General features: G+C 43.8%; 1 protein-coding gene across 2 annotated transcripts; it reads right to left on the reverse strand.

The window, feature by feature from the left end:
• Window positions 1-343: 343 nt before the first annotated feature.
• LOC108520531 (E3 ubiquitin-protein ligase HERC2-like) lies at window positions 344-43,269 on the reverse strand. Of its 2 annotated transcripts, none has more exons than XM_017859960.1 (14): window positions 43,158-43,269; window positions 36,639-36,773; window positions 21,653-21,872; window positions 15,971-16,071; window positions 15,371-15,512; window positions 13,925-14,035; window positions 13,231-13,402; window positions 11,732-11,905; window positions 9,422-9,610; window positions 8,637-8,788; window positions 5,379-5,536; window positions 5,180-5,293; window positions 2,501-2,752; window positions 344-567 (listed from the first exon to the last, which is right to left on the reverse strand). In XM_017859960.1, exons 1-14 carry the CDS (start codon window positions 43,228-43,230, stop codon window positions 449-451), a joined length of 2,112 nt encoding a protein of 703 aa, XP_017715449.1. In that variant the 5' UTR covers window positions 43,231-43,269; the 3' UTR covers window positions 344-448. The 2 variants fall into 2 exon arrangements, with proteins under 2 accessions (XP_017715449.1, XP_017715447.1); XM_017859958.1 differs by having other exon boundaries at window positions 345-567; window positions 15,356-15,512.
• Window positions 43,270-56,199: the final 12,930 nt, after the last annotated feature.

Raw genomic sequence — 56,199 nt, forward strand, 5'->3', positions numbered from 1 at the left:
GCAGCTAACATCACAGCTGATGGTGAAAGACTGAACTGCCTTCCCCTACAGTCAGGAGCAAGGCAGGGCGCCCACTGTCACCTCTCCTAGTCAGCTTCACACTGCAAGTCCTGGCCAGGGCAATCAGGCCCAAAAGACATAAAAGGCAAGCAGATTGGAAAGCAAGAAATGAAACTGCCCCTCTATACAGATAGTATAATTGTCCATGAAGAAAACCCAAGGAAACTACAATGATGCTCATAACAAATGAGTTTAGCACAACTGCAGGACATGAGAACAACAAACAAAACTCAGTGGTATTTTCTACATACTGGTAATGAACAACTGGAAACCAAAATCCTCCAAAACACCAAATCAAACTCTATATTCAGTACCTGGGCAGGCCCACAGGCAATTCCCACTATGTGTTTGGTGTCCAGTCCCGGCAATGCTGCAGGTTCTGGCTTGGTCACGCGCAAGGTGTCAAAGTGCTGGCACTGGTCGTTGCTCCCCAGCTGTGGACCTCGCTGTCCTCAGTCAGAGCCAGGCAGTGGGTGGAGCCAGCAGCCACATCAATCACCTTCTTCCCTACAAGGAAAGAGGGTTGCAGATGCAGCTTCAAGCCTAGGACTTCTGCTGCAACAAAGGTATTTCCACTAGGTCATTCAGGTCAGAGAGCTTTTAACATTAACTTCTTGAGGGTAATCTGTTGCTTTAATATTAAGTACAATTCATTTGCTTTTGGTGTGTTATTTAAACTCCTCTATTTCGTCAGCTACAATTTGTTAGGACCCATAGCCTACAAAGATCATAATGCTAGGATACAAAAACGATCTGTTCTTTTTTCTCCTCCTCATTCAGATTTTCATTCAGAGAGAAACAATGTGCTTTTAATTAACTATTAGTATATTCTCCCATCCCAGATGTAACAATGCACAGCACACTCTTCACTGAGGAAGGCTTCCTAAGAAAAACCTATTGTTCTCTCAGAGTTAGGTGATATCAATATTTAAAACATTGTTTCTATTTAAACACTTAGAAAACATTCTATTTTTCCTTGCTAGTAAATCTAACAGGGTCAACACAAAGGGTGTTGCTCAGAAAGGTCAACACATAAAACAATTCAGCTGAAAAACCACACTGCAGTAAGGGGAACAATTCTATCCTGGGAACTTACCGTAAGTTAGCATCAGCAAGAAAAAAGGTGTTTATCAACAGTGATGTAAATACTCTGAAAGTAAAAGATTTCTATAATGACCGTCATAGCTTTCCTATACTGATGTAGGGGAATATAAACAAGAAGGCACATGAAATTCAAACACCATTCAATGACACAGAGGAAACTTATTACTCTGCCACTTATCTCAGAAGCTCAGAACATAATACATACCGTATGGGCACACAAAATTCTCAGTCATCAATATATTAACATGCGTTAAAACAAAACCAATGGAGAAAGGAACTGGCAAGTCTCACTTAGAAGTTCCACTTCCAAACCCACTTGGTAAAGAAGCAAACATACAAAGAATGTGTGTAGTACCAGGACCCAACGAACTACAGCCCCCACACAGAGCGCAGCCCAAGGCCTGCTTCTGTGAAGACGCTGGTGTTGGAACACAGCCAGGTCCACCTGCTTCAAATACAATCCGGCCCTTTAAGAAAAAGGCTGCCCACCCCTGAGAGAGAGAACCCTAAAGAGTCCATCTGATGTACCTCTCACTGCCTTTTCCCTTCTTCCCTACTTTCTTGTCGGCTTGCCTGCCCTTCACCAGTTCTCGACTAGGATGAAGACTACCTCCCAACCACTAGGCCAAGTGGTACAGAAAAGTCCAGTTTTACCTTAGAAAAATCCCTCCACCATTTTAGTTTTGATGGCCCCCACCACAACTTCCTGCAGCATAACATCCCTAGCAAGAACACCACAAAAGAATTTCAGGGTCTTCTTGCGGAGGCTCCCATCCTCTCTGCCTGCACCCGCAGCCCACACTGAAGGCGCCGGCACTCATATCTACACACCTCGGCTTCCATCTGTTCCCTCCAACCACAATGCACGCTGGACACCTTTGCAAATGAGCAAGCAGGAATCACCCACCAAGGACGAGTTCACATCAGAGCGTCCCAGGTGGGCCCAATCCCACCTGCCAGTGTGGCCCCACAGCATAACGCACCCTCACGGTCTCAGTGTGTCTGCAGTACAAGTACAGGTGACCTCATCACGCAGAGGGAACCCTTCCAGAGTCCAGCCTGCTGAGTGATGCATGGGTGCCTGCCACAGAAAGTAGCGATGTTTGTAAAACTCAATGGGTTTACATTGCAATTGGAAAGAGTAATTCAACTCATTTTGTAATAGAGACATACCCACTTTCCAATTGGTATGAACACCTATACCAAGCTGGCAGTCAAAGTTTCTAATGACAGTCCATTCACGGAATGTCAGGTTAAGAACACAAAACCTGCAAACTTTAAAAGATTACTAAAGAAATTGTCCTGAAGGGTTTTAACAGTTTATGTTTGCACTCACCTTGCAAGCCTTCTAAGAGTTTTGGATAACGAACATGTTCCTCTGTTCCATGTCCAAGTCTCTGGTTGTCACCTTTTCCCCATGAATAAACTTGGCCATCTTTCGTCAAAGCAATGGAAAACTGACTTCCACAGCGGACTTTGACCACATCCAAGTCTTGAAGCTTTTCAATCAGCTTTGGGGTTTTGCAGCCATCACTACCACCTCTGCCCAATTTCCCATAATCACCATCTCCCCAAGACCACACTTGCCCTAAAAAATACAAATGCATTTTAAGTAACAACAACTCTGCATTTTAGTGAAAAACTTTAAATGACTGAAAATAATATAATGAAAAACGCACACTAATCTAGACCACCCATGTATATAGTTAACACTACAAGGGTGGCCACTGAGCAAATGAAACCTAGTTGATGCTTGAGGTTGGTATAGAAGCAATAAAGAAAGGGAAAGCTGAGTCTCCTTTTGTTTTCATTCCATGAAAAACCAAGTCCTGACTCTCACTAGCCTGGGCTCAATGTTCACTGCTTCACGGAACCAAAGGCCCACTGCCTCCATAACACACAGTAACTGGGGACCAGCACACTGCAGATGCTTGCGGACTGCCCTCCCGTCTGCCTGCCTGCTTCTGTTGCCACCACGATGACCACTGGTCAGCCGTACCACTGTACGTGTTCCCAACTGCATATATCAGCATAATTATGTAAGTTGACTAAATATTACATAAAGGGATAAAATGCAATTGCAAAAGTAAATATTTTTATTTTTACTGTGAACACTAACCTGAAAACTATGCAAAAACTTAATGAAAGTGAACTGCTAAAAAACAAAATTGTTAGGCTGGGCACGGTGGCTCACGCCTGTAATCCCAGCACTTTGGGAGGCTAGGACCGGCAGATCACTTGAGCCCAGGAGTTCGAGATCAGCCTGGGCCACATGGTGAAACCCTGTCTGTACTAAAAATACAGAAATTAGCCAGGCATGGTGGTGAACATCCATAATCCAGCTGAGGCATGAGAACTGCTTGACCCCGGGAGGTGGAGGTTGCAGTGAGCCGAGACTGCACCACTGCACTCCAGCCTGGGTGACAGAGCGAAACTCTGTCTTACAACAACAAAAAAGTGAAATTACATAAAGGTGAAAACTGTAAAAGATCAGGAAAAAGAAACCAGAGAAGATATCAAATTGCTCCACAGGTTCCCACATTCTATTTTGTAATAACTAAAGATAGTCAAATATTTTCCTCAACGATCAGATGGTAAATATTTTTAGCCTCTGTGGGCTTTCTGTCCCAATGACCCCGCTGTGCCACTGTCACAGGAAAGGAGCCACAGACAATACATAAATGAGTGGGCAGGCCTGCACACCAATACAACTCCACCTGCAAAAGCAGGCCGAACCCAAGCGAACCGGAAACTGGAGATGACACACTATGACGTGGTCAATGAAAGCAGCACAGCAGACCTGCACACAGAGATCAGAGTGTGCACTTTCACACGCTGTGCTGAAAATTCTGCTGTTCACGTAGCGCGCCTGGCTATTTCCCACTGTCCCTCAAGGCCAGACTGCAGGATAGTATACTTCTACCGTAAGAGTCGCCTCAGAAAAATAACAGCACAGCAGGGACACTTCCCTACAAGATCTGCACCAAAGAAACACCAGTGTGAGGAAGACAATGTCCGCAGCCTGTTCAAGGCAGTTTACTCAACATATCATCACAAACTTCAACTAAAGTAGCAACTACACTAAAGAATGCAAGGCTAATCTCCTAACACAGCTCAGACCTCACAAAACTTTCAACCAGGAGATATTTTAAGGTCTATCACTCACTCGATATCGATAGATATTTTAAAATGACAAGATGTCAGATTGAAAGCTTGACAGCAGGAGCCTTTCAGAGGATACCATCTTTGCTCTAGGACTCACAGTAGCAGAAGCAAGATGGCTCTGACAATGTCTGTCCCGGCAGTGGCAGCGGGACCTATGCATACAGGGAAGTATCTGAAATGATTTTTCATCTTTGACCTAAGAAATGCCCAAAAGTCACTCAATTATCTACTGCCATTCAACTTCTGCAGGAGAGAAAGCAAGCTGACAGGTACCCAGCTGATTTAACAGAAAGACTCCACAACGCCAGAGAAACACAAGATGCCAAGGACAGACCCCCACAATACTGACAGACGAGTCGTTTCTAAAAAATTAATGTGACTTTAACCATCAAACCTCATCACGTACCCTTGAAAAAAGATGAGGATGATCTCAGTTAGGAACACAACCACAAAAGCAAAATTCAAAGCAAGCAGATACCGCAGCGTCAGACTATAGAACACGGAAAGACTTAGCAGGAATTACCACAGGGAATCAAGAGTGGCCGAACGTTAAGAAATGTAATAATACTAACCAGAGATAATTCAGTGTCAACCATTCCATTCTAATTCTCATTCTGAAAAAATAAAATGCCCACACAGGAATGGCGGCAGCTGCTAACCAGCTGACAGGCCCCAGGCAAACAAGCCCAGTAACCACCAGGGTCTCTTCACCAATGCCACTGAGCCCCACACCCGGTGGACGACAGGGTGGGCGGCCTTGTGAGGCCTACTGTACTCATCTCACTTCCTCCAGGGAAGCTGCCATGCATGTCCTCGAGGGCCTGTCCAGGGTGGCAAGAGCTCTACATACCGTTCTCAGTGACAGCCAGGGTTTGAGCGTCCCCACTCCCACACGCCACATCGATGACCTTCAGTCCTTTAAGCCCAGCTACCAGCATCGGAATAGCCTCGTCCTCACTGGAGCCTTCAAAGAGATAAGACGGCCGTTACTAAGTCCTGTAAGAGGCCACCTCCTGCTGCATGCTCCCATTCATGCAGGGCAGACATACCGTGGCCCAGCCGGCCATAGTTCCCGCGGCCCCAGGTGTACAGCTCCCCCTCGGCAGTGATGGCCGCGCTGTAAGTGCTCCCGCAAGCGATGTGCACCACGTGCTTCCCGGCCTGCTTTCCAGAGAAGGCGGAGATCACCTTAGGCTCCTCCAGAGGCCTTGGGGAGGAAGGGAACAAACATGAATGCCCTTCTTCTTGGTGTTATTTCTTATTAGTGTTAGCAAAGGAAATTCACTACCCAATTTAGACCACCACAGCATCAGGCCAGTTTCACTTCCAGGTACCTTATAAAATAAGGAAGAGAGAATTCCAAAACCTAACACCTCCATGACTTTTTGTTAAGTTGGAACCCGATGCCAAGCATGGTATCCAGTAGAAATATAAAAACAGTGTTTGTTAAAGACTTGAACCATAGGCCGGGGGTGGTGGCCCACCCCTATAATCCCAGCACTTTGGGAGGCCAAGGCAGGTGGATCCAGGAGTTCGAGACCAGCCTGGCTAACATGGTGAAATCCTGTCTCTACTAAAAATACAAAATTAGCTGGGCATGGTGCAGGTGACTGTAATCCCAGCTACTTGGGAGGCTGAGGCAGGAGAATCGCTTGAACCCAGGAGGCAGAGGTTGCAGTGAGCTGAGATCGCCCCATTACACTCCACTTTGGGCAACAAGAACAAAACTCCATCTCAAAAAAAAAAGAGACTTGTAAAGTCCATTGCAACTTAATTCACAATGGCTCAAAACCATGGTCCAGGCCGGGCGCGGTGGCTCAAGCCTGGAATCCCAGCACTTTGGGAGGCCGAGACGGGCAGATCACGAGGTCAGGAGATCGAGACCATCCTGGCTAACACGGTGAAACCCCGTCTCTACTAAAAAATGCAAAAAACTAGCCGGGCGAGGTGGCGGCGCCTGTAGTCCCAGCTACTCGGGAGGCGGAGGCAGGAGAATGGCGGGAACCCGGGAGGCGGAGCTTGCAGTGAGCTGAGATCCGGCCACTGCACCCCGGCCCGGGCGACAGAGCGAGACTCCGTCTCAAAAAAAAAAAAAACAAACCATGGTCCATCTGCAACAGAAGGAATGAATTACCCATATACCCAACAACGTGGTTGGATCTCAAGACATCAAGCCAAGTGAAAGACGCCAGAAATAAAACACCATACACTGTACCGCTTTGTTTATATTAACTTATGGAAAAGGCAAAATAATAACAAGACAGGGCAGAGCAGAGGTTGTCAGGAACTAGAGGTGGGAAGTGGGGATCAACGCAAAGGGCACAAACAGGGCCCTGGAAGCGACGGGCACGCCCCATGTCTTGATGGTGGTGACTCCCCAGCCGAGTGCACTTGCCAAAACCCATCCAACTCTACATCCGAAACTCAGTCATCTGGTTGTACGTAAGCCTCATAAAGCTGACCAACATTTACATGTATTTGTTACATGAATGTGGATGGAATGAAGCCAGCACTCGGCAATCTGCACTTTACAAATGAAAAGTATGAGGCAGTGGGGATGAGGGTAGAGAAGTGTTATTAGTCGAAGAAATTGCAAAGTTAGCAAAATATCCTATTCTTCGGATCCAGAATATATTCCTAGGATGGATGATATTTTCTTGAGAATCTACAGAAGCCAGGCCTCTCCAAAGACATGGTTTTACTCACTTTGTGACCTATTAGTTTGCAAAATACACACACACAGTGGCACAGGTGCACACAGGGACAGCCCAATGACTCTAGTCCAGTACAACCTCTCCCTTATTCAGCTTAAGTTTCAACTTCCGCAAAAGGTTATCTCCAGCTTCTGCCATCTGCACTGATCTCTCTTCCTTCCTTGAAGTCCTAGAATAAGGAATGAGTTACTCATCCCAGCACTTACTCTCCGCTGAGAATTGCTTTACTATAAAATATTTTATACAAAGTCAGATATAAATACCATAAAGGAAGTAAGCAGACATACCACCCCGTCCTGTACTTCGATGCCTTTCAAGTCCAGTGAAACCCATGTCAATCCCAGCCCTTAGGATCCAGTGTGAGAGTAACAGCTATAAATTCCATGCAGATCGGCCGGGCGCGGTGGCTCAAGCCTGTAATCCCAGCACTTTGGGAGGCTGAGACGGGTGGATCACGAGGTCAGGAGATCGAGACCATCCTGGCTAACACGATGAAACCCCGTCTCTACTAAAAAATACAAAAAACTAGCTGGGCGAGGTGGTGGGCGCCTGTAGTCCCAGCTACTCGGGAGGCTGAGGCAGGAGAATGGCGGGAACCCGGGAGGCGGAGCTTGCAGTGAGCTGAGATCCGGCCACTGCACTCCAGCCCGGGCGACAGAGCCAGACTCCGTCTCAAAAAAAAAAAAAATTCCATGCAGATCAATCTTTTCTTTTTCACTCGTTTTACAACATTTGTCTGAATCCCTTACAACACTGTCAGGGTTGGGCTGTGCTGAGCTTGGCATACACGCACCGCAGGATACACATCACTCTGCCAGTTTGGGATCTTCCCAGCAGATGCTGTCGACAATGATGCCCTCAACTCCACCCTGAGGTGTGCGTGGGCCATGCCCTGCAGGCTCCTCTCAAGGGACACAAGGGCTTATTTCAAGCTCTGCGCTGCCCACTCCGTGCTCAGGACTCCGGACCGCACGAAATGGGCTTGCTGCGTTGGTCTGTACATACATCCTTCATTTAAACCTAATGCCAAACTTCCACACACAACGGCAAAGTACAAGAGGGTTCCCATCACTCCGTGGGGCTGGCAGACCTCTCAATTTTTACAACCTGGCCTTTGTAACAACTTTCTATTTTGTTTCTGTTCTTTCACAATAAAAGGTTCAACTGAATAGGATAATATTAGGAAGAAACTGCTAATTTTCGTTCCTGTAAAAATAATCTAATGGTTCAAGGAAAGGGTGACAACCTTATCTATGGGAGACAGGGTGAACTGTTTGTGAATGAAGGAACAGTGCTGTGGGATTTGTTTTGGCAAACTCCACAGTGGGGATGCAGTTGAAGTAGAGACAAGGCGGCCAAGGCTGCACGGGGTGGACAAAAGCAGAAAGGCCGATTCCTGTTGCCTTACACACATGGGCAGAGCTCCTATAAGCCATCACCAAGGAGGCAGCATATCGTAGTGTCTCGCTCCAACCCAGCGCTACACGTCAGGTCAGCTGGCAAACACCTGGACACACTTCTGCACTCCAGCCTGTTTAGGATATGGCAACATAAAAGAGGAGTGTGTCCCCTACAGGAATGAGCAATACATACACAGTGTCCCCATGGCCCAGCCGTCCGCCGTCCCCACAGCCCCAGGAGTACACCTCTCCAGTGGCAGCCAAGGCCAGGTAGTGGTGACCATCAGAATGCGCAGCAATTTTTACAATGTTTCTGGACGCAAGGCCTTGGACCAGCTGTGGGGCCTAAAAAAGGAAAAATATGAAGAAAAGTAGTCATCAGTCCAAGGAAAATGAAACCAGCGCAGCTCTCCTTTATCATGTATCCCCGAGCAACGCCTGCTCTAACTGAAAGTGGGGCACAAGTCTCTGGGGGCTATAGGGCAGGCTCTCCAGCCCTTCCCACCCAGCACCAACAGAACAGCGGGCAGCCTTCAAGTGTGCCGCGGCAGGACCAGATGCGATGCAGGGGCAGGGCAGGCTAGCCCCGTGCCACAGAGACATGCAGCTGACAGGGAGGAACACCTCGCTTTAATGAAAACATGCCATGTCCCAATTTGCCACTATCCCCATGAGGCCCAACTCCCTCATCGGTCACCTGCCTGGCCACAAAGTCAAATGAGTTTACATGTGGAAAGTGAGTTTACAAACAGAAATTTCATGATTACCAATGAGTTTCACTGTAAGGACTTCCTAATCTTCACAATCCAAATCTTGACAATATTAAAACTGAGATTATTAAACATAATATACAATAAACAGAAACTTAATCAATCTTCAGAAATCACATGGCTGAAAGAAACCCCACAGTTTGTGCATCTGCAGTACAGACCCTGCCCCGCAAGGGAACACTGCAGGCACAGTGCCCAGAACACTCACCAGTGTGTCACTATTGTAGGCCTGTGTGTGCACACGGCCATTGCGTGACAGAATCAGGAAGCGCTTCTCTGCACAGGCAAACTGTGTGACTCCCAGGTTGGCCAGGCCTTCGCACTGGGTCGGACCAATCACATTGGCATAGTATTTCCATCCTATTAACCCCCAACCTATGACCTCTTGCAATGATCCCTGTAAGAAAGTAAACGTTTTCTTTTACAACAGCAACAAACAAAACAAAACAAAACAAAAATGGCTGGGAGTAACACTGAGATATTATAAGACAAAAACAAAGCAAATAAAGAGAAAATACGCAGATTCAAAACATCAAAATAGCTGGTACCGTGCTGTATTACCTCATTTAACAGGTATGATGAAGCAACTGAACAGGTTATTTTTCCATTTCCATCGCATTTCATTTTAACAGAGCTCACTAAAAAGTAGTATCAATGGCCCTTAAATACTAATATACTTTAAAATGCTCAAACTACATCAGGGTCACCATTTTGTGCTTTAGGGAGGCAAAATCCCAAAAGCCCACACGCGAGGCTGGGAGACCAGCATCCATGTTGGTGGTGAGAGAAATCAAGTGCAGGAGCAACCTGGTGACAACCAGCCCACACTAGGTGCATCCCCACCTGCGCATGGGAACGGGCACACACGCATGCACACATGGAGCACACGTGTTCCAGGGCAGGCCCTGCAGCACTATTTGTGTTTGTTGTTATTGTTGTTGTTTGAGATGGAGTTTCACTCTTGTTGCCCAGGCTGGAGTGCAACGGTACAATCTTGGCTGACCGCAACCTCTGCCTCCCAGGTTCCAGCGATTCTCCTACCTCAGCCTCCCGAGCAGCTGGGATTACAGGCATGTGCCACCAAGCCCGGCTAATTTTTGTATTTTTTAGTTGAGACGAGGTTTCTCCAAGTTGGCCGGGCTGGTCTCAAACTCCCAACCTCGGGTGATCCGCCCACCTAGGCCTCCCAAAGTGCTGGGATAACAGGCGTGAGCCACCGCACCCGACCCTCAGCACTACTTGTATAGCAACACTGTGGCAGTAAGCCCAAGTGTCCACCAATAAGAGACTCACTAAAGAAAGACACATAAAAGACATATCCACACACCGAAGACTAAGCTACTTTATAAAAACAAATAGTGACACTCTCATAAAGTACTGCAGTATATATCTGGTAAAAAAAAATAAGCAACACAAGTAATGCAACATGCTACCACTAGGTACTCATTCCAGAGAACAAGGAGGTTACAAAGGAGACTGAAAAGTGAGAGGGAGCAGGTGGGGAACTGGGTAGAAGGGGTGGGCAGGGGAAGCGATAGTGTGTCTCTGCCTAGTTTTGATTTTTGAACCATGTGACTCTGTTCTTTTTTTTAATGATTGTAAAACAAAATAAATACTCTTCATATTAGAAATAAAATGTTAGGGCCGGGCGCGGTGGCTCAAGCCTGTTTGGGAGGCCGAGACGGGCGGATCACGAGGTCAGGAGATCGAGACCATCCTGGCGAACACGGTGAAACCCCGTCTCTACTAAAAAAATGCAAAATCTAGCCAGGCGAGGTGGCGGGCGCCTGTGGTCCCAGCTACTCGGGAGGCTGAGGCAGGAGAATGGCGGGAACCCGGGAGGCGGAGCTTGCAGTGAGCTGAGATCCGGCCACTGGACTCCAGCCCCGGCGATAGAGCGAGACTCCGTCTCAAAAAAAAAAAAAAAAAAGAAATAAAATGTTAGAAAAATCTGGATTCAAAACTAGGATTACTGTTCTACCCTAGCAAAGTTCACTACCATTCCCAAAGGCAGTTTTCTCATTGACATAATGAGACACAACAGCGTGCATGAGGTCCTCAGCTGGCCTGCACCCTAAAAAGGTGCCCTCCCACACACGCAAATCACTACTATTACCATTACTATTACATAACAGATAGAATATAGAATTATACTGTCACTACTATAACCAGCATTACATACTAAGACAGCCCGCGTTCAGAGTATAAAGAAGGCTGTGGAACCCCCTGCAGAAGGTGGGAGAGCCTGGGGCTGTGGATAAAGGGGAGCTCTCTGGGGCTGTGCTACCTGAACCTGGAACCTGGGCCCCCAGATTGGGTCCCCAGGCCTGTGCACCTCAGCTTGCTCACCAACTCACTCTCAACATGGGTAACACCTTCAACTGCAAACACATTTAAAATCACAAGCCAGCTCCCCTCATCAACACCAGAAAACGCAAGTCTCCACACGGGCCCAGGATGACAACCTAGAAGTGGTACTAGCCACAAAACACATGGAAAACACGGTTCTTGCACACACCTTATGAGACGTCGGAGAGCTACACAGTGGAGGCATACAGGGCGTAGCCAGACGGTCTAAGTGGGCCATGACGACAACCGCCGTCTGTCGCAGATCAATGGCAAGCTCGTTGTCTTGCGGAAGGGTGAGGTACCTCAGGAAACTCTCGTTGGGGCTCAGGGGGCCAGACAAAAGCTAGAAAGGAAAAGTAAACAAACATTCGGAAAAATTAAAGTGACACAATTAGCCTTTAACCACTCTTTATATTTTGGTATTGACTCATCTGACACATCAAATGACAATGTTGATGATACAGTTATACTACACATCTACATATTTATGCAACATACAAACTGACTGGGTAAATGTCTAAGTTTGTGGTATACATGTCCACAACGCTGACTGTGCATGTATACATTTATGATACCACAGGTAAGTTGAATCCACACAGAGTACTAACACAACCAAACCACCCCACAGGCCTAGGACCCCTGGAGAAAGGCAGAACCACCTCTGTGGGAACCCAGCACAGCATCTCAAGCTGGCCTTGAAATCTAAAACCAAAACCTTTATTTTAATCTCCCACTCTGGAGAACATCTACTTTCATTTGCAAATCAAATCGCAGTTCTAATTCTTCAAAAGGCAGAAGAGCCCTATTACCATTAGTTTAAAGGCTGCCAAATAATAGGCCAGGCGCAGCGGCTCACGCCTGTCATCCCAGCACTGTGGGAGGCCGAGGTGCGCGGATCACAAGGTCAGGAGATCAAGACCATCCTGGCTAACACGGTGAAACCTCATCTCTACTAAAAATACAAAAAAATTAGCTGGGCTTGGTGGCGGGCGCCTGTAGTCCCAGCTACTCTGGAGGCTGAGGCAGGACAATGGTGGGAACCTGGGAGGCGGAGCTTGCAGTGAGCCGAGATCACGCCACTGCACTCCAGCCTGGGCGACAGAGCAAGACTCCATCTCAAAAAAAAAAAAAAAGACTGCCAAATAATAGAAAAATTAAACCAAAGCACGATACTGAAATGCCTGACTTTCCTGAAAAGACTGGCAAAATCCAACTTGCACTTGACCTGTAAAGACCAGCATCCTGGAGGTTTAGGCTCAGGACCCCGCACACCTGCTCCTCCCCAGCTCGGCATCCACACCTGTTAAGGGGGGAGCTGGTACTCAACAGAGTGACAGCTCAGGTGACACACCCTGCATAGAGCATAGTACACAGGAAGGGCCAAGAAGTCAGACCGCCATTTTTGTTGTTCTTCTCTGGTACTGATTTCAAAGTGCGTGTTTCAAGCTTGGTTCTCTGCTGATAAGGAACTCGGTGCTCACTGAGCCAAACCGAGTCTTCTCTACAAACAAGTGACCTCCCACACCTTTCTCATCCGACTCACTGCTGTTACCACCAAACACACACACGACAGAGAAAAACACTGCCGTGGACATGCACGCTGGCCTGGCTTAAAAAATAACTAGAATCGAGTGCCACCTAAACACAAAGTGCGATCATGACACTCACGTGCATGTCGCCCTCGGAGTGAGGTGTATCCTTACTGCAAATGATGCTCTGGAACCTCTGCAGCAAGGGCAAAAGCGGGGCGCTGGTGCCCTGGGCGGAACGCTCATTGTCAGTCTCCTGTGCCCCGCTGTCCCACAGCTGAAGCAACAACAGGCTGGCAGACAACATTTGGCTAAAGGAGAAAAGATATTCATTCCTAGTAAAAACACATTAACTTTTTTTCTTCATGGTTGATCAAAAATAAAAGCAAACACAGCTAGATAGAAGTGAAGAAATACTTCGCATCTGAAAGGAAACGAAAGTAAAGCTGTGGTAATTAAATCACTGAATTGCCACCGAGATTTTAGCACAAGACATCGCCTTCTGCTGATCGGAAAGACTAGTTAAGAAGCTCAAAGAGCACGTTTACATGAAAGCTCTAGGATCTTAAATTCATGGAATAAAAATAATTAAATTAGGAAAACTGAAAGAAAAAAAAAAAAGAAAGAACAGTTACCAGGCTAGAAAACTGAGCATAAAAAAGCAAGTGATGAAAAGGTAAAGAGAGAACGAGCTCTGGGACGTGGTTCTCTGGTTACAGAGCACCACAAATCTGCTGCAGTCACAAATAATTCAGTGAAATGCACACAATGCAACAGGTATTTGGATACAGAGGCGCCTCCCCAAAGCGTTCCGAGTCTGCGCCAGCCCTCACCTCAGCGTGCCTCTCTGCACAGCCAGCTCCAGCAGGATGGCCAGGGCCAAGTGCTGGTCCTGCAGGGGGATGCTTCCTGGCCCTTTGGTGCCTGGCGTTCCATGAACATCCCTGAAATGAAAGCAGTAGATGCAGGAACAAAGCGACCTCCAGAAAGACAGCATGCTTACAATCACACTACACGTTTACCACACACTCCCTCACAAGGAAGGAAATGTTTTTAATATTTAGAATCAAGTTTCTGAGACTTACTACTCAGATTTATTCAGAGATTTTAAAGTATATGATTAATTAGCTTACACAACTATATTTTGAGTATTCATTAATATGCCATGTAATATACCATATTATATAATATATAATATACCATGTAATATACCATATTACAGTAGATGACATACTCCAAGTGTGCGAAGCATAAAATAATTTACCTCATTATCCAAAACATGAGTAGAATATCTATCTTTTACAGTTTCAATGACGTGTAAGACTGTAACAGTATCAACATTCACCTACAGAATCAGAGAACCAATTTCTAAAACCACCTGAGAATCTGGAGGCAAAATGTCTACACTACTTTCTATCTCTGATCAATAAAATATTTTTAACTTTTCTATGTCACTCAATAATAAATATTTAAAAATTCTATCCCAAGACTGCAGAAAAAAGATCTTACGGCATCAATATTACAGCTGAATTTTTGAAATCAAGTCCAAGCCTATGTTCAGGGCCTCCAGCATTAAAACTCTGTGGTAATGCCTTCACCAGCAGGCTCAGGAAGTGGACTCAGAGCCGGGGGCGCAAACGCCAAAGGCCTCCTGCCCGCTGGAAGAAGGCACAGTGCTGACCTCTGGCAAGCAGAGTGAGGCGCGGCCTCACTTTTCCTCTGCATCTGGCCTTCCTGTTGAATTCCTTTAAATTTAAAAACCTTAACAAAAATGCCTAGCACCCAAGACGAGAGTTCATGTTTTTCCTTACACACAAATGATTCCTATTCACAATTTTTTACCCTAAAAACATCAGTTACAGGACTAAACAATTTGATCCTGAGTAGTTGTTTACTCCTACATTATCTATAAGACTTCAAACCAAGTGCCACTCTGCACTCAGAACAGCAGCTCCTAATCATCACAGAGAGACACACAACGTAAGCGCTCAACCCTCTATGGATGACTGATGGCCAAAACTCTAAGCATCCTCCCTCGTCATCTCATTTAGTATCACAGCTTCCTGGGTCTAGTCAGAGTATCATAAGTCAAATTGCCTGAAAAGCTGAGAACCCACACTTGGAATCAAAGCACTGAGAGCTTGCAGAACACAGGTGAGAAACCAACCTACTAGGCTTCTCAGCTCTAAAGCAAGGGTGGTAAGAACCAGCCTCCGAGCAGGCCAGCTGTCTGCATGCAGAAGGCAAGAAAGGAAAGAACTCACCCGGTCACGACAGACCTGAGGAACCTGGTCGCTCTCTCCACCACCTCCAGCCACACAGAGGACACAGTGCTCTCGTCGAAGAGCGAGGCCTCGGGAAGTGCTCGCAGGGCATCCAGGGACTCCTGCAACAGCTCACTGCAGAGGTCCGCATCCTCGCCTGGGCGCACACACGCGTCAGAGGAGCCCCCCACCACTCCCGTCTCCCGCTGGGCTTCCCAGCCCTCAGCAAGAGAAGATGCCACTGTCCCCTTTCTAATCCCTCACTCAACAGGCCAAAATCTAGCACAGCTGTTCCAGTCAATTCTGTGTTTCGTGGCTGTCACATGAGCAATACACTAACTCCTTGTTCTTCTAGAATTAAGTCCGTACTCAGGTGTTCCACGGTAGTGGTTGGCGTGGGGGTGGGGGGTGCATGCACTTGCTCTTTTTTTTCTCTAAAGCACAGACATGAAAAGCCAAACAGCCTCTGCAGCCTCTCATCTCACAAGCAAGGAAACTGAGGAGCAGAGAGCACATGGGATCAGCCGAAGGGCACACGGTGGCTGAACCGAACTCGAAACCCAGACTGTTGGTGGGTTAGGGAAGCAGAACCACGCACCACACCAGGGACCGTACCTGATCGCCAGGCCCTGCGCAGGAAGGCGAAGGCGAAAGACAGCGCCGCTCGAGATCCCACTCTGGCGAGCCCCTCCACGCCTTTGCCCGCAGGCCGGGAACTGCAGACGACACACATGGAACATAAAACCAGTCAGCAGCGGAGGGTGCAGATACCACATAAAATCAATACTATGAAAGGGTGTGTACCAAAATCCGACTAATGGTTTTCTTCACGTGACAGGATCACAAGTGTATTTTCAGTTTTGTTGTTTAACAACTTTCATCAAACGTCTTTTGTAAAGGAAAAGTTTTCTCTTTAAGAATCAAAGAAATGTACAAGGAATTTTAAATGTCTTGGGAAAATGCTCATAAAATGACCTCACAAAGCGAGATTCTAGTGGGAGGAAGCAGACGACAAGGAGATAAATACATAAACGGAGGGAGAATAAACCCCACATGGGAGACCAGACCAGAGAGGAGCTGGAGGAAGAGCAACAGAGCCGCACGCCTCGCCCCAGCTCGCCTGGCTCGCCCCAGCTCCGGTGTCCTCCACTCAGGGTCCACTCCCGGCCACGGGTGAAGCCCTGCATGCTTGACCCACCCCATGAGGAGTCGCTCTCTTCTGAGGGAAGTGCTCATCACCCTCCTGCATCTTTTTAAGCTTTTCACTACTTGTGTATGTTAATTGCACAAATCACAGTTTCATTCTGCATGTTGTAAAAGGTTATACAAATGGCTCACCATAAAAATCATCCTGTACGGCCGGGCGCCTTACCTGTAAAATGGGCATTAGCGGCCAGGCATGGTGGTGGACTGCTAGGCCTGTAATTCCAGCAGCTTTGGAGGTCTCGAGACGGTGCGGTGCATTTGATGGTCGATAGGAGATTTCGATGGAGACTTATCCTGGCTAACACGGTGAAACCCCGTCTCTAGCTCTGGTTTTAAATAGAGAACAAAATCTAGCCGGTGCGAGGGGTGTGGGGGGGCCCCGTAGTGTTGTTTTGCTGGCTCTGTTATTTCACTCAGCTACTTCAGGAGGTTTCTGGAGTGTGCTGGAGTATATGGCGGAATTTCGGGAGGCGTTTTTTAGCTTGTGCAGTTGAGCTGATGATTTTCAGCCACTGCCTTCCAGCCTCTGGCGATCAGATGCCAGATCTCTGGCTCCATAAAAAAAAAAAAAACAGTAAAAAAAAAAAAATAAAAATCATCCTGTACAAGAGAGAAAAGGCTAGAATACAAAAATGCATATATAGGGGGGCTGAGGCAGGAGAATGGCATGAACCCGGGGGGCGGAGCTTACAGTGAGCCGAGATCACGCCACTGCACTCCAGCCTGGGAGACACAGCAAGACTCTATCTCAAAAATAAAATAAAATAAAATAAAACAAAATAAAATAAAATAAAAAAGCATATATAATCTTAACTCAATCACGCACAGCAAGTAATTCTATGTTATACTTTATACTATATCATATTTCTAATATTACAGTACTGTTACTATAAACAATATTCTCCAAATTTACTAAAATTTGCTTTATGATCGGGGAAATCCTATAAAAACAGGTGATATGAAGTTCAAGACCAGCCTGGCTCACATGATGAAACCCTGTCTCCACTAAAAATACAAAAATTTGCCAGGTGTGGTGGCGGCGTGCCTATAATCCCAGCTACTCGGAGGCTGAGGCAGGAGAATTGCTTGAACCTGGGAGACGGAGGTTGTAGTGAGCCAAGATCGCACCTCTGCACTCCAGCCTGGGAGGCAGAGCAAGGCTCTATCTCAAAAAAAAAGAGGGATGTTACAGAAGGATCTCCCCAAGACATAATGTGTAATAAAAATGGCAATGAAGAACACAGCTGGCCAGGGGCATCAGTACATGCTTATCCATAAGTGCCTGAAAAACGCAACAGGAGCTCAGAGAGGAAACACAAGAACCTCTGACTGGGTACCTGAAAGACGGAAATCTTTGCTCCTAAATGAGAAATATGAACACGACAAGACACAGACATGTAACAGGACACACAGTCCTTATAAGAGAAAGCACGGGGCCAAGTGTCGTCAGAGGAGGGGGGCGAGTCACTTTAGGTCAGGAGTTGGAGACCAGCTTGGTCAGCATGGCAAAACCCCGTCTCTACTAAAAATACAAAAATAAGCCGGGTGTGGTGGTGCATGCCTGGAGTCCCAGCTGCTTGGGAGGCTGAGGCAGAATTGCTTGAACCTGGGAGGAGGTGGAGGTTGCAGTGAGCCAAGATTGCGCCACTGCACTCCAGCCTGGCCTGGTCGACAAAGTGAGACTCTCTCTCAAAAAAAGAAACTACTCAGCAATAATGATATAATGATACATGCAACGACCCCCTTGGGAAAATGTCAAGGGGATTATGCTGAGTGAAAAAACTGAATCTTGTTTGAGGCCAGGAGTTCAAGACAACCCTGGGAAACATAACAAGACCCGTCTCTACAAATACAAAATTAGCTGGGTGTGGTGTCGTGCATCTGTGGTCCCAGCTACTCAGGAAGCTGAAATGAGAGGACTGCTTGAGCCCAGGAGTTTGAGGCTGCAGTGAGCTATGATTGTATCACTGCACTCCAGCTTAGGCATCAGGGTGAGATCCTGTCTCCAAAAATTACAATAATAACAATATAAAATTAAAAAGCCAATGTCAAAAAATCACATAATAGAACAGATGAGTGGTTGCCAGTAGTTAAGGTGGAAAGAGAATATGTGAACGTGGGTATAAACAGCCCTTGTCCATATACCCTGATTGCAGTGGTGGTCTCAGAAAATCTACACCTGAAAAAACTGCAAAGAAATACACAATTGAGAGCATGTAAAACTGGGAAAACCTGAAGAAGACAGGCAGACTATCAGAGTTAACACTCTAGTTGTGATGACTGTGTCGTAGTTTACAACTAGCTACCATCGAGGGCACAGGCGCGAACAATAAAAGGAATCTCTATGCTGTTTCTTACAACTGTATGTGAATCCACAATTATTTCAAAAAAAGAAAGGCTTTTTAAAAATTTTAGTTCTTCCACTTAATGAAAGATACATTTCAATTAATCCACCAACCCTATGTCATCACAAAGGAAACAGCAGAGAAAAACCAGCTGGGCTCTCAGCCATTTCTGCAGCTGAGGGAATTCAGTTTGATTCGACAAACACACAACAGTGCTTGGAGAATCTGAGCACCTACCACCCACCCATACATGACACTCTGATTCACGACCATCACAGCCGGCCAGGAAGGAAGGAAAGAACCACTGCACTCCTATTACCAAATGGGCAGGACTCTCATCTGTCACTTGGTTTAATTTACTCTAAAACTATCTTCAAAAATACAACATGTACAGTCATCCCTTGGTATCTGCAGGGGATTGGGACCAGGCCTGCCCCACCCTGGCTCCATACCAAAACCCTAGGATGCTCAAGACCCTTATATAAAATGATGTGGTATTTGCATATAACCTGTGCACATCCTCCCGTATAATTTAAATCATCTCAGCCAGGCACAGTGGCTCACACCTATACTCCCAACACTTTGGGAGGTCGAGGCGGGAGGGTCGCCTGAGCCCAGGAGTTCAAGACCAGCCCAGGCAACATGGCAAAACCCCATCTATACAAATTAAACAAAAAAAAAAAATTGGCCAGGCGTGGTGGCTCAGGCTTGTAATCTCAGCACTTTGGGAGGCCAAGGCAGGCAGATCCCTCGAGGTCAGGAGTTAGAGGCCAGCCTGGGCAACACAGTGAGCCCCTGGCTCTACAAAAAATACAAATTAGCTACGCATTGTGACGCACGCCTGTAGTCCCAGCTACTTGGGAGGCTGAGGTGTGAGAATCACTTGAGCCCAGGAGATCAAGGCTGCAGGGAGCCATGATAGCCCCACTGCCCTGGGCAACAGTGAGAACTCCATATCAAAACAAACAAACAAGAAAAACCATCTCTAGATTACTATAACACCTAATACAAGGTAAATGCTCTGTAATTCGTTGTTATACTGTATTGCTTTTTATTTTTATTTTTTATTGTTGTGTTGGTTTTCATTGCTTTTCTTCCAATATTTTCGATCCACAGTTGGTTGAATGTGTGTTTGTGAAACCCACTGATACAGAGAGCCAACTGTAATGTGATTTCAACTATATTTAAACATAAGGAAACAAAAAAGGAAAACAAACACAAAAAACATAAGAAAACAAGGAAACAGGCTACAGGTACCGCTCCCGTCTCTGGGGAACAAGACGACCGGGGTTTTGCTCTTCTTTCTTTCTGCCTCCTGTATCTTCTATGTGCTCTCCAGGGAGTCACACATCACAGTCAAATAAAGCCAACACTCCCAACTACATAAAATAAAAATTTCATCTGGCAATCCTGTAGTTTAACCTTCTGAGGGCAAAGGTCTAATAGACAGCTTCATTTTGGAAAAGTACAATTTTACATAAGCTTAAACCTTCTAGTGACTGTTAGTAAATAGGGAAAATCTGTGATATATTAACAGGCATCAACAAATTAAAACTCATACGCCCAAAAGCACCTTTTTTTTCTTTCTTTTTGAGACAGGGTTTCATTCTTGTTGCCCAGGCTGGAGTCCAATGGCGTGATCTCCGCTCACTGCAACCTCCACCCCCCGGGACCAAGTGATTCTCCTGCCTCAGCCTCCCGAGTAGCTGGGACTACAGGCGCCCGCCACCTCGCCCGGCTAGTTTTTTGTATTTTTTTAGTAGAGACGGGGTTTCACCGTGTTAGCCAGAATGGTCTCGATCTCCTGACCTCGTGATCCGCCCGCCTCGGCCTCCCAAAGTGCTGGGATTACAGGCTTGAGCCACCGCGCCCGGCCGTAATTTTTTTATTTTTAGTAGACACAGGGTTTCTCCACGTTGGTCAGATCTGGAACTCCCAACCTCAGGTGATCCGCCCACCTCGGCCTCCCAAAGTGCTGGGATTACAGCTGTGAGCCACCGTGCCCGGCCCAAAAGCAACTCTTGTAATAAAAGAATAAGAAAATCACATTAGGAAGGAAAAACATGAAGCATCTAAACTAGCTGGGCACTAAACATTACAATCTGACTATCTCCTACCCAGCAGCAAAACAAAATAAAAAGTATACAACGTTCAGAACTCATTCTCAAATTTATACTTGAGCTCATCTAAAGCTTTGGCTAGCTTCCACAGTTACAGACAGAAAAACGTCTTTAAAATAATGACACAGAGCCAGGCGCAGTGTCTCATGCCTGTAATCCCAGTACTCTGAGAGGCTGAAGCAGGAAGACTGAGGCCAGGAGCAAGACCCCATCTCCACACACACACACAAACATACACACACACAAATTGTTTTCACTTAGCCAGGCATGGTGGCATGTGCCTGTAGTCCCAGCTACTCAGGTGGGCTGAGGCAGGAGGATCACTAGATCCCTGAAGTTCAAGGTTACAATGAGCTATGATTACACCACAGACGTTGTCTCTCCAAAACCAAAAATGTAATTGAATAAAATAAAATAATGACACAGATCACATAGTATGGTCTGTTACTACATGAGCAAATTGGCAAATCCATTCTCCAGATTATACAAAACATACGAAAAGGGAAAGAATAAATTTCAGAAGCTGAAGACAGACACTATACTGAAAATCTTAAACTTTCTGGAACAAAACAGTCTGAATTTTATATTTCACTGGCACCAAGATTCTTTCTTTGCTTTATTGTTACCTTTTTTTGTCCACAGGAGGCAGAGAAATGCTGCTGCTTTTCCACTTAACTTTGACATTCTCCTGAAAAACGGTTCTATTCAAGGCAATGAAATAGCGCTCCAAGATCACTAGCCTCTGCTTGAGTCTCAGGGCTGAGAGGGTGGTGGTGGCTGACTGGACGGCCAGGGCCTGTTGCTCTTTAACCAGCACAGAAAGACACTCCTTCAGTTCATTTACATCTAGAAAACAAGATAAGAAAAGGTGGTGGTGACAATGTGGCCACCATTTGTTGTAACGCTGAGAAAATGGATGATGACGACAGGTGGTACTGGAAGGCATGATATGTGGCAACAATGGTTTTAACCAGTTTACACATACGAGCTCAGGCAACCCTCACACCCAACATGGTCAAGCAGTGCTGTCCATCCATTTTATGGATGAGGAAACTGAGGCACTAAGTGGTTAAGCAACTTGTCCGAGGCCACAGAGAGGAGTGCAGCACATGACAGAGACCATTCTGAGCCACCATGGCACACTGCCTCTCTGGAAACATCATACAAAAGACGCTGGCCGGGCGCTGTGGCTCACGCCTGGAATCCCAGCACTTTGGGAGGCCAAGGCAGGTGGATCACTTGAGGTCAGGAGTTCGAGACCATCCTGGCCAATGTACCATGAAACCCCTTCTCTACCAAAAAAAGATACAAAAATTAGCCAGGTGTGGTGGTGCGTGCCTGGGAATTCCAGCTACTCAGGAGGCTGAGGCATGAGAATTGCTTGAACTCAGGAGGCAGAGAATGCAGCGAGCTGACTGTGTCGCCGCACTCCAGCCTAGGTGACAGAGTGAGACTCTGTCTCCCCAAAAAAGAAAAAAGTTACTAACAGAACTCTGAAGTCAATATTAGTCAATATTTCTCAGCAGCATATCTCCTAAACAGAGAAAAACAGCCATTATATTCATGTTGCAAAACCAAATTCAAAATAAAAGCGATGTCTTGATAAAATTATCCAACATGCATGACTCACGAAACACATTTATGGACATGTTTTAGAAGAAGACAAAGTAACCAGTTAGAATACACATTCTAACTAGTGATATTTCATTACATTACTCTCTACTTCTATGTATCTCTGAAAATTTCCATACTAAGAAGTGTTTTGTAAGTAGCTAGAAGGCAATCACGTGAGTGAAAATAATTCCAAGGATTGTGGACTTTCAACTAAGCATACATCTACCTCAGAATACAAACCATTATAGGTGAATGGTTAAGTTACCTCCCACCAATCCCCTATAACAGCACAGCTCCCAGTGGCGGGGTGAGAGCTGGGCTCTTCTGTGCTTGCCTGTCTGCTGCTTATTAGCCTGGAGACCAGCAGCCACCAGCTTCGCAGCCCTGGATCCTCGCAACACCCCTACTGGCTGCCTCCCCTTTCCGGCAACCCGTTACCTGGATATGCTCTCCACAGGATGGGAGGGACCTCAGAAGGCATTAAAGGGACACATCTCACCACTCCCTAGAAAGGCACAGGGTGGCGCATACTGTGCCCAGCACCAGCAGTAGGATGTGAGACCTAGAGCTTTGCAGCTAAGAGCTAATAGTTATTTAAAACTACATGATTATGATAACAGTACACGTGTTCTGCTTGAATTTACTAAATTCTACTGTTGGCTTATAATTAAATCATGTGATATTCCACGTTTGGATATGCTTGTTTAATTTTTACAGAAAAAATGTTAAAATTATTTCACATAGCCATTTGTTAAAGCACAGCAACATAACTCAGCAGACTTGATTTAATCTGTATCATCTTATATATATCACAATCTTATTTTTAAGCACATTTAAGAGTTATTCAGTTGCTTTATCAAAAACTACATACTGCTTTTACATGATTTAATAGTATATAAACCTCTTGATAAAAAATGCACAAAAAAATTAACAAAAAATACATGAAGAATACTGAATTGCACACTGGGCTCAAGATGGAGAAGCGAAAGACTGACAGGTAAAGCAGTGCCCCCTGCCCTTCTCTGGGCATCCCCACCAAGCCACCCTTCAGGCAAGGAGGTTGGCCCAGCACTTCAAGGGCCAAGCCCTTCCTGAAGACTCACTGTATTTCCACTTTTAAATAATACATCTCCCTTCTGCTTGGCTGCGGAGCTCAGAAACAACCCCAAAGCTCTAAGAGCGCAGCTCTGCCCTTGAGCACCCCCGTGCCCTTCTCCCTGACACCTTCCTGCTTATTCTGTCTATCTGCGCCAATCGCTGACTGGCCCAAGTCCATCAGCCATGCATGCCTGAAACAGTGGGTGAGAGACATGCACAAACCAGTGGACACCTCCTGGAGCAGAACTCCCACCTGCCTCACAGTAACCAGAGGGGCCCTCTAGGCCCAAGTGGAAGTCTGGAACTTCGTCTCCAGTGCATGATGAAGGTGAAGCACGCCCTATCCGCCGGCCAAAGCAGGGCACAGAAAAGTTCACCACTTCGACAGAACACTAAGTAAGGACCTAAGAGTCGCCTAAACATGTTCCACCCCCTGAGAAAGGCACTCCATGATACCAACAACCCAGAAGATCTAAGACCCGAAATTTTAAAAAACAAATATAGCGAAAACCACAATGAAAGATGTGGGAAAGGCCAGGGCGGGGCGGTGGCTCAGCCCGATCACCCCAGCACTTTGGAGGCCGAGACAGGCGGATCACGAGGTCAGAGATCGAGACCACCGGCTAACACGGTGAAAACCTCCGCTCTACTAAAAAAACAAAAAACGTAGCCCGGGCGAGGTGCCGGGCGCCTGTAGTCAGCTACCCCGGAGCTAGGCGGGAGAAGGCGTGAACCCGTGGGAGGCGGAGCTCCAGTGATCCGAGACCGGCCACGGCACGCCCCCAGCCTGGGCCGACAGAGCGAGACTGTCCGTCTCAAAAAAAAAAAAAAAAAAAAGATTAGGGAATAATGTGGCCAAATAAATTAAAACAGTCATGATAAAAGAGGCTCAACAAGCATTACAAACACATGTGACAATAAATGAAAAAAGAAAAGCCTAAGACAAAAAAGGAAAAGAAACCAATAGAAGTTGAATGAAAAAACAAAAAACCAAAATAAAAACTCAGGAATGGGAACATAGCAGTAAGAATGGAGGAAAAAGGTCAAAGAGCAGGATGGAGAAGAGAGAAGTTGGCTCAAGTGCATAAACAGCGAAGAGAACACACCCCCTCCCAAGGCGGGCCAGCGGCGGCTCACAGCTGTCATCCCAGCACTTTGGGAGGCTCAGGTGGGCGGACCACAAGGTCAGGAGTTTGAAACTAGCCTGGCCAACATGGTGAAACCCGATCTCTATTAAAAATACAAAAATGAGCTGGGTATGGTGGCGGGCACCTGTAATCCCAGCTACTACTCAAGAGGCTGAGACAGGAGAATCATTCGAACTCGGGGGGAGGCAGCTGCAGTGAGCCGAGATCGTGCCATTGCACTCCAGCCTGGGAAATAGGGAAAAAAAAAAAAAAAAAACAGTCTCGGGGACCTATGGGACTATAACAACTCTGGTCACTGAACTCAGGAAGTGACAGAAGAAAGAAGGAGGGGTTGAAACTGTACTATAAGAAGTGATGGCTTAAAAGTTCCCAAATTTGGCAAGAGACACAAATCTACAGATCAAGGTAAGCAAACCCTAAACAGGATGAACCCAAAGAAATCCAATCTCAGACATATCATAATCAAACTCCAAAACACAAAAGACAAAACATTTCAAAAGCCACTAAAGAAAAACAGTACCTTAGCTATTGCAGATTAACAAGTCAAATGACAGCGAATTTCTCATCAGATACCATGGAGCCCGGCTGAAAGTACGAAATATTTTTCAAATGATGAAAAGAACCATTACCACAGAATTCTTATATCCAGGAAAAATGTCCTTCAGGAATGAAAAGGAAAGCAAAACATTCTCAGAGGAAGTAAAACAATTTGTCACCAGAAGACCCACACCAAAAGAAAGGCTAATGGAAGTTCTCTAAGCAGAATGGCAACCATCAAACAAGAAAACCCTGGGACTTCCAGAAAGAAGAGCATGACACGCACACCTATGCATAAATACAACACACTTTTTCCTCACCTCTTGACTTTGCTAAACTATGTCTGAAGGTTCAACCAAAAATTATAACACTGTCATATGTGGTTATCAATGTAAGCAAATGAAATATTTAAGGCAAATATATTATGAAAAGGAGAACATAAAGGAACATAAAGGAAGGTAGTTTCTATATCCCAGAAGCTGGTAAATGACAACACTAGGTACAATCTGATAAGTGTTCATACACACACAGGTTGAGTGTCCCTTACAAAACGCTCAGGAGCACAAGTGTTCCACATTTCAGATTTTTATCAGATTTGGGAATATTTGCAAGCAAATAATGAGATATTTTGGGGATAGGACTCAAGTCTGAATACATTCATTTATGTTTTATATATACCTTATACACAGAGCCTGAAGATAATTTTATATAGAATGCTTAATAATTTTTTGTATGAAACAAAGTTCATGCTAAGTACTTATGAATGGAATTTTCAACTTGGGGCATCACGCTGGGGTGCCAAAAGTTTCAAATTTTGGGGCATTTCAGATTTTGGATTTAGGGTTCAGAGATGCTCAATCTGTATGTAATATATCACCTAGAAAAGTCACTAAAAAAGCTATACAAAAAGATACACTCTAAAACACTATAGATAAAATAGAATGCTAAAAATGGTCAAGTAAACCACAGAGAGCCAGGAAGAACCGAACCAAAAAAATGAAAAACAGAAGAAACGCCGGGCGCGGTGGCTCAAGCCTGTCATCCCAGCACTTTGGGAGGCCGAGACGGGCGGATTACGAGGTCAGGAAATCGAGACCATCCTGGCTAACATGGTGAAACCCCGTCTCTACTAAAAATACAAAAAACTAGCCGGGCACGGTGGCAGGCGCCTGTAGTCCCAGCTACTCGGGAGGCTGAGGCAAGAGAATGGCGTAAACCCGGGAGGCGGAACTTGCAGTGAGCTGAGATCGCGCCGCTGCACTCCAGCCTGGGCGACAGAGCGAGACTCCGTCTCAAAAAAAAAAAAAGAAAAACAGAAGAAACAGAAAATACAAAACAAAATGACAGTGTTAAGCCTCAGTTTACCAATAATGACATTAAATTAAATGTAAACAGTCAATACATCAATTAAAAGACAGACACTGGCAGAGTAGACTAGAGAACATGATGCAGCTACATGTGGTCCATAAGAAAGTGACTTCAAACAGGCAAACTGAAAACAGAAGTATAGAAAAAGAAAGATCATGCAAACATTACTGAAAGGACAGCAGAAGTTGGCTACATTTATATCAAATAAAGTAAACTTCAGAGCAAAGATAATTACCAGTAGGGCCAGGCACAGTGGCTCACACCTGTAATCCTAGCACTTTGGGAGGCCAAGGTGGGTGGATCACCCGAGCTCAGGAGTTTGAGACCAGACTGGCCAACATGGCAAAACCCCATCTCTACTAAAAATACAAAAATTAGCTGGGCCTGATGGCGGATGCCTGTAATTCCAGCTACTCAGGAGGCTGAGGCAGGAGAATCACTTGAACCCAGTGGGGTCAGAGGTTGCAGTGAGCTGAGATCACACCACTTCACTCCTGCCTGGGCAAAAGGAGCAAAACTCTGTCTCAAAAAAAAAAAAAAAAAAAGATAATTACCAGGAACAGATGGCAACATTACAAAATAAGAACTTGGTCAATCCACCGTTAAGATGCAGCAATTCGAAACATGCATACACCAAACAAACAAAAACAATGAACAGAACTGAAAGGAGAAAAAGATATAGTTGGAGACCTCAAAATCTCCCTCCACAGCTGATAAAATTAGGAGACAGAAAAACTGCCAGGATATAGAACTCAGTATCACCATCAATCAATTAGATCCAATCAAAACTTATAGAACACTCCAGCCAATAACAGCAGAATACATAATCTTTTCAAGTATCCACAAAACAAATACTAAGTTAGAACATATTCTGAGGCATAAAACAAACCTAACAAATTTTTTGAAATTAAAGTCACACAGCATATGTTCCCTCAAACAATGGAAACAAATTAGAAGTCAACAAGAGAACAATTACAGGAAAATTGTCCAACTCTCAGAAACTAAACAATAAACTTCTAAATAACCCATGGATCAAAGAGGAAGTCTCAAGGGAAATTTTAAAATATATTCTGAACTGAGAGAAAATGCAAGTACAATACATCAAAATGTATGGGAAAGAGCTACATCGGGTGAGAGAGAGAAATTTACAGCACTAAATAAATGGTACATTAGAAACTTGGAAACAAATCAATAATATAAGTGCCCCCTCAACAACCTAAAAGAAAAAAAATGGCAAAATAAACCCAAAAGTAGAAAGGAAGAAATAATTAAGGTAAGAGTAGAAACAAAAGAAACAAAGTGAAAACAGAAAAACAATGAACAGTAAAGCAAAAAGCTGGATCTCTGAAAAGATCAATAGCACTGACACACCTCTCTAAGCAAGACTGACCAAAAAAAAAAAAAAACAGACATAAATTACCAAAGATCAATAACACTGACACACCTCTCTAAGCAAGACTGACCAAAAAAAAAAAAAAACAGACATAAATTACCAACATTAGTGTTGAAACAGGCTCTGAAGATATCAAAAGAGATAATGAAGAATGACTAGGTACAACTCTACACACGTAACTTTGACATCTTGGGCAAAATGGACTTATTCCTCAAATAATACAAATTACCACAACTCACCAAATATAAAATAGATTATTTGAATAGCCCTACCACTCTCAAGAAAACTGAATTTCTAATTCTAAGAATCCCCAAAAAAAGAAATTACCAGACTCAAATGAATTGACTGGATAATTCCATCAAACATTAAAAAATAATTAACACAGACTGAAAACAATCTCTTCCGGAAACTAGAAGAGGAAAAACCTCCCAATTCATTTTAAGAAACTAATATTAGCATGATATCGAACCTAAAAGACAGTACAAACTACAGAACAATATACTTTATATATACAGAGACACACAAAAATATTCAGAGAATTACAAGCAAGTAAAATTAAACAATATATAAAAAGAATTCCACATCATCGCCAAGTAGTTTCATTTCAGGAATGCAAAGCTGGTTCAACAGTCAAAATCAATGTAACCCACCCTATTAATAGGCTAAAGAACAAAATCGCATGATTACCTATCAATTGATTTAGAAAAAGCAAATAACAAAATTCAATACTCATGCATAATAAAAATTCTCAGAAAATAGCAATAAATGGGAACTTCATCTTGATAAACAGCATTTACAAAACCTTAAGCTAAAACTTATGCTAACAACGTCAGAAAGGGTCCTCCTAGACCTACTTTACACTGCAGAATGAATCATTAAGAATGATTTAGATAGTCACTAAGAGTTTACTGTCCTAAGAGATTACAACACCCAATGGCCAGCAAGCCCTTTTCGTTAGACAAAAAGAAAAGCTGTGATCTGTCAACACTCCCAGAAGGTTCACTGTGAAATGTGCACCTCTGAACTCCTGCTGAGGGCCTACACGCTGCAATGTTGAGAAGCAAGTGTCCAGAGGTCTCCTTGGAAACACTGAAAAAAAATGTGAGGGACTGATGGATGAATAGAGGCACAAAAACGTGGAGAGAGCTGTGATAAAGAATGTGGGATAATGCCAGTGGCACAGTCTTAGGTGGTCAATACGTGGGTGCACAATGTAAAATTCTTTCAACTTTTCTGTATATTTTTTTTCATAATAAAATGTTGGAAAAAATAAATCTGTGAAAAAGGAAGCTTTGGTTAAACACATCTAAGCAAAAGAAAAAACAAGTTCTAAATTCCCATGGCTCAAATTAATGTGTTTCTCTTTTTAGGTTGAGCTGGAAGAGCAAAAAAGAAAAAAGGAAAGGAACAGGAGCTATTCTAAAAGCTACAAATTCCACCTGCAGTTTGATTAAAGATGACATGGCTCAAGAATATGCTTTTGATTCAAGCTCCTTCAAGGCTGCCAGGTAGAGAGCTGGCTCTGCGAAAGCTCTGTACCTGTGAGCAAGCAGAGCTTCCAAAGAAAACCCTCTTCATTAAAGCCACCCTGAGTCAATAAGCTGGGCTTTAATCTGAGCAAGAAAGGTATTATTTTTGATCTAATTACACACCCATAACTGTAGGTACTCTGATGCCTAGGTGAGGGGAAAGGAGAAGGGAAAAACAACAGATTTTTTAAAATCACAACAAATGTTCATCAAACAGTATGTGCCAGGCACTGACTTAGGAGCTTCAAGTGCATTATTTCATGTCATTTGCACAGCAACTCTCTGAGTACTTTCACTTATTTTATATATATTATATAATTTTAATTATTTACATTATTTTATTCTTTTTCCTTTTTTTTTTTTTTTTTTTTTGAGACAGAGTCTCACTCTGTCACCTAGGCTGGAGTGCAGCGGCACGATCTCAGCTCACTGCAACCTGAGCCTCCCAGGTTCATGCCATTCTCCTGCCTGAGCCTCCCCAGAAGATGGGACTACAGGCGCCTGCCAACCATCCCCGGCTAATTTTTTTTGTATCTTTAGTAGAGATGGGGTTTCACCATATTAGCCAGAATGGTCTCAATCTCCTGGCCTTGTGATCCGCCTGCCTCAGCCNTCACTCTGTCACCTAGGCTGGAGTGCAGCGGCACGATCTCAGCTCACTGCAACCTGAGCCTCCCAGGTTCATGCCATTCTCCTGCCTGAGCCTCCCCAGAAGATGGGACTACAGGCGCCTGCCAACCATCCCCGGCTAATTTTTTTTGTATCTTTAGTAGAGATGGGGTTTCACCATATTAGCCAGAATGGTCTCAATCTCCTGGCCTTGTGATCCGCCTGCCTCAGCCTCCCAAAGTGCTGGGATTACAGGCGTGAGCCACCGCGCCCAGCCACTTATTCCGATTTTATACATGAGAGGCCCAAGGTGAGACAAAGTGATTTGTGTAGAGTCAGAGATAAAGGCAAAATTGATACCCAGACAGACTGAAAAACTTCTCTGCCAGCAGATCTAGAAATGGTAAATTAAGGAAATCTTCAAACTGAAAGAAAATGATACCAGAAGGCAGCTGGGATATAAACAAAACCTTAAGGGCCCAAAATGGTAAACATGTAGGTTAACATACAATATTTTTATTTGGCCACTCAAGGTGGCTCTTTGGGAGGCCCAGGCGGGTGGATCATCTGAGGTCAGGAGTTCACCAGCCTGACCAACATGATGAAACCCTGTCTCTACTCAAAAATACAAAATTAGCCATGTGTGGTGGCACATGCCTGTAATCCCAGCGACTCGGGAAGCTGAGCCAGGAGAATAGCGTGGACCCAGGAGGCAGAGGTTGCAGTGAACCAAGATTGCGCCATTGCACTCCAGCCTGGCAGCCTGGGCAACAAAAGCAAAACTCCATCTCAAAAAAAAAAAGCCGGGTGTGGTGGCTCACGCCTATAATTCCAGCACTTTGGGAGGCTGAGGCAGGTGGATCACCTAAGCTCAGGAGTTAAGAGGCCAGCCTGGCCAACATGGTGAAACCCTGTCTCCACTAAAAATACAAAAACATTAGCTGGGCATGGTGGGGTGTGCCTGTAATCCCAGCTACTAGGGAGGCTGAGGCAGGAGAATTGCTTGAACCCAGGAGGAGGAGGTTGCAGTGAGCTGAGATCATGCGATTGCACTCCAGCCTGGGCAACAAGAGCAAAACTCCGTCTCAAAAAAAAAAAAAAAAAAAAAAAAAGACTTTTTTCTCTTTTCAATTTTGAGGGGAAAAAAATGTAATTGCCTATTTAAAGCATAAACAAAAACAGCATATTGTGGGGTTTACACCATGTTTCACCTGGATATATGACACACCAACACAACCAACCAAGAACAGGTCAGAAGCAGGAAGCCATGGTCAGAGAACTGCCCCGAGGCTCAGGCAGGGTAATACCATTGGAGAGTGGACAGCGACAAGTGAAAGATGTAGCTGAAAACCCCAGAGATGACAGATGTAAACCCAAGTGGTCTAAAGATTCCAAGTAACAAACAGAGGTTGTCAGGCTGAATAAAGAAGCAAGACCTAATTATATGATACCTGAAAGAAATCCACTTCACACATACACAACTGTTGAAAGTGAAAAAAGCTAAACCTGGCAAACACATCACACAAACACCAAACCAGAAGAAAGGGTAGTAGTCAAACCAAGGTGACTTCACAACAAAGAACGTCGCCGGAGACAAAGGGGGTCCAATTTACGGAAATGACATAGAAATCCTAAAAGTGCGTGCATCGTATAACACAGTTCTCAAATACATGAAGCAAAAACTGCAGAGCTGAAAAAAAAAATCTGTAATTAGCATGAGATTTCAATTCTCCTCAGAAGAAAGATGAACTAAGCAGTGAAATTGCTTTTCATGCCTCCCCAGCACAATGGAGATACTCCAGGGAAACAAAGGCCAGTCGCTGGGGCTGATCTCCCCAGAATGCTGAGACTGGCTTCTCTGTAAATAAATGACTGGTATTTGCTAGGAGAAGAGTCCTTATCTATGAAATGTTTTTAGCAAGATGTGGTTAGTTTAGGATTGTGTTTGGTAAACATACCTAAAATCCATGGACTTATGGGACATGGTTCCCTGGAAAAGGTTCCCTAAAGTGTATAAACTATTTGATTACAAAACGGAAACACTACGCATCCTTAATACTACTTGTGCGGTGAGATGAGGACACACCTCAGTGAGAGGACGACGCACCTCAGCACCTCAGTGAGAGGAGGACACACCTCAGTGAGAGGACAACGTACCTCAGTGACAGGATGACGCACCTCAGCACCTCAGTGAGAGGACGACACACCTCAGTGAGAGGAGGACGCACCTCAGTGAGAGGAGGACGCACCTCAGTGAGAGGAGGACGCACCTCAGTGAGAGGAGGACGCACCTCAGCACCTCAGCGAGAGGACGACGCACCTCAGCACCTCAGTGAGAGGACGACACACCTCAGTGAGAGGAGGACGCACCTCAGTGAGAGGAGGACGCACCTCAGTGAGAGGAGGACGCACCTCAGTGAGAGGAGGACGCACCTCAGTGAGAGGAGGACGCACCTCAGTGAGAGGAGGACGCACCTCAGTGAGAGGAGGACGCACCTCAGTGAGAGGAGGACGCACCTCAGTGAGAGGAGGACGCACCTCAGTGAGAGGAGGACGCACCTCAGTGAGAGGAGGACGCACCTCAGTGAGAGGAGGACGCACCTCAGTGAGAGGAGGACGCACCTCAGTGAGAGGAGGACGCACCTCAGTGAGAGGAGGACGCACCTCAGTGAGAGGAGGACGCACCTCAGTGAGAGGAGGACGCACCTCAGTGAGAGGAGGACGCACCTCAGTGAGAGGAGGACGCACCTCAGTGAGAGGAGGACGCACCTCAGTGAGAGGAGGACGCACCTCAGTGAGAGGAGGACGCACCTCAGTGAGAGGAGGACGCACCTCAGTGAGAGGAGGACGCACCTCAGTGAGAGGAGGACGCACCTCAGTGAGAGGAGGACGCACCTCAGTGAGAGGAGGACGCACCTCAGTGAGAGGAGGACGCACCTCAGTGAGAGGAGGACGCACCTCAGTGAGAGGAGGACGCACCTCAGTGAGAGGAGGACGCACCTCAGTGAGAGGAGGACGCACCTCAGTGAGAGGAGGACGCACCTCAGTGAGAGGAGGACGCACCTCAGTGAGAGGAGGACGCACCTCAGTGAGAGGAGGACGCACCTCAGTGAGAGGAGGACGCACCTCAGTGAGAGGAGGACGCACCTCAGTGAGAGGAGGACGCACCTCAGTGAGAGGAGGACGCACCTCAGTGAGAGGAGGACGCACCTCAGTGAGAGGAGGACGCACCTCAGTGAGAGGAGGACGCACCTCAGTGAGAGGAGGACGCACCTCAGTGAGAGGACGACGCACCTCAGTGAGAGGACGACGCACCTCAGCGAGAGGAGGACGCACCTCAGCAAGAGGAGGACGCACCTCAGTGAGAGGAGGACGCACCTCAGTGAGAGGAGGACGCACCTCAGTGAGAGGAGGACGCACCTCAGCACCTCAGCGAGAGGACGACGCACCTCAGCACCTCAGCGAGAGGACGACGCACCTCAGCAGGAGGACGACGCACCTCAGCACCTCAGCGAGAGGACGACGCACCTCAGCACCTCAGCGAGAGGACGACGCACCTCAGCAGGAGGACGACGCACCTCAGCACCTCAGTGAGAGGACGACGTACCTCAGTGACAGGATGACGCACCTCAGCACCTCAGTGAGAGGACGACACACCTCAGTGAGAGGAGGACGCACCTCAGTGAGAGGAGGACGCACCTCAGTGAGAGGTCTCATCTCTCAGGCAGAGTTCAAACAGGATGGACCTGGGGGAGTTGCACAGACTGTCCCATATCTCTTCCTGCTTTGCCTAAGCACACAAGTGAGGGTATTACTTATATCTTTAAAGTTCCTAAGTAATCTGGTACTGATAAGATCTCTGAGATTCATGTCAAACTAATGTGGTAATCCAACCTTGTGTGTTAGTTCAACTCCTCTCCTAACAGTGAATAGAACAAGTAGGCAGAAAATTATTTCAAGTCAAGCATACCTGAACAATGACAACTTGATCTCACTAAGCTTTACAGAGCAGCAAAATACACTTTTTTTTTTTTGAGATGTAGTCTCACTTTGTCACCCAGACTAAACTGCAGGGGTGCAATCGAGATTACACCACCACACCCAGCTAATTTTTGTTATGTTTGGTAGAGACGGTTTCACCATGTTGGCCAGGCTGGTCTTGAACTCCTGACCTCAAGTAATCCACCCACCTCAGCCTCCCAAAGTGCTGGGATTACAGGCATGAGCCACAGCACCCAGCCATTCTTATTACGTGTGCATGAAACATTCCACAGAATACACCATATTCTGGGGCTTAAGACAAGCCTCAACACTGAAATCACAGAATATGTTCTCTGACTACAACTAATTTAGAAATTGTTAACAGGAGATATTTGAAAATCCCCAAATATTTGGAAATGAAATAACATATTTCCAAATAGTAAGTGGGTAAAAGAAGAAATTAAAAGGGAAATTAGAAAATATTTTCAACTGAATGAAGATGAAAATGAATAAACATTTCCAAATTTGTGAAATGTGGCTAAACAATGCTTAGAGGGAAATTTATATTATAGTTTTGAACACTTGTTGGAAAAGACAGAAAATCTAAAGTCAATTATCTAAGCTAAGCCTTTACCTTAAGAAATTAGAAGAGACAGAAGAGCAAATGGAACCCAAAATCAGCAGAAAAAAGGAAATAATAAAGAGTAAAGTGGAAATCAATGAAAAAGAAAACAAACAAAATCACTAAAACCAACAACTGGCTCTTTGAAAAAACTCAAACTGATAACTTCCAGGAAGACTGAACAAAATGGAAAGAGAGAAAATACAAGGCACATTTCAGCAAATTTCTGGATAACAGGCAGTATGTGCTGGTACTTACTACATGCAAGATAACAGCATACGCACTTTGCCTGGCCTACTGTACTGATCCCATAATAAACTACAAAGTGGGTACTATTATTAACTGCAGATATGAATTTTTTTCTTAAGAGACAGGGTCTGACCCTGTCACCCAGGGAGAGGCACAATCATAGATCACTGCAGCTTCAAACTGCTGGCCTCAAGTAATTCTCTCACCTCAGCGTTCCAAAGTGCTGGGATTACAGGTGCAAGCCTGGCATCACAAATTATTTTTATATATGTACATTTACACATGTATATCCATGCAAGGAAAAGAAAGTCTGAATATCCACACTGAAGGGATAATACTGGCTAAATCTTAGAGGAAAACTGAAATTTGGGTGAGCAGTCAGGTGAAATTTCTGCTTTATAATCTATACATTTTTATTAAAAAAATTTATTCCATGTATATTTTAATTGGAACAAAATGCATCAGACATTTAAAAGACTGAATTACACAAACAAAAGTAAGCATAGAATAAATATATGGGTTTTACTGGTTTGGATAAAGGCAAGAGATTACGAAAGTCCATCCACGATAAAGAACTCCTATAATCCAAAACAAAAAACTTAATTAAAAAATGGGCAAAAGGGCCAGGCGCAGTGAAACCTCGTCTCTAATAAAAATACAAAAAATTAGCCAGGCACGGTGGCAGGCACCTGTAATCCCAGCTACTCGGGAGGCTGAGGCAGAAGAATCACTTGAACCCGGGAGGCAGAGGTTGCAATGAGCCGAGATTGCACCACTGCACTCCAGCCTGGGCAACAAGAGCCAAACTGTCTCCAAAGAAAAAAAAATGGGCAAAGGATTTGAATGGACATTTCTCCAGTGAATGTGCACTAATGGTCAATAAGCATGTGAAAAGATGCTCAGAGTGACTCATCAACAGGCAAACGGGCAATGCAAATCAAAACAATGAGATGATGTACCTACTCACAAAAATTAGAATGGTTATCATCAGAAAAGAAAAAGTGTTGGTGAGGGTGTGGAGAAATTGGAACCTTGGTATACTGCTGCAAAAATGTAAAACAATGTAGCCACTGTGGAAAACAGTTTACTGGTTCCTCAAAAAGTTCCATGTAGTGCCAGGTACAATGGCTTACACCTGAAATCTCAGCAACTCAGGAGTCTGAGGCAGGAAGATCCCTTGAAGCCAGGAGTATAAGACCAGCCTGGACAACACAGTGAGATTCTGTCTTTAATTAGTCAACTATGATGGCTGGGTAACCATGTGAATATACTTAATGCCAATGAACTGTACGCACAAAAATGGTTAAAACGGTAAGCTTTATGGTATGTATATTTTACAATATTTAAATTTTTTAATTACATTTTTAAAAATTGTTACCAAAAAAATACTAAGAATCCATCCAAGTTATATAGAAAAGGAGTATCAGATCAAGCTTTCCAAAGTGCCAAAACTCACAAGATTACCTGGTTGCTTGCCCCATACCCAGCTTTCCAGAATTGACTTGGCCCTATATACAGGTGCAGGAGTTTCTTCTTCATCTTTTTTCTCTTTGTCATTCATATCTTCTTTCTTTGTTCCACTTGGTTCGACACTATCATCTGCAGAATTAAAAATATTTTAATCTGTAACTGCTTTTCAGAATGCCATACCATTAGTCTCTGCAAATGTCCCTCCCCGAAAAGTTACAACACACATCATTAACTGAATGTTTGCCCACTTAAAAATAAAATACATCAGTCACACCTGTAACAGATCCAGTACAATTTTCATAAAGAAACCAATATATCACCCAGGCACGGAGGCTCATGCCTGTAATCCCAGCATTTTGGGAAGCCAAGACGGGTAGATCACAAGGTCAGGAGATCAAGACCATCCTGGCTAACACGGTGAAACCCTGTCTCTACTAAAAATACAAAAAATTAGCCAGGCATGATGGCGGGCGCCTGTAATCCCAGCTACCCGGGAGGCTGAGGCAGGACAATGGTGTGAACCCTGGAGGCAGAGCTTGCAGTGACCGGAGATGGCGCCACTGTACTCCAGTCCGGGCAACAGAGCAAGACTCCGTATCAAAAAAAAAAAGAAAAATAAACCAATATAACAAATTATTCAAAGCATGTCTTCCAAAATGATATTCCATCAACTTCCTAGCACATTTCACAACTGAGAAACTTAGTCTTTGATATTTACCTACTTCAATTTCACACCAATTGCTTTTTTCCAGTGAGTCCCAATGCTTGTGTATACATGGGAAAAGGGAGGGTGTAGAACAGGAGTAAGATTCAAAAATCTTTTAACTCTTTACAAGGCCCTACTCCACTGCCAACTGAGAAGCACTGCTATGCAGGGGCACTGTCACCGAGAGCAGAATTCAAGAGCACTGGGACACAAAGGAGAAGCTGAGAACAATGACTTTAGGCCACTGACAATGTGAAGTTTCAGTCAAAAACAATTGTCATAAAACTCCTTACATAGTAAGCGAAGAGAAGAGAGAACTAACCTTAACCTTGAAGTGTAAACACGTTCCATCACACAAGGCTATTACTAAACATCCAAACAACGTAATTAGAAAAATGTATCGAAATCGGTGAAAGACATGATATCCCATCCAAATTACAAATAATGAGTGCCTAAAAATCTCTAAGGAAACAGATCCTCTGTTTACAACACTTCTGACACCAAATGGATGGACTTTTGCACCAGGCAATTCTCCAGTCCTCTGCAACACCCATCTACGTGTCCCACAGTGCAATTCAATTCTGAAACTAACTACCTAGAATTAGCACAGACCCCACAGGTTAATAACAGGAAAGAAAAGGTACAATGCTGAAAAAAACATCCAAAGAACTAATGGCTGAAAACTTCCTAAGTTCAGCAAATGACATAAACCTAGGCAGACTGAAGAATCTAGGCAGACTGAAGAAGCCCAAACAAGATAAATCCAAAAGAAGTCATGACTAGGCACATCACAATCAACTGCTAAACACTAAGGACAAAACCTTCTGAGAAGTGCCACAGAAAGCAGGTATAGAAGAGTGTGTTGTGGAGCCCGAAATTAGGGCTAAATATTACGTGCTGCCTTGACATCAGTAAAATCAAGAAGGCCTCAAATAGCCTAACCACAAGGTCTCCCCCGAGCTCTGCTCCCACGGATAAGGTCCCAAAGCCAAACAACCCTCCTTATCATGGAGACCCGACCCCAGCCTGCTCATCCCTGCCGATCCAGAGTTATTCAAACAAGCCAATCACATCTTCCCATGGAAGCAAAGTCATCTCACCCTCTTCTTACTACAAAATGTGCCTCCCACAGCCCCTGGTGGTTCACTCTGTTCCCAAGTGCAGCCCCCATGTGGCATGCGGTGTCCCCCACCTCCAGGGCTGTAAGCATGCATGACTAATAAACGGCTATTTCATCTGTCCAGTGTCAGTGTCCTATGTTCAGCCATCCCATATCCCTAGGGCAGGAATCTTCTAGGGTTATAAACAGAACTTTAATCAACCTCTCCTTGGTTATTTTACTGGTTCCATGATACAGCATCTTCTGTGCAAAAGATCTGAACAGAAACTTCACAGAGGATACAAGAGTGGCAAAGAACATGATATTCAGCATCATTAGCCATTACGGAAATGCAAATTTAAACCACAATGAGATCCCACTAGACTTGTTAGAACGGCTCAACTAAAAATCACTGATAACACCAAGAGCTAACAAAGACACAAAGCAACAGAAACATGACAGATTACCAGCGGGAATGCAAACTAAAACAGCCACTTTGGAACAGTTCAGCACATGATCCAGCTTTCATACTACTAGGTCTTTATCCTAGGGAAATGGAAACTATATTCACACAAAATCTGTACAGAAATGCTCACAGCAGGATTACAATTGCAAAAGAAACATGGAAACAACCACAAGGTCCTACAACAGCAGAATGGATAAACACAATGTGGTACATCCAAATGATGAAATACTATTCAGCAATAAAAATAACTATTAATACACAGAACAACAGATAAACCTCAAACATATAACTGGGAATAAATGAAGATGGTTTCAAAACGTTAAGGTATGATTCCACTTACATGACATTCTCAAAAAGAATACCCTATCCTGATGGAGAACAGATCAGTGGTTGCCAGGGTACGAGGCCAGGGAACATGTGATAAAAAGGAGTAGCACAAGGGAGCTTTTGGGGTGATGAAACTTCTCCATCCTGATGATGGCGGGGGTTACATGAATCTACAGAACTCGTAATTTACTTAACTAGGGATCATAATAAAATAAATCTCATATAAGTTTTTTAATTAAAAAAATGTTAGCTGGGTGCGGTGGCTCATACCTGTAATCCCAGCTACTTGGGAGGCTGAGGCAGGAGAATAGCTTGAACCTGGAAGGCAGTTCACGCCATTCAAAAACAAACAACAACAAAAAAGTGAAAATAACCTAACATGTACTATACAAAGCATCTGGCCTAACAACAACACATTACCCTTTTAAATCTTTACAAACAACCTTGAAGGAGGCAGGCTTTGCTGTCTCCAGTTTACCAAGGTAGACATCTGGGATCACAGAATACAGAGTAGAACCCAGCCAGGAACACAGCTCAGGTGAGAACACAGGTGCTGGCACTAAATGCCAGACTCTGCACTACATGTATGTGTGCATGTGAGTATGTGTGCGTGTGTGTGTGCGCGTGTGTGTGTGGTCACTAACCACAGCCCAGGGGCCAAACCCAGTCCACAGCCTCTTTCTGTATGGTCTGAAAGGAAAGAAAGTATTTTACTTTTGTTGTTCTTTTGAGACAGAGTCTTGTCACCACAACCTCCGCCTTCCAGGTTCAGGCAATTCTCCCGGGTTCAAGTGATTCTCGTGCCTCAGCCTCTGAGTAGCTGGGATTACAGGTGTGCACCATCATGCCCAGTTAATTTTTTTGTTTTTAGTAGAGATGGGGTTTCACCATGTTGGCCAGGCTGGTCTCAACTCCTGACCTCAGATGATCCACCCACCTCGGCCTCCCAAAGTGCTGGGATTACCGGTGTGAGCCACCACGCCCGGCCACCGTATTTTATATTTTTTAATGACTGAAAAATAATCAAAAGGAAAACAGTAGTTTGTGACTTGCAAACATTCTGTGAACGTCATCTTTTGGTGTCCATAAATAGAGTTTACAGAATGAACCTCCCCTGCCCACTGACGTAGTATTGTCTGTGGCTACTTTCGCACTACAGCTGCAAGGGCCCCTGGCTATGACAGAGACCATATGGTCCACTGAGAGCTTAAAATATTTACTATCTGGCCCTTTAGAGAAAGTGTGCCACCCCTACCCTACATCTGGCTATCAATTTTACAAATAAAAAAATGCAAAATTCTTTAAACTCAGTACACTGGAACACTGGTCATCTCCCTTCTTGAAGATGAAAAGCTTCGACAGTCACCAGGAAGCAGACAAGAACCCTAAGTACACCTCAAGTGTTATTCTCAGGAGCATAAATTAGAACACTTTACAACAGCAAAAGCAGGATGAAGTCACTGGTGGCCATGAAAACAACCAAGAATAATTAGCACCATCAGCTCAAAGACCACACCACATCAGCTTCAATATTTGTCTACTTTTCCTTTCACTACTGTAGGGTTCAAAGTATACATAGAGAAAATTGAACACATACTGCCCAAACACAATGCTTATAGAATGCTGGAGAGAAGGGAAGCGAGACCTCCCATTGGCCAGGTGTGGTGGCTCACGGCTGTAATCCCAGCACTTTGAGAGGCCAATGTGGGAGGATCACTTGAACCTAGGAGATCAACACCAGCCTGGCCAACACGGCAAAACCCCATCTCTATTAAAAACACAAAATCAGGCTGGGCGCAATAGCTCACATCTGTAATCCTAGCAGTTTGGGAGGCCGAGGTGAGAGGATCACTTGAGGTCACGAGTTCAAGACCAGCCTGGCCAAGATGGTGAAATCCGTCTTTACTAAAAATACAACAATTAGCTGGGCGTGGTGGAGGGCACCTGTAATCCCAGCTACCCAGGAGGCTGAGGCAGAGAACTGCTTGAACCCGGAGGCAGTGGCTGCAGTGAGCCGAGATCATGCCACTGCCCTCCAGCCTAAGCAACAGAGCAAGACTCCCTCGCGAGAGGAAAACACAAAGAAAAAAATTCATCAAATGTAATGAATAAAACATATACTTTGGATTTTTCCATGTACTTAGCTTTTCTTGAAAAAAAAAACATTTGAAAAAATGTATTCAGTGTATCTAATACTGAAATGGAGACAAGACTTAATGTTAAAGAAAAAACAAAACAAAAGCTCTATAGACACTGACATGGAAAAGAGATTTAATGTTAAAAAAAAAACTTTATAGTAATACCTCCCTATGAGAAGTGCTATATTAAATATAAACCTACTATGTTGTTTAAAAAAAAAAAGATGAAAATCAAAAGCACTATGCAGAGTGAAAGAAGCCAGACAGAGAAGAACCTGACTACATGATTCAATTTATGGAGTTCTAGAACCGGCACAATCTGTCAATGTTAGAGAAACATCAGACCAGTTATTGACTCTGGGAAGAAGGGGCAGGACACGAGAGAACTTTCCGAGCAAGAGTCATGATAAAGATGTGGGTTACACAGGTTACATTTGTCAAAACTTGTGAAATGGTGAACTCAAAATAGATGCGTTTCATTATATATAAATTTTACCTGAAAGTCAAAAACATAAAGTTGAACTAGAATCGATTACATACATGAGTGTCTAAGGAACTAGGTGAGACAAACAGTGGATGGACAGACGGCAGGATGTGGAGCCAAACACGGTGGAGAACATGGGCGTGAGTCTGCAGCCACTCACTGTACACATCTGTCAGTTATTGTCCGTGTGTGTGTGAATATTTTCAAACAAACATAAAAAAAAAATAACCACGGGTAACTGCTTGACACTGAAACTGAATAGGGAGATTAATACTTTTTCCCATGGTTTGTTTCGGTTTTTTTTTAGATGCAGTCTCACTCTGTCACCAAGGCTGGAGTGCAGTAACACAATCTCAGCTCACTGCAACTTCCACCTCCTGGGTTCAAGCAATTCTCCTGCCTTGGCCTCCCAAGAAGCTGGGATTACAGGCGCCCGCCACCATGCCTGGCTAATTTTTGTATTTTTTAGTAGAGATGGGGTTTCACCATGTTGGCCAGGCTGGTCTCAAACTCCCAACCTCAAATGATCTGCCTGCCTCAGCCTCCCAAAGTGCTGGAATTACAGGCATGACCCACCGCACCGGTCCCCACATATTTTCAAGTGGACACTATCCCAATTCATTCTATAAAAGAAGAAGAAATACTTTCTTCAGTCTAATGCTCTCCCAACTGAGCTATTTCAGCTTAGAAGAAATACCTTCTAAAGTGGTAGCTTTATCCATGTTGATGACTCTCAAGTAGGAGGACCAACAAACTTCAACAACGGGTCTCAACCAAGGATCTTTCCTGCTTCAACAATGGGTCTCAACCAAGGATCTTTCCCGCCTCAACAACGGGTCTCAACCAAGGATCTTTTCCAATTCAACAAGTTTAGGGTGTATACAAGCACCCATTTTTTTTAAACCTCAATGGGGATTCTGAAACACAGCCACAGTTATGAACAACCTAATGATAGTCTTACCGAGCTTTCAAAACTACAATACTAAATAAGATTGTTCAGTGGCATTTCGTTGCAGGCCAAAGGCTTCCAAAAAGTGTTTAATATACTCCCAAAGAACACCACAAATGCAGCAAGACGGTTTTGCAATAAAAATGCCTTCAATTCACATAAAACAATAAAATCCGGGCAGCTTGTATTAACTACCATTTTAGACAACAATCTCCAAAGTAAAAAGCAAAACTTCAAAGAGTTAAGCTCAAAGCTCCTATTCCTATAGCGCATTACAAAATTTCTATAAAATGCATTTTATAATGGTCTTTACAAAATAAAAAACACTAGTTAAAGGCCCTTACCTTTTCTAGGAGGGAGCTCTCCATTCTGGGTTGATTCTGTTCCAGTGTATACAATTTCTCCATCTTTAACCATTTCGTTCCACAGACCACAGAGCCCATCTCTTGTGAATGCAAGCTGGCAATGATAAACGAGATAAGTTTAGAGAGTGCTCACACTCACACCGCAATTTTTAAAGAATGATATGGGAAAAAAATCTCAATCCCCCTTATGTATTCAATCACTCAGTAATAAAATCAATGATTTACTAAATTAGTGACTTAAACATTTCATGAAAGTCATCCAAGAAATATAAGTGAAAAGGTGCACAACAGTGTCAATACTAGGCTACCTCTTGTGTAACATACAAGAAAAAAGACACGTGGTCCGGCGAAGTCACTCATGCCTGTAATCCCAGCACTTATGGGAGGCCAAGGGGGGCAGATCACCTGAGATGAGGAATTTGAGACCAGCCTGGCCAACACGGTGAAACCCCATCTCTACTAAAAATATAAAAACATTAGCCAGGTATGGTGGCATGCGCCTGTAATCCCAGCTACTCAGGAAGCTGAGGCAGGAGAATCGCTTGAACCCAGGAGGCGGAGGTTGCAGTAGGCTGAGATCGCGCCACTGCACTCAGCCTCAGTGACAAGAACAAGACTTGGTCTCAAAAAAAAAAAGAAAAGAAAAAAAAGACACACACAAACAAACACACATGCATGTGCTCTGAAAAGATAAACCAAAAGCAAGTATCAATGACTACCTGTGGGGAAATAGGGAGGGAATATGGGCAAAGGCAGCAGGACCAGAAAAAGCAACAACATTTTAAGTATACTTTGTGCCTTTACTTCTGAAATATACATGACTTTCATCCTCAAAAATAAAATTAAATCATAAAAAAGCAAAACCTACAACTGGCAACAAGCAAATTAACCCACGCATATACAAAGAAAAGTATGTCAAAGGACTTTTGAACTATACATAATTAATAGAATATACTATAATGAAAAATAAAATCTTATATTTATTGGTATTGATAATATTGTCACAATTTTAGAACTACTTCACGTTGCACAATAAAGCAATGTAAATATAGTAAAACATGTTTATGATAAAGTATTAAATGTTATTAGAAATTAAGACTTTAGGGCCGGGCGCGGTGGCTCAAGCCTGTAATCCCAGCACTTTGGGAGGCCGAGACGGGCGGATCACGAGGTCAGGAGATCAAGACCATCCTGGCTAACACGGTGAAACCCCGTCTCTACTAAAATACAAAAACTAGCCGGGCGAGGTGGCGGGCGCCTGTAGTCCCAGCTCCTCGGGAGCCTGAGGCAGGAGAATGGCGTAAACCCGGGAGGCGGAGCTTGCAGTGAGCTGAGATCTGGCCACTGCACTCCAGACCGGGCGACAGAGCGAGACTCCGCCTCAAAAAAAAAAAAAAAAAAAAAAAGACTTTAGGCCACTCATGGTGGCTAACACCTGTAATCCCAGCATTTGGGAGGCCAAGGTAGGTAAATCACTTGAGGTCAGGAGTTCATGACCAGCCTGGCCAACATGGTGAAACCCCACCTCTACTAAAAATATAAAAACTTAGCCAGGTGTGCTGGTGCATGCCTGTAATCCCAGTCCCTCGGGAGGCTGAAGCAGACTAGCACGAACCCAGGAGGCAGAGGTTTCAGTGAGCCGAGATTGTGCCAATGCACTCCAGCCTGGGCAAATAGAGCGAGACTCTATCTCAAAACAACAATAATAATAATAATAATAATTAAGGTTTTCAGTATAAAAGAGGAAAAATATCAAAGAAATTTTAAAAAACAACTTAAATTGGAAATCTATGAACTTTATTTTTACATATGTTTGCTTACTCTGTTTTTTGGAAGGACCAGAATCAATGGCAACCTGACATCAGGCACCCAGATTTTGGTCTCTGAGTACCATTTCCCAATAAAAGAAGCTAGGACTCTTGGGGAAAATAAGATTCAAGGGCCAGGGCAGACAAAGATGAGTCTGGAATATCTTGTTTCTTCAAACAAAAAGCTATTCATGGCCAGGTGCGGTGGCTCACGCCTATAATCCTAGCACTATGGGAGGCTGAGGCAGGCAGATCACTTAAGGTCAGGAGTTCAAGACCAGCCTGGCCAACATGGTGAAACCTCGTCTCTTCTAAAACTACAAAAATTAGTTGGGCGTGGTGGCAGATGTCCATAATCCCAGCTACTTGGGAGGCTGAGGCAGGAGAATAGCTTGAACCCAGGAGGCGGAGGTTGCAGTGGGCCAAGACTGTGCCACTGCACTCCAGCCTGGGTGACAGAGAGAGCAAGACTTTATCTAAAAAAAAAAAAAAAAAAAAAAAGCAGCTGTTCAAAGAACTGATAGGGACTCCGGCAAATTTATAATAAAATTATTAATAACTGTGAGCATCAAAATCAATAACCACCTTTTCCATTGGTCAAACATTTTATGGTCAGGAAAAAGGCCCAGATTATGAACCCTCCAAAATGGTTGGCAAAAGCAAAGAGAGGTGTTTTTGTTTTGCATGCTCACAGTTATTATAATTATTATAAATTTGGCCAGGGGAGTCCCTATCAGTCTTTGGAACAGCTGCTTTTGTTTGTTTCTTTTTTTTATTTGGAGATAAGACGTCCTTGTCTGTTTCAGCCCCAGCTGGGATTAGCAATGAGCCAGCTCACATTTCCCTGAAATATCATGGTTAAGCCACACACAGAACCCCTCCCCAACTTGTTCTGTGCAAAAAAAAAAAAAACACAAACCAAGACAGGATATGTATTAGAGTTAATAAGAAGAAACCTCACGGATTGTGTTGCCCATCTTTTTTTTTTTTTCTTTTTTAACTTCTGTGGATACAACGGCTCTAGTTTGTATGTATATATGGGTATGTATATATGAGCTATTTTCACACAGGCATACTATGCGTAATAATCACATCAGAGTAAATGGAGTACTCAATAACTATGCATTTATTCATTGTGTTACAAACAATCCAATTATACTTTGTTATTTTTAAATGGACAATAAATTGACTGTAGTCATCCTGTAATGCTGTCAAGTACTAGATTTTATACATTCTATCTTTTTTTTTTTTTGGAGACAGATCTTGCTCTGGCGCTAGGCTGGAGGGCAGTGCTGCGATCTTGGCTCAGTGCAACCTTCACCTTTCAGGTTCAAGCGATTCTCCTGCCTCAGCCTCCCGAGTAGCAGGGACTACAGGCTCATGCCACCATACCCAGCTAATTTTTGTAGTTTTGGTAGAGATGGGGTTTCACCATGTCGGTCAGGATGGTCTGGGTCTCTTGACCTCATGATCCACCTGCCTTGGCCTCCCAAAGTGCTGGGATTACAGGCGTGAGCCACTGTATCCAGCCCTATCCAATTCCATTTTTATACCCATTAACCGTCTGTACTTCACCCCCACTTTATCCTTCCCTGTCTCTGATAACCATCATTCTACTCTATCTCCATGAGTTCAATTGCTTTCATTTGCTTAGCTCCTACAAATTAGTGAGAACATGCAAAGTTTGTTTTTCTGGATCTGGCTCATGACATTCTGTCCCAGACTTAACATAATGACCTCCAGTTCTATCCATGTTGTTGCAAATGACAGTATCCCATTCTTTTTTATGGTTGAACAGTACTCCATTGAGTATATATACCACATTTTCTTCACCTATTCATCTGCTGGGGGATACTAAGGTCACTTCTAAATCTTGGCTATTGAAAATAGTGCTGCAACAAACATGAGAATGTACATATTTCTTCAACATACTGAAATTCTTTCCTCTGGGTATATACCTACCAGTGGGATTGCTGAATCATATGACAGTTCTATTTTTAGTTTTTTGAGGAACCTTCAAGCTAATCTCCATAATGGCTGTGCTAATTTATATTCCCACCAACAGCATACAAGGGTTCCCTTTTCTCTATATCCTTGCCAGCATTTGTTCTTGTTTGCCTTTGGATATAAGCCATTTTAATTAGGGTGAGATAATATCTCATTGTAGTTTTGATTTGCATTTCTCTGATGATCACTCATGTTGAGCACCTGCTCATATTGCCTGTTCGTCATTGGTATATCTTCTTTTCAGAAATGTCTATTCAAATCGTTTGCCCATTTGTATTGGATTATTAGATTTTTTTCCTACAGAGTTGCTTGAGCTGCTTATATATTCTGGTTATTAATCCCTTATCTGATGGGTAATTTGCAAGTATTTTCTCCCATTCTGTGGGCTGTCTTTTCATTTTGTTGACTGTTTCCTTTGCTGTGCAGAAGCTTTTTAACTCGATGTGATCCCATGTGTCCAGTTTAGCTTTGGGTGCCTGTGTTTATGAAGTATTACTCAAGAAATCATTATCCAGTGCAATGTCCTGGAGAGTTTCCCCAATGTTTTCTTTTAGCATTTTCATAGTCTGAAGTCTCAGGCATAAGTCTTTACTCCATTTTGACGTGATTTTTGTATGTGGTGAGAGATAGCAGTCTAGTTTAACTTTTCTGCATATGGGTGTCTCATTTTCCCAGCACCATTTATCATTAGGACTATCCTTTCCCTCATGTATCCTCCGGATACCTCAAAGATGAGTTCACTGTAGATGTATGGATTTATTTCTGGGTTCTCTATTCTGTTCCACTGGTCGACGTGTCTGTTTTTATACCAGTACCATGCTGTGTTGGTTATACCTTTGTAGTAAACTTTGCACTTGATCTAAGCCAAAAAAGACCAGGAAGTGACTGTAGTGTAATTTCAAGTCAGGTAATGCAATTTCTCCAGTTTTGTTTTTCGCTCAGGATGGCTTTGGCTATTCTCTTTTATGATTCCATATAAATTTCAGGATTTTTTTTTCTATTTCTGTGAAGAATATCATTGGTATTTTGATAGGGATTACACTGAACCTGTAGATTGTTCTGGGTAGTACAGACATTTTAACAATATTGATTCTTCCAATCCATTAACATGGAGTATCTTTTCCTTTTTCGTGTATCTTCTTCAGTTTCCTGCATCAATGCTTTACAGTTTTCATAGTAGAGATCTTTTCACTTCTTGGGTTAGGTTTATTCCTACGTATTTTACTTTATTTGTAGCTATTATAAATGGAATTATTTTTCTTGATTTATTTCTCATACTGTTCACTGCTGACATATAGAAATGCTACTGATTTGGCCGGGTGCAGTGGCTCATACCTGTAATCCCAGCACTTTGGGAGGCCGAGGCTGGCGGATCACCTGAGGTCAGGAGTTCAAGACCAGCCTGGCCAATGTGGTGAAACCCTGTCTCTACTAAAATACAAAATTAGCCAGGTGTGGTGGCAGGCGCCTGTAATCCCAGCTACTCAGGTGGCTAAGGCAGGAGGATCGCTTGAACCTAGGAGGCAGAGGTTGCAGTGAGCCAAGAGTGTGCCACTGCTTTCCAGCCTGGGCCACAGAGTGAGACTCCACCTCAAAAAAAAAAAAAGAAAAGAAAGAAATGTTACTGATTTTAGTATGTTAATTTAGTACCCTGCAATTTTACTGAATTTATTAGTTCTAATCATTTTTTGGTGGAGTTTTTAGGTTTTTCCAAATACAACAATCATCTGCAAACATGAATAATTTGGCTTCTTCATTTCCAATTTGGATGCCCTTTTTTTTTATTATTATTTTTTTCTGAGATGCAGTCTTACTCTGTAGCCCAGGCTGGAATATAGTGGCACAATTTCAGCTCACAGCAATCTCCGCTTCCGGGGTTCAAGCGATTTCCCTGCCTCAACCTCCCAAGTAGCTGGGACAACAGGTACCCGCCACCACACTCAGCTAATTTTTATATTTTTAGTTGAGATAGGGTATCACCATGTTGAACAGGCTGGTCTCAAATTCCTGACCTCAAGCGATACACTCACCTCAGCCTCCCAAAGTGCTGGGATTACAGGTGTGAGTCACTGCACCCGGCCTTTATTTCTCTCTCTTATCTAACTCCTCTAACAAGGGCTTCCAGTATTATATTGAATAACAGTGGTGACAGTGGGCATCCTTGTCTTGTTCCAGATCTTAGAGGAAAGGCTTTCAGTTTTTCACCTTTCAGTATACTAGCTGTGCGTCAGTCGTATATGGCTTTTATTGCGTTGAGGTGTGTTCCTTCTGCAACCAGTTTAGGGTTTTTATTATGAAAGGATGTCAAATTTTATCAAATGCCTTTTTAGCATGAATTTAAATGATCACATGGTTTTTTATCCTTCATTCTATTGATATGACGTATCAAACTGATTGATTTGGATATGGTGAACCATCCTGGCATCCCTGGGATAAACCCCACTTTGGTCATGAAGAATGATCTTTTTAATGTGTTGCTGAATTCGGTTTCCTGGTATTTTGTTGAGTATTTTTGCTTCAATGTCCATCTGGGATACTGGCCTGTTTTCTTGATTATGTCTTTGTCTGGTTTTGGTATCAGGTATCAGGCCTTTTAGAATAAGTTTGGAAGTACTCCCTTCTCCTCTATTTTTCAGAATAGTTTCACTAGGATTGGTAATAGTTCTTTAAATGTTTGGTAAAACTCAGCAGTGAAGCCATTGGGTCCCGGGCTTTTCTTTGCTGGAAGACTTTTTATTATTACAGTTTCAATCTCATTACCTGTTATTGGTACGTTCAGGTTCTGGATTTCTTCATGGTTCAACCTTGGAAGGCTGTATGTGCCTGTGAAATTATCCATTGCTTTATCCTTTTGCTTTTTTTTTTTTTTCCCTGAGACACAGTCTCACTCTGTCACCCAGGCTGCAGTGCAGTAACATGATCTCAGCTCACTGCAACCTTCACCCCCCAGGCTCAAGTGATTCTCGTGCCTCAGCCTCCCAAGTGGCTGGAATTACAAGCATGCAACACCACGCCTGGTTAATTTTTGTATTTTTAGTAGAGATGGAGTTTCACCATGTTGGCCAGACTGGTCTCAAAATCACAATCTCAAGTGATCCACCTGCCTCAGCCTCCCAAAGTGCTGGGATTACAGGCATGAGTCACCACGCCCAGCCTGCAAACTTATCTATTTCTTCCAGATTTTCCAATTTATTGACATATAGTTGTTCATAGTCTCTAATGACCCTTTGAATTTCTGCAATACCAGTTGTAATGCCTACTTTTTCACCTCTGATTTTATTTATTTGGGTCTTCTTTTTCTCTTAGCCTGCCTGAAGGCTTGCCAATTTCATTTATCTTTTAGAAAAACCAACTTTTCTTTTCATTGATCTTTTGTATTCTTTTCTTCATTTCAACTTCATGTTATTTCTGCTCTGATATTTATGATTTGTGTCCTAATTATGGGTTTGGTTAGCTCCTTCTTTTCTAGTTCTTTAAGATGTACCATTAGGTTATTTATTTGAAGTTTTTCTACTTTTTTGATTTAGGCACTTAGAGCTATAAATTTTCCTCTTAGTACTTCTTTCACTATATCCCACAGGTTTCGTATGCTGTGTTGCCATTGCCATTTGTTTCAAGAAATTGTTTAATTTCATTCTTAATTTTCTCATTGACCTGTTGGTCATTCAGGGGCACATTGTTTAATTCCCATGTGTTGGTGGAGTTTCCACAATTCCTCGTTATCGATTCGTTATCGATTTTTAGTTACAGTCCATTGTGATCAGAGAAGATACTTGACATAATTTTTTTAACTTTTTTATGGCAAAAGACAGGAATCTAGCTTCATTCTTCTGCATATGACTATTAAGTTTTCCCAGCACCATTTATTGAAGAGATTGTCTTTTCCCCAGTGTATGTTCTTGGTACCTTTGTCGAACATGAGTTTGCCATAGATGTGCAGATTTGTTTCTGGATTCTCTACTCTGTTCCGTTGGTCTATGTATCTGTTTTTATGCTAGTACCATGCTGTTTTGGTTACTATAGCTCTGTAGTATAATTTGCAGTCAGGTAACCTGATTCCTCCAGTTTGTTTCTTTTTAATTAGGAGAGCTTCAGCTATTCTGAGTCTTTTGTGGTCCAACATGAATTTTAGGATTTTTTGTTGTTGTTGTTTCTGTGAAGAATGTCATTGGCATTTCGCTAGGGATTGCACTGAATCAGTAGATTGCTTTGGGTAGTATGGACATTTTAACAATACTGATTCTTCCAATCCATAAACATGAAATATTTTTCCATTTTTTGTGTTCTCTTTAATTTCTTTCATCAGCATTTTAGAGTTTTCATTACAGAGATCTTTGTAATGATCTTCTTTGGTTACTTCCCAGGTATTTAATTTTATATGTGGCTACTGTAAATGGGATTACTTTTATAATTTCTTTTTCATATTGTTTACTATTGGCAAACAGAAATGCTACTGATTTTTGTATGTTGATTTTGTATACTGGAACTGTACTGAATTTATCAGCTCTAATCATTTTCTTGTGGAGTCTTTAGGTTTTTCCAAATATAAGATCATATCATCTGCAAACAAGGATAATTTGATTTCTTCCTTTCCAATGTGGATGCCTTTTATTTCTTTCTCTTGTCTCATTGCTCTAGCAAGAACTTCCAGTACTATGTTGCATAACGGTGGCCACACTGAGCATCCTTGTCATGTTCCAGATCTTGGAGGAAAGGCTTTCAGTTTTTTACCATTCAGTATGATACTAGTTGTGGGTCTATCATATACGGCTTTTATTATGTTGAGGTATGTTTCTTCCATAACCAGTTTTAACAGATTTTTATCATGAAAGGATGTTGAATTTTATCAAATGCTTTTTCAGCATCAATTGAAATAATCACATGGTTTTTATCCTTCTGTTGATACGAGGTATCACATCAATTGATTTGCACATGTTGAACCATCCTTGTATCCCAGGGATAAACCCCACTTGGTCACAATGAATGATCTTTCTAATGTATTGCTGAATTTGGTTTGTTAGTATTTTGTTGAGGATATTTGCATCAATATTCATCAGAGACACTGGCCTGTGGTTTTCTTTCTTTGATGTGTCTTTGTCTGCTTTTAGTATCAAGTTTTGAATTTTTAATGACTTTAGTGGCCTAACTTATGGTCTATCTTTGCAGATGATCCATGTGCTAAAGAGAACAATGTACATTCTGCAGCCATCAGATGAAATGTTCTAGAAATATCTATTAAATCCATTTGGTCTATAGGGCAGATTAAGTTTGATGTTTCTTCGTTAATTTTGTCTGGAGGATCTGTCCAATGCTGAAAGCAGAGTGTTAAAGCCTCCATCTATTAATGTATTAAGCCCTCTCTCTCTCTTTAGCTCTAATATTTATGTATCCGGGTGCTCTAGTGTTGAGTGCATATATACATATATTTACAATAGTTATAGCCTCTTGCTGGAATGGCCCCTTTATCATTATATAATGACTTTTTTGGTCTCCTTTTATAGTTTCTGTCTTGAAATCTATTTGGTCTGATATAACTACTATGCTGTTTTTTGATTTCCATTTGCCTCACCCTTTTTCCATCCCCCTGCACCATCCTGAGGAGACGGTCTCCAATTTGAAGAAGCAAGCAGCCAGTGAACTGCCTGTGGGGAGGGGCAGCCTCCAAGAGCCCAGGGCTTCAGTTCCACAACCATGATGGACCCACTTCTACCAATGAGGACCTAGGCTCCAGATGACAGCATGCCCTAGCCGACACCTTGACTACAGCCTTGTGACACCTGAAGTAGAGGATGGAACTAAGCTATGGCCAGACTCCTGACCCAGACAAACTGTGAGAGTATAAATGCATGCTATTACAAGCTGCCAAATTTGTGGTTGGTAACTTTTCTGTAACGACAGAAACCAAGCCAGCATTCTTCAGTTTTTGTCGAAGGAACAGCTTTCTCTCAGCACTCTTATTTTTTCTGTTCACATCACTAACAGGATAACTGCCATAAACATACTTGGAACCAAAACATATGACTTTTGGTAAAATATCAGCTGGTGGGGGAGAGATAAACTCCTTCCTAAAAAGTGAGCCCTGGCCAGGTAGAGTGACTCGCATCTCTAATCCCAGCACCTTGGAAAACTGAGGCAAGAGAATCACTTGCGCCCAGGCATTCAAAACCAATCTAGGCAACATAGCAAGACCCTGTCTCTACAAAAAAATTTAAAAATTTGCAGAAGGCTGGGCATGGTGGCTCACACCTGTAATTCCAGCACTTGGGAGGCCAAGGCAGGTGAATTGTTTGAGCTCAGGAGTACAAGAGCAGTCTGGGCAACATGGCACAATGCCATCTCTACCAAAAATACAAAAAATTAGCCAGGGGTGGTGGTGTGCCTGTACTCCCAGCTACTTGGAGGCTGAGGTGGGAGAATTGCTTGAGACCAGGAGGTAGAGGCTGCAGTGAATTGAGATCACTCCACTATACTCCAGCCTGGCAACAGAGCAAGACCCTGTCCAAAAAAAAAAATTAAATTAAATTAAAATTTAAAAAATTAAAATAATATAAAAAATAAAATTAAAAAGTGAGGCAAGAGCATTCAGAGCCCCTGAAGTTTAACGAGTGAATGGAAAGGTTTGACTCTTCTACTCATTCAGTCAGAGGAGGGCAGTGAAGACATGCACTGGGGTTCAGTACAATCCCTACCACAGTGCACATAAGAGGCTAATGGTGGCCAGAACTCACAGCCCCACGTGGGCCGTGCTCTAGGAGTTACAGACTATCTTCAGGCACTCAAGGGAATATGACATTTGACCTGTGTCTTAAAGTAATAACGCAGAAAACAGAAACAGAGAAGATGAATTAAGAAGCTATCACTGGCCGGGCGCGGTGGCTCAAGCCTGTAATCCCAGCACTTTGGGAGGCCGAGACGGGCGGATCACAAGGTCAGGAGATCGAGACCATCCTGGCTAACACGGTGAAACCCCGTCTCTACTAAAAAATACAAAAAACTAGCTGGGCGAGGTGGCGGGCGCCTGTAGTCCCAGCTACTCAGGAGGCTGAGGCAGGAGAATGGCGTGAATCCGGGAGGCGGAGCTTGCAGTGAGCTGAGATCTGGCCACTGCACTCCAGCCTGGGTGACAGAGCGAGACTCCGTCTCAAAAAAAAAAAAAAGAAGCTATCACTGGCCGGGCGCAGTGGCTCATGCCTGTAATCCCAGCACTTTGGGAGGCCGAAGCAGGTGGATCACGAGGTCAGGAGATTAAGACCATCCTGGCTAACATGGTGAAACCCTGTCTGTACTAAAAATACAAAAAATTAGCCAGGTGTGGTGGCACGCGCCTATAGGCCCAGCTACTCGGGGAGCTGAGGCAAGGGAATTGCTTGAAGCCGGGAGGCAGACATTGCAGTAAGCAGAGATCGCACCACTGCACTCCAGCGTGGGTGACAGAGTGGGACTGTATCTCGAAAAAAAAAAAAGGCTATTACCAAGGGTCCAAAAAACAAAGGGTGAGAGTCGAAGTCAAGACAGGGAAAGTATAGTCTTTAAGATTTTTTCAGGCAGGGCACGATGGCTCACACCTGTAATCCCAGCACTTTGGGAGGCCAAGATGGGCAAACTGCTTGAGCCGAGGAGTTCGAGCCAGAGCAACATAGTGAAACCCAGTCTCTACAAAAAATACAAAAATTAACCAGCCGTGGTGGTATGCACCTGTAGTCCCACTACTCAGGAGACTGAGGTAGGAGGATCACCTGAGGCTGGGGAGCTGAAGGCTGCAGTGAGCCATGATGGTGCCACTGCATTCCAGCCTGGGCAACTGAGAGTGAGATCCTGACTTAAAAAAAAAAAGGAAATTATTTCAAATCACATAAGTTGAATCAAATGTGAAAAGGAAAATAAGGGAGGGAACAGAAGAGGAATTAGAATTAGTCCGTTTTAACCACTAGGATTTGCACTAACTACTGAACATAAACATGGAGCTCCTCCCCATTCCACCAACCCTCAATAAATATAGATCCACATCTCAGCAGAGTGAGCAGGGCTAGAGACTCAAATCTGGGAGTAGTCAACAAATGGACTGTAGATGATGTCCTGGCGAAGATGCCAACACCCAAGCAGAGAGGATGGACCACTGGCCAGCCTTGAAAGCACTCTGAGATTGCCCCACACTGGCTGGGCTCCATACATCAGTGTTCTGTGGTACAGCCTAGATTGAGAAACATTAGTGTTACAGAGGTACCATTAAAAAAAAAAAAAAGCCAAAAGATGAAACATTTAAAGACTAAGCCAAGGAGGAAGCCCAGTTTACATGGAAACAAGAATAATTACCACAGCCTTTCAATTATTACCTGGGTAGCATTGGGAAGGAAGAGGATAGGACAGACCTTGTCCTTGTGAGTGACAAGGAATTCTTTTCTGGAAGGTGGAGACTGGACTCCTGGAGGGACATGCACTGTAGGAGCCTCCTAGGAACTGATGATCCAAATGAATGTAAGCACCATTCAAAAAACAACTTGGGCACCTTAAAGGTGGAACATCACTAAGGCAATTAAAGCAAGCCTCACTAGAGGAGGCCTCCAAAGAGTCAGACTGTGGACAAGCAAAAGTGAAGCCCAGGAGAAGAGCTCTCCAGATCACAGACAGTACAGGATCCTGACGGAGGAAGCAGCAGCCTGGGAACAACTGGAAGACAGCTATGGCACTGGTGAGAACAGGGACTATAGGCAGGGTGTGGTGGCTCACGCTGTAATCCCAGAGCTTTGGGAGGCTAAGACAGAAGAATTGCTTGAGGCCAAGAGTTCAAGATCACCCTGGGCAACGCGGTAAAACCGTGTCTCTACAAAAATGTAAAAATTAGCCAAGTGCATGGCACGCACCTGTAATCCTAGCTACTCAGGAGGCTGCAGCAGGAGGGTTACCTGTGCCCAGGAGTTTGAGGTTACAGTGAGCTCTGATCATACCACAGCACTCCAAACTGGGTGACAGAGACCCTATTCATTTAAAAAAAAAAAAAGAAAAAAAGAATAGGACTTTCAATTCATACAGTGAGAGTATTTATTTCTACAACTGTCTCCAATTAGCTTTTTATTAGTAGTTGACACCTAAACGTGCCCAGTAGGTTTTCAACTTTTGACTTTTTTGATTCAGATCCCAGATGCTTCTAATTAGATTATTTGGGCTGAGAACTCTTTTCTTTTCTTTTCTTTTTTTTTTTTTTTTTT

This window comes from Rhinopithecus bieti, unplaced genomic scaffold (assembly GCF_001698545.2).
Source record: "Rhinopithecus bieti isolate Rb0 unplaced genomic scaffold, ASM169854v2 scaffold_53514, whole genome shotgun sequence".
NCBI classification, from domain to species: domain Eukaryota; kingdom Metazoa; phylum Chordata; class Mammalia; order Primates; family Cercopithecidae; genus Rhinopithecus; species Rhinopithecus bieti.

What these genes read in the sequence shown, in the direction of transcription:
- LOC108520531 (XM_017859958.1), bottom strand. Translation starts at nt 43,230, where the DNA reads ATGGTTAAAGATGGAGAAATTGTATACACTGGAACAGAATCAACCCAG. An exon ending in GGTATGGGGCAAGCAACCAG is followed by an intron (nt 21,873 to 36,638) that starts GTAATCTTGTGA and finishes CTTGTTTTCTAG; the next exon opens with ATGTAAATGAACTGAAGGAG. An exon ending in ACTCTTAGAAGGCTTGCAAG is followed by an intron (nt 568 to 2,500) that starts GTGAGTGCAAAC and finishes CTTTCCTTGTAG; the next exon opens with GGAAGAAGGTGATTGATGTG.